The sequence below is a fragment of the Tenrec ecaudatus genome, chromosome X (genome assembly GCF_050624435.1).
Source record: "Tenrec ecaudatus isolate mTenEca1 chromosome X, mTenEca1.hap1, whole genome shotgun sequence".
Taxonomy (NCBI): Eukaryota; Metazoa; Chordata; class Mammalia; order Afrosoricida; family Tenrecidae; genus Tenrec; species Tenrec ecaudatus.
The window spans coordinates 85,971,072-86,043,160 of record NC_134548.1 but is presented as its reverse complement, the minus strand read 5'-3'; the positions used below and the strand labels follow the sequence as shown (position 1 = coordinate 86,043,160).

The 72,089-nt window shown below is 38.0% G+C and overlaps 1 protein-coding gene and 1 pseudogene across 1 annotated transcript; one reads left to right on the top strand and one right to left on the bottom strand.

Annotated features, from left to right (window-relative positions):
* The first annotated feature begins 31,721 nt into the window (after window positions 1–31,721).
* On the top strand, window positions 31,722–45,716 carry LOC142433482 (14-3-3 protein theta pseudogene; annotated as a pseudogene).
* Window positions 45,717–64,008: 18,292 nt separating this feature from the next.
* P2RY10 (P2Y receptor family member 10) lies at window positions 64,009–65,019 on the bottom strand. Its single transcript, XM_075539284.1, has one exon. The coding sequence runs from the start codon at window positions 64,975–64,977 to the stop codon at window positions 64,009–64,011; it is 969 nt and encodes a 322-aa protein (XP_075395399.1). The 5' UTR covers window positions 64,978–65,019.
* Window positions 65,020–72,089: the final 7,070 nt, after the last annotated feature.

Here is a 72,089-nt window from a genome sequence, read left to right as displayed (position 1 = left end):
AAAAAGAACAGTAATCTACAAAGGAAACGATAAAGATCAGCTCAAACTTCTCAACAGAAACCATTCAGGCAAAAAGACAATGGAGTGACACATATAAGATTATGAAATGAAAAATTTTTGCAAGAATCCAGGAATGATATTCCGCAAATATGGGGAAAAAATAAAGGTATGTCCACACAAGGAAAAACTAAAGGACATTTAAAAACAAATACCAGCATATATGTGTGTGTGTGTGTGTATACATATACATATATACTGTTAGTCTGAGTAGACAAGAGAAACTAATCCAGGGAGACTCATGTGTGTATAAGAAAGAGCTTTATATACTAGAGCAATTGAATATTGAGAAAGCATCCCAGGTCAGTCCAGATCAAATTCATAAGTCTGATATTAGCCCATATGTCTGAAACCAATCTACAAATTCCTCTTCAGATGCATGCAACAAATGCAGTGACACTGAATGCAGGAAGATGACAGGCCAGTGGGTGGAAATTCTTGTGGATCCAGTGGCAGTAGAAGCATCTCAGCACTGGCCAGGGTCGCTACATGGCTTCTCCAGCTCAGGGCACTAGCGTAGCTCCCTGGGTCTCTTCAGCTGGAATGTCTCCCATGGAGTGAGCATGTGTCCCACCTCCAGTGACTTATTTATCTCCTTAGTGCCTCCAAATGAGGTAATCAATCTGCAACCTGATTGACAAGCTAAACTCCATCCCTTCACTCTTCAGTCTCAAAGTGACAACAGAGTATGTAACTACTGTGTGTGTGTGTGTGTGTGATTATGATGAACAGAGAATAGACAACAGCAGACAAACCTGAGAGCAATATACAAAAAAAATCCAGAAAACAATACAATGAAAGCAACACATTGAATTAGAAAAGGAACAGAGAAATCAATATAACCACAAAAAATGATGTTAAACACATAATGAAATTAGAGCAACAAATCCACATATATCAATGATGGCACTTAATTTCAATATGTAAAATGTACCAATTAAGAGACAAAGAGTAGCATAGTAAAATAGAAAACAATACACAACTATATACTGACTAAAAGACACACATTTCAAACTCAGAGCTAAAAATAGGCTAAGAAACAAAGGATGGGGCAGAGCTGCAGTGGCCATGCCAGAAGTTCTCATGCATTGCAGTCCGCTGGCATTTGGCAAACGCTGTCCCCAGAGCCAAGATGCCCAAAAAGAGGAGATCGGCAAGGTTGTCAGGGAAACCTGTGTCTGAAATTAGGGAGACAAAGCCAAAATAAAAACCGCAGGAAGGTTAATTATTTAGACAAATATAAGCAAAAGGGGAAAGAGAAGCAAAGGGAAAATATGCTGGAGTAGCCAACCAAGAAACTAAAGAAGATTGGCCTGCCAAAAATGAGAAAAAACGAGGAGAGTCCAGCCTCTGATGAAGCAGGAGAAAAAGAAGCCAAGTCTGATTCATGTGTATCTGCCATAGCCTATCAGTGGGAACTGGTATCTAACTTCTTGTAAAATCCAAAGGAATCTTTTGCTCAACTATTTTGTAAATAGAGGTTTCTTAGTAGCTCAAGAAACATTCTTAAGAAAGAGGAAATCCCACTTCATCTAAATTTTTGTAAGTGTAAATGTTTTTTTAAGATGAAAAGTTATTTACCGGTTGTTTATTTGTTGATAAAATCAGTAACCAATGGAATGTTGAATTGTGGAAAAATTTGACAGTCGCAGGTGTCAACGTAGCACTTGATGTGTGGGGGAGTTTTTGTATCCGTAATACAAAGCATAATTAATAGCATTTTGGAATCACTGTTTTGTATTTGTATAACTTGAACATTTAAAATTTTGTTTTCATGTTGTTGTTTAATAGATTTGTGTCTTAATATAATTCTATAATCATGGCTTATTTATCAGAACTGTGTGTATTCTGTGACACCTTTCGTCGTGGTAATTCAGTTCTCCTCATAACTTTGTTATGCACTATTAACCGTTGGACATTTGAGTGTGTAGTGTCTAAGACATTAAATTGTGAATTAGTGTAACTTAAATGTAACAGCTTATAATATTTGAAGATAAGTGTACTTGATAACCCCTTTTTAAAAATTGCCTCCAAATTTAAAGTTGGAAAGTCACAGAAATTCAGGGGGAAAAATAACAACATGCCATTTTAGGATTTTAGTACATGCATTAAGAATTGTGTACTAATTGTTCATAATATCTCTTCTCTCAAAACAAGCAATAAAATGCTAGTTACAAAAAGAAAAAAAACAAAGGATGAAGAAAAATTTACCAAGTCAACAGCAACCACAAGATAGCAGGAGTGACAATTTTAATCTCTGATAAAATGGATTTCAAGGCAAATAACACAATAAAAGACAAGAATGGGCACTACAAATACATCAATATAGTTGCCTGATAACAAGCACAGGAAGATCTCCTCACCAAGTACTAAAGAAGGACCACTAGGAGGGATATTCCTCACTTCCCGGCAGTGATAATCTCAACAGAAAGATAAATACACCCAAATTTCTTAAAGTGGGAGAACAGTAATACCTGCTGACAGATTTCCCTTTAAGATTGACCAAAGGCACATGCCACTTCTGGGTGCCTGCTCCTCCACAGCACAGATGATATTTCCCAAACCCCGGAGCAACTCAGCTCTTACCTCACTGACCTCTGGGAAATCTCTGCAAGCTCAACTCTGTGCAGAGAGAATCAGAACTCAAGCGTACCTTTTTGAGTTTTGTCTCCTTCTGTCTTCTTTCCTACTTTGTTCTGTGGTGCCCAGGCACACACATATTTTTAAAAGAGTTCTCTGAGGAACAGTATATGAAATTACCAGATACAGAATTTAGAAGAATAATGTTCAGGTCCTTTGAAGGTATTTGAGGAGTACTCATGAGAAGAAAGAAAGAAAGTGAAAAAACTAAAATTACTGAACCAAGAGGAATCCCAGAAGACAAAAAAAAATGAGATAACAGAATTAAGCAACATAGTAAAAGACCTAAGGAAGAGATTGGGGGGGGGGGTAGGGAAAATAGAATCAGTGAGTTCAAAGTCAACTACTCTTACAATCAATGAGGAAAAACAACAAAATAAGCAAAGGAGTAAGAAAAAGCTGATGGGGTGGGGGCACTATCATGAACAACAACCTACATCTCATCGTGATCCTGGAACAAGAACCAAAAAATATACCAATAAAATAGTATGAGAAATCATTTTAGAACGTTTCCCAAACATCACAAAGGAAGAGAAAATAATTATTCAAGAAGCTGAGAGAACCCCCAAAGAACATAGATTGCAAAATAAAAACCTCACAAGATATCGTAGTTAAACTATCTCATTTTAAAAAAATGGAGAGATCCCTGAGAGCAGCTAGAAAAAAAACAAACACGTTACCTACAAAGGACATCTGATAGGAATAAGGTCAGATGTCTCAGTAGAAACTATGCAGGCAAGATAATAATGCAGTGACATACATATAAAATTTTGAAGGAAAATAAGGTGGAAACCAAGAATCCTATATTCAGCAAAAACTATCTCTCAAATATCAGGGAGAAATAAAAGCATTTTCAGAGGAGTAAAAAATCATTTTTTAAAAGATCAGTGTGATAATTCAGTTATTGGACCAACTAGGCCAATAGGAATATGTGGGCAGAGTTTAATCAGGTTGCAACTTGATTGAAGGATGATCCAGATAAATAATGACAGCTGGCCTCCCATCTCTCTCTTACTCCCTGGTGAGCAGATCGGCATGCTGCTGCCTGAGCTAGTGTGAGGCACTACCTGTGGGCCAAGCCACATAGATCCTGTCACTAGAGCTTGAAGCTCCTTCGAGACCTGCTTTGCCATGCTTCTGGTGTATACATTGCTTGAGTTTAAGGCTGGTGGATCCTGTCGCCATGCACAGCTTGAGTTAGAAATTCCACTGGGGCTTGCTTTGCTAAGCTCCCATGCTACTGACTGTTGCTGACCCACCCAGCTGTCTGCAGCCTGTGGGCAGACTCTGCCTGTCTTGCCTGATGGAAGACTTCACTGTCTGCTTCATTGACCTTGTATTGCAACCCACATGCGTTGAAGGACATCCAGTATATTAAATGTTTCACGAAAGTAAGTTGAAGTGAGCACTCTACTGCAGAGTGGACTAATTAGCTGTTATAGTCCATCTTGCTGTATAAATATTACTATGAACATAGAATGACCAATAGCAGGCAAACCTCAGAGCATCAGACAGGAAAACACCACCCAGAAATTAGTACGATGAAAGCAGCATTCAAAACTACACAGAAATAGAATAGGAACAAAGAAACCAATAAAACCAACAAAATAGGGAATAAGAAACCAAACAAAACCACGCAATATGACAGCAGCAAATGTGCACACATCAAAAATGACACTGAATGCCAATGAATTGACTGCATGAATCAAAAGATAGATTGTAGAAGCCAGAATTAGAAAACAAGACTTATCTATATGCTGCCTAAATGGGACATACCCTAAACTCAAAGGCAAAAGTAGACTAAAATCAAAGTCTGGTGAAAAATCTATGAAGCCAATGACAACCATAAAAATGCAAGAGTAGAACTTTCCTCAATAGTTTTTCAGTTCTACACCATTAGCTAAATTAATGTCACTATTAATAAAATTATCTTATGGCCCAAGAAGACAATTGACACTTTCCACTAACATAAAATGATAATGTCTCTAATGTGAACCAGCCACATATATTAATATTTATATGAATAAATTTTGGGTTTACACTTAACTGTAGCCCCAATTGTAAAACAGTAAGTTTTTATGACCTGGCCCTGCTTGATCCTCGTCCACATGAAGAGAACACTGAAGATATGGTGGCTATAGCGAAGTGTGATGAAGAAAACAGATGGTTCCCAGCTATCAGAAATAACAGTATCTGGGGTCTTAAAAGTTTAGCTTCAAACAAGCAGCCATCTAAGTGAGGCATCAACTGAGCCTGCACAAAAGAAGCACACCAGCCTATATGATCCACCGATGATAAATATAAAATCATAAAATGTAGGAGGGAATGGTATCAGAAATTAAATTGTAAATATCCAGTTTTCAGAAGGATATAGATGACAGTGTAGGGTCAGAAAACACTCACAAAGTCCACATATGGAGTAAAGTGTCCATTGGATTCCTTCTGATCATAAATCAGGCATATGAATAGCCTTGGTAACATGCAGAGTTCTGTGGAGTTTTTTCCTATGTAATAACGTATATGAAATACAAGATGGGAGATGAGCCAGTCAGGGTGCAGGGTAGCAACGATGAAACACGCAACTTTCCTCTAGTTCTTAAATCCTTCCTCCCCCACTATCCCCCCGCCCCACTATCATGATCCCAATTCTACCTTATAAATCCAGCTAGACCAGAGGATATACAGTGGTACAGATGGGAAATGGAAACACAGGGAATCCAGGACAGATGAATCCCTCAGGACCAGTGATGAGAATGGCGATGCCAGGAGGGTGGATGGAAGGTCGGAGAGAAAGGAGGAACACATTACAGGGATCTACATATGGCCTCCTCCCTGGGGGATGCACAGCAGAGAAGTGGGTGAGGGGAGACATCAGAGAGTATAAAATATGACAAAATAATAATAATTTATAAATTATCGAGGGTTCATGGGAGAGGGGGGAGCGGGGAGGGAGGGGAAAAATGAGGAGTGGATGACAGGGGCTCAAGTAGAAAGCAAATGTTTTGAGAATAATGAGGGAAACAAATGTACATATGTACTTGACATAATGGATGTATGTGTGGAAAAGTTAAAGACAGTATGGAAAAGATTAATAATAACTTATTGCCATTCATGACTATTAATGCAAAAATCCTGAACAAAATATCAGTAACAAATATAGTATATAATAAAGCTGAATTTGCTCCAAGTTGAAAAAAGAAAAAGAAATACAAGATGGGTAAAGCTATAGAGACAGTGTCTGTATTATGGTTTCATGGGAGAAATGGGAAAGGAGGTTGGGTATAAATGGGGAGCTTATAACAATACCAAAAAAAGTAAATGTTCAAAAACTGATTGTGGAGATGATTGAACAACTCTTTTTAATATGATTGAGCTATTGAATTGTATATGTGAATTTTAGGTCAATAAAACTGGTTTTAAAAACTGTAAACATGCAGGAGAATCAATATTATTATCTGATAAAGTAGACTTCACAGTGAATTACACAATAAGAGACAAGAATGGACACTACATAATGATTAAAGGAGCAATGCATCGAGGACATATAAATTTATTAAACATACACAAACCAAGTGAAAGACCCTCAGCATACATCTGTGAGGTGGAGTCCCACAATCGAACAGGCCCAAGGAGCGATGTGCGCAAATAAAAAAGACAAAGAAGACAGAAAAGGGAGTATAGGGAGTTCAACTGAATTCTCAGGAAGAGCGAGAAGAGGGGGAAGAGCCCAGGGTGTATTCCACAGGGGGGTTTGTAGCTCTGGGAGCATGCAAGCCTTTAGTTAATCATCTACATCAAACAAATGGGCCACGTACTAGTCGTGGTATTCCAAGCTTTCCAAGGGAATGCTTCAAAGAGAGTAAAAAGCATACAAGAGACAAGAGAAGCAAATGCTCCTTTAGATAAGTGACAAGGATGACAAATGTTCCCTGAGATAAGTATCCTTTAACTGCGCATGTGAGGAGTCAAGCATATTTAGAACAGCACTTTGTCTAAACATTTATGGGAGGCCGATGTGCTGTGGAAAAATGGCCTTCCTGGAATTTTGTGTATTTAGGCTATTCCCATATTTCAGACTGTGGAGGCATGGCTATTGCTAGGGATTGTGTGCCAAACTCTGTAATCACGAGTGCTGGGAGCAGAAAATGTACCCTTTCTTTCAGGTTCTCTCTTTTCCACATATGTTAATCAAATGCTCACAGAGTTGAAAGTAGCAATAAATAGCTCCACAGCAATTGTAGGAGACTTCAACATATAACTCTAATGGAAAGAAAATCAATTAAGAAGTAGAAGCGCTAAACAACAAAATCAACCAGCTCAACATCCTAAACATATATCGTACACTCCACCCAACAACACAATATCCATTCTTCTCCAGCAAACATGGCACATACTCTAGAATAGATCATTTGTTAAACCACAAGGCAAGCCTCAACAAATTTAAAATATGAAGATTCTAAAATCCATATTCTCAAATCATAATGATATAAATCCAAAAATCAGCAATAAGTAGAACAGAAACATAAAGACAAACACATGGAGACAGAAAACGTACTACTTAAAAATGACTGGGTAATAGATCAAATAAGGGATAAGATTACGAAATTTGTTGGGGGGGAAAATAACACTAACAGCAAATAAGGACTTGTAGGAAATAGCTATTGCAGTTATCACAGGTCAATGTATAGCAATCAATTCACACATGAAGGAAAAAAAGAAGAAGAAGATCTAAAATCAACACCTTAACACAATACCTCAAACAATTAAAATAAGAGCAACAACATAAACACTCCAACAGCAGAAGAAAAGAAATCATAAATATTAGGGCAGAAATAAACAAACTGAAAATAGAGAACAGAAAAAAATCAACAAGACTAGAAGTTGGTTTATTGAAAGGATTACCAAAATTGGCAAACTGCTGGGTAAATTAAGAAAGGAAATAAGAATTACAAATTATAATTATAAATGAAAATGGTGATGTCACAAAAGATCCGAATGAAATAAAAAGTATAACAACACATTATTACAAAAAATGTACTCCAACAGGTGTGCCAATCTAGAAGAAATGGATAAATACCTAGAAATACATCATATATTCAAACTAAAACAGACATGTAGAAAACCTGAACAAAATAAGCTTCCAACTAATAAATGCTCAGGATGCGATGACTTCACAGGGAAATTCTACCAAGTGTTCGGGGAAGAGCTGTCACCAATTCTACACAAACTATTCCAAAATATAGGAAATAACAGCAATCTTTCAAGCTCATTCTACTAAGCCAGCCTAACTCTGATTCCAAAAGTGGACAAAGATAGAAAGATACAGACCAATATCCATCAAGAACATAAATGCAAAACTTCTCAACAAAATTCTAGCCCCTAGATTCCAACAGCATATATTTTAAAAATGAGCAAGTGGAATACATATCTAGTACGCAAAAATGGTTATCTAGTAGTAGAATTCATATCTAGTAGCTGAATGGTTAAACATTCAAGAAGAAATCAATGTACTCTATCACATAAACAAGATAAAGAATGAGAACCACATGATCATATCAAAAGTTGCATTCAACAATATCCAAAACTAATTTTAATAAAAACAATCATGTAAGAAAAGAAAGGAAACTCCTCAAAATAGTAAAGGCCATATATGAAAAACCAAAGGCCAATGTCACATTCAGTAGGAAAAAACTGAAAAACATTTCCCTTGAAAAGTAGAACTAGACAAGGTACCCCTTAACAACACTCTAGTCAACACTGTGTTTGAATTCTTAGCCAGAAACATTAGCAAACTAAAGGACATCAAAAGAATACAACTGGGCTGGAAACCATTATGCTGAATGAAATTAGTCAAAAACAAACAGAGAAATGTTGTATGAGATCATTGTTATAAGGGACAAAACTAAGACCAAACTTTCATACCAAATGGAACAGACTCTGTAGGCTTCCAAGGGGTGAAATGCAAAGGAGGGAAGATGAAGGAATAGGAGAGAGAGTTAACAAGTAGTAACATAGGTGAAAGGGAAGAGAGCAATTCACGAGAGAATGAAGGAAAATCAAAGGTGGGTATAGGGTAAATTTGTGGGGGTTGATACGTACATTACAATTTTGAATTCAAAACTGATTATCTGAAATGTAAAGCTCCCACCTCAGTTACAATTAAACTTAAATTAATAAAAAGGACACATGATAGAAAACATTGATATCCAGTAACACACCAAAATACAATGCTTTCGACCAAGTAGGATTCATAGCAGGTTTGGAAGAATGTTTCTCCATTAGAAAAACAATTAACTTAATCTACCACATAACTAAAAATAAGAAAAAGAACAAAATAAGCATATAAACCAGTACAGAAAAATCCATGTGACATAATCCAACACCATTCTTAATAAAAAAGATCAATAAAATAGAAGATAAATTCCTTAATATAATTAAGGACATATAAAGATGATCCTGGGGGACTGTGACAGGCTTCTGTAAGTTTCTTGTAGCACTGAACATCATGAGTTTGTAGTAAAGCCTTGCCATACACTGCAGATAACTACTCTCATGGTCAAAAGTAACTTTTGCTTCCCTAGTGGGCCTTACTAAAAGCTAAACATTGGCCATAGGCTACAAAGTTACCATTCAACCTGAGCTGTAGATCATGAACTGGATGTTTTGTAACCCACTGTACCATAACATATAGCGTGCACAGAACCATTGCCTTTTCAAATGGAAAGTGACACCGTTGAGATCAGATTTTAAAAGCCCCTGAAGACACAACCCAAGTTAAATGACCTCCCACTGTTATCAAGTCTACTTGGAATCGGCGACCCTATCTCACTTCACTCACTCATTGTCATGGAGTGAATGCTGACTCCAAGCAACCCTACAGGCCAGAGAAGAACTGCCCTAGTGCATTTCCAAGACTGTCCCTGTTTATGGGAGTAGGAAGCCCTGCCTTTCTCCTGATGAGCTGCTGGTGATTTCAAAATGTGCACCTTGCAGTTATCAGCCCAATGCATACCCCTTGTGCTAGCCCACAAGGGCTCCTATGGTGACCCTATAGGACAGGGTAGAACTTTCCCTGTGAGTTTCCAAGACTGTAGCTCTTTATAGGAGTAGAGAGCTCCATCTTTCTCCCTCAGAGCCCCTGATGCTGTCTCCTTGGGGATGTGGCTTTCTTGTAAAGAAAACCCTGGGAACCTCCTTCTTACTCTACCACTCTGCCCTCCTGCTTGCTGGGATTCTGGTGGCCACCCTGAGCATTGCTGGCTCTCTGCCCTGTTTCCACAGACCTTGGATCCACACGACTCCGCACCCACTGGCCTGTGATCTTCCTGCTTTCTATGACATTCCATGTGGCCATGTGAGTCTGAAGTGGGACTTATGGACATAGTACCAGACTTATGGACTTGAGTTAGACTGTACTGGGATGCCTTCTTGATGTCAAGTTGCTTCTTGATATGTAAAGTTATTTGTTATACATAGATGAGTGTCACTGTGTTTGTTTCTCTGGTCAACCCAGCCTAACCTAGTCTCATGGAGAGGCTGTTCACCTCAAACAGCTTAGTAAAAAGAAATCGGTCCTGCTGCATGGTATACAAATACCTGTCTATTATGACCTCTTTCTCAGACATCTCTGAAAGAAAATGCTAAATGGAAATATTTACTTCAAGGAGTGTACTTGATTATCGATTTTGCCTGGAAGGGGAATGGCCAGAAATGAGAGTCTAGTGATTTAAGGTTTTTATTTCTCTTCAAAATCAAATAAGAAGATTCCAACTTTAAGCTATCCTATAGGACAAAGTAGAACTGCCTTTGACGGGGTTTCCAAGACTGTAATATTTTTAATAGCATGGGACCGCCATGTCTTTCTTCCCAGAAGAGCTTGGTGGGACTGACTCCCAAATTTTGGTTCACAGCCAAAAGCTTTTAGCCACCATAAACAAACGTTTCCAATCTATATTATGAAGGGAAAAGTGTAGGTAAGTAGATGTATATAGGGTAAGGAAATATATCTCAAATACAGGAAATTTCAAAAGGTTTTCCTTAGGACTACTGGGTCCTGTGAGAAAAATCAATAGAAAGCTACAGCAACTAAATTGAGGTAGGGCTAGTAATGGCCAGACTCTTCTGGAATAAAGTTTGTTGACTTTGTGTGTGTGTGTGTGTGTGTGTGTGTGTGTGTGTGTGTGTGTGTGTGTGTGTGTTACTCTACCAGGCAAAGAACTACAACCAGTTGAAGTACGTGCTAAGGACAAAGAAATATAGAACGCAGAATGGGAAAATAGAATTAATAATGCCAATTATGATCATGTGAAGAGTTGCTTTTGAAAAATGCTACCCTCTTAGTCTCCTACCATTGATTGTACTAAGGAGTACATCCTTCTCTGATGTTATTGTTTACTTACAGTTCTGCTCATTGTCTTGCTGAAAGTTGACATCTAGCTTCATGCTTGAAGGGTGCCTGCCTCATGGTCAGTCTCAGGCATTCTACTAGTCACTTTAGACCAGTAAGTCTGATCTTATTTGTTATTTTGGAATTTTGGTGTATTTTTTTATCTTGGGTGTTCGGCGTGTCCCCATTAATCTTGTAATCTTGTCAACATTAGCTGGTCCATTTTATTGATGATGCTGAAGGAGTTGTTTCTGCAGAGGTTCAAGGGAAAGGCCTTTTTGAGAAGTGTACCCATTGATGGTATATCTACAAAAGTGTTATTTAATCCCAATATTTTCATCATTCACAAAGTTTAAATTCCAAAGATTTCTGCTAACTGGTTTTGATTTGTTTTTAGACTTAAAGATATTTTTTTTTACTTTCTAGTTGAACTACATTTCTGGTCTTCCGACTTCTTAGTTGGTTCTTAGCCAATGTCTTAAGAGTGTGTGTGCAGCTCCAGGTGACGCCATTGGCAGGATCCAGGCACCTCCCAGAGGAACTGTTCCAATCTTTTTTCAGCCCTCTCTATCTAGGACCTTCTATTGTGCTCCTGATCAGAGTGGTCAGTAGTGGTAGCGAAGCATCATACAGTTCTTCTGGTTTCAGGGTAGTTACCACTCTTTTTCATGTGGTTCATTTGTCGTCTGAACTGGTTTCCATTAGTCTTTGCTTCATTTACGGAGAGACCGATAATTGTCTCTTAATTAGCAGCTCACAAGCTTTTGAGACTCACTAAAATTTACTAAAATATGACGCAGGACATTATCGTATTACGGTAATATACAATAAGGGGCAAGGCAGCACAACATGGCCAGTAAACGAAGAGTGACACTGGAAGGTGGGTGCCCAAGAGTATAAGACAACAAAGGCAAATACTAATGCACATTCTATTGGACATAATAATAAAAGTATACATGCCAACTGAACAGATATGAGAAGCTTAATGAATATATGACAAGTATAAAATGTTTGACAGTATATTTCTACACATATGACAGCAGATATTTCCAAAGATAGAGGTAAGTATACAGAGGATGTTGACATCACTTGATTTCTTGACTGCTGCACCTATGGATATAAATAACGTGTAATCCTTGACAACTTCAATCTTTTCTTCATTTATCATCAGGTTGCTTATTGGTAGACTTGTGAGGATTTTGTTTTCTTTATGTTGAAGTTCTAGTCTTTTATTTTCATGAGTAAATGCCTTAAATCCCCGCACCTTCATCAACCAAGGTTGTGTCATCTGCAAATCACAGGTTGTTAAATAACCTATTTCCAATCCTTAAGCCACGTTCCTTTTGATATAGTCCAGTCTCTCAGATTATCTGCTTTACATAGAAGCTGATCAGGTATGGTGAAAGGATACACCCCTGCCATACACCTTCCCTGACTTTATATTAGCCTCTCATTTAGTATAAAAGTCTGCCTCATGATTCCACATGAGCATGAATAAGTATTCTGGAATGCTCTACCTTTGCAATACTCCCAATGACTTGTGATCTACACAGTTGAATGCCTTTGCAGTCAATGAAACAGAAGTACACATCTCTTTAGTAGTCTCTGCTTTCAGTCAAGATTCATCTGATATCAGTAGTGATATTCCTTGTTCCATACTCTCTCTGAATCTGGTTTAAATCTCTGGAAGTTCCCTGTAGATGTACGGCTGCAATTGCACACTTACACACACACACACACACACACATCGTAATTTTTCATGTGTTTAATAGAAATGAGAAACCAAACCAAATCTTCTGCCATCTAATCAATTCTACCTCATAGTGGCCCTGCAGAACACAGCAGAACCATTTCACAGGACTTCCAAGACTATACATCTTTCTGGATGCAAATTGCCACCTGTTTCTATCATGGAGTGGTTGATGGGTTTGAACTGCTGATTATTCAATTAACTGCCCCACAATGCAAACAGGTCTTTATTATGAGTGCTAGTTTTCAATAATTTTTTACCTTTTATTGGAATCACCTTTGTTTGAAATGTACAAAAATATGAATTTCCTCCAGTTAGTTCACCAAGTATCTGATTCTGAATTTTTGGCAAATATAGGTGTGGTAGTTACATAATCTGGTGTCAGTTTGAGAGGATTACAACTGAAGAGGTGGAGTTTAATATGTCAATAGGATCATAACCAAATAGGCCTCTGTGTGGGCATGGCCTTCTCTTGATAATTCTGGGAAATCCTATATTCCTTCTTGGAGGCAGAATAGACCATATCCCTCTCTGCTCACTCCCTGAGAGACTCTCTACTGACAAGAGACAGGGAACTGCACTAGTGCCCTGAGCTAGAACAGCCACGTGAAAACACCTTGTCAGCACTGAGATGCTTACAACACTGGATCTCAAGACTTCCCCAACACTGGCCTTGCTCTTCCTGCATTCATTGTCATTGCAAGTGTTTCATGAATCTGAAGAGGACTTTATAGATTGGTATAGGACATATGGGCTAATATCTGACTTATGGACTTGATCTGGACTGGGCCGGGATGTGTTCTTAATGTCCTTTATATAAAGCTTTTTCTCATACACATATGAGTGTCTCTCTGGATTTGTTTCTCTAGTTAACCCCAACTAACACACTCATATACAACCTCCTGAAATGATGGAATGCCTACTGCTTCCTTTTGGTATAGTGACTCTGTGTATTCTCTCCATTTTCTCATTATACTTTCTGCATCATTCAATATTTTGCCCATAGAATATTTCAAGATCTCAACTCGAGGCTTTATTTTTTTCTTGAGTTCTTTCAGTTTCAGATATGCTGAAAATGTTCTTCTCTTTCAGTTTTCTAACTCTAGCTCTTTGCATATTTCAATATAATATTTGGTTTTGTCTTCTTGATCTGCCATTTCTAATTTTCCATTGAACTCTGACTTCATAATTTCTTACATTTATGTTAGCTGCTCCACGATTACAAGCAACTTTCAGTCTCTTTTGACACCCACTTTTCTCTTTTCTTTCTTTGTTTCTTTTGACACCCACTTTTCTCTTTTCTTTCTTTGTTTCTTTTGACACCCACTTTTCTCTTTTCTTTCTTTGTTTCCTGTCTGTTAGTGCCCTTTTGCTTTCTTCATGATGTCCTCCTACAACTCATCAGAACTTCTGTCATTAATGTCCAATGTCTCGAATCTGTTCTTGAAATGTTCTGTAAATTCAGATGGGAGAGACTAAAAGTCATATTTGGGTTTTTGTGGATTTATTTTCATTTTCTTCAGTTTTAACCTGCACTTACTGTTCCACAGTCTGCCATTGGTCTGTTTTTATCTGCTGATATTGAGCTGCTCCATCATGTCTTCCCACAAATATTATCAATATGGACTGAATAGTCTTCCCCAAAGGTCTTTCTAGTCATCGTCCATGGAAACAAGGAATGCAACCTTATTTGAAAATTGATCTTTTCAGATGTAGTTAAGGATATTGAGAGAAGGAGATCATCCTCAATTATTTGGGAAGGCCCTCTTTCTACAATCACGCATCTTTATAAGAGATATAAGAGAAGATAAACAGAATAAAGAGGATTAAACAATGTGACCTTAGCAGCAGAAATTGAATCGCTGCAGCCAAAAGCCCAGGAAATTGAATAACCTCAGAAGCTGGAGATGCAAGCATAGAAGCGCCCTGAGCGTACATCGAGGCTAAACAATGCTGCCTACACATTTATTTTTTAATGTCTGCCCTCCAGAATTGTGAGACAATATGTTTCCTTTGTTTTAAGCCACATGTTTTTCTTAGGAAGTGATTGAGTCCATTTTCAGTCATGGTGACCCCATGTGTCAGAATAAAATTGCCCTATAATAATTTTTGTTGCAACCTTTATAAAAGTAGATCTTTAGTTGTTTCTATGACAGAGTTGACCTTTTGATATTAAATCATTGATAATTCTACCTTACTGAGCACAACTTCAGACCTAAAAGTTGGCTAAGGTTTTGGTAGTTCCGCTAGTCACAATCTGACCTGCAAGCCTGATCTCTTTTATGATTTTTAATTCTGTTATGGTTAGGGACTGTGCCAACTAGAAACTACTGGGTAAGGAGAGGGGTGGGTCCAACCTACCATTTGGGTGGCAGCATTATAACACCTCCTTGCTGTCATAAGCCTTTTTGTATAAGAATGAGAGACAAATGGGAACTTTCTCTTTCTGTCCTTCCACTATCCTGCTTGATGGAACTCTGCCTGCCTCCAGGATGATCCCAGGTGGCTGGTGGTCCCCTGCCACATTTCCACTGATGTTGAAACTCTGATCATCTTGCTTTCTACTTTACCTTTCCACATTACCAGCCTGCAGCTACATGAGTCTGAAGGGACATCAACAGGCTTCAACAGTATTGTGGTCAATGGCAAAACAGTGTTGTGCAAAGGATTTTATACATGTGTAGGACATATTATTAGCCTCAAATTAATGAACTATCAACTTGTACATCTTAAACTTGCGTGACTGGACACAAGTTATACAAGTTGTGAGAGTTGGATAAATAACGATACTTTCAGTAGTACTTATTTATAAAGTCAGAACATGAATAGTAGATTAGCATGTGTCACAAAAGGCAGAAAGAGCATGAAAATTGAAAATATATGTTGGTCTCCCTTCAAGTAAATAGGTCTGAACCTCCCCAACGTCCAATGACCACCAATTTCCTAACCTATGAATAGTAACCATCTGCTTCTACTACCTCCAGAGTATTCCAGTCTAAAGTTTAATGGAGTATTTCAGTTCCTTAGTTTTGGGACAAGGGAGCTCAAGGCAAAGCCCAGTTTTCCCAGTGTGATTCCCAATTTGGGTCCTTCTAGTATTGTCTATGAAGGGTGTTGTGTACCTTGAAAGAACAGAGTCAAATGTCCCAGGTGTCTATTAGACACTGCCCAGGTCACCAGAGGTGGGTAAGAAACTAGGTCAAAAGTGCCCTGTTAGGAACACAATATTAGATAGATTCTGCCTCTGGGGACTCTATATGTAACGTTAAGCATTTTTCTCAGTGTCGGGCTGTCCCATATATCTTTCTCTAATGCACACATGTCCCTACCCCACTTAATCCAATTTCCTAGTAAAGTTCACTAATTGCCCTTGTAGGGGTCTGTTGATATGGGTTGAACATTAAGACACTGCTATATGGCAGGAAACAATTGATCTTCTCCCTATCCTCACAACATTGGGAACTGACCCAATCTAAAGTGAGAACATCTCATTTGAGATGGTTTTTGAGATGTTCTAATAAGTGGATAGTATATAGTTTATGGTTGGTTACCATACCTAGTTACCTACCTAGTTGGTAGGCACACTACCTAATCAGCTGGAGAGTGTTTTGTCGTGGTTTTTATCCTTAAACTAGCTAGCGGACTCATACAATATTTGTCTTTTGTGATTGACTGGATTAACTCAATATAATGGTTTTCAGACACAACCATGTCATGAGGTAGTCTGTGGTTTCATTACTGTTTTTAGGGGTGCATAGTGTCCCATTGTATGTATGTACCAGTTTCTTTATGCATTCTTTAACCGATGGGCATTTGGGCTGTTTCCAGTTTTTTGCTATTGTGAACTGTGCTACTATGAACATAAGAGAATATATATGTCAGTTTCTGTTCTGTTTCTTATTTCTTTGGGAGTATATACCAGCAGAGATATTGTTAGGTTGTATGGTACTTCTATTACCAGATGTTTCAGGAAGCATCACATTGCTTCTCACAATGGTTGTACATGTTTGCAAGCATATTTACATGTTTACAGCAGTGTGTGAGTGTTCCAATCTCTCCACACACTCTCCAGCAATTGTTGTTCTCTGATTTTTGTTTTTCATTTGTGCTATCATTATGAGTATGAGGCAAAATCTTATCATGGTTGGGATTTGTATCTCCCAGATGGCTAGTGATCATTAGTATTTCCTTATGTGTTTGTTGACCATTAAAATGTCTTATCTGGTGAATTGTTTACACATGTCATTTTCCAACCTTTTAGTTAGATTACTTGTTTTCCTTTTATTAAGAAAGAGATAGTGGAACATATCCTGGCCCACCAAACCCCGAGGGCGATAATGCACAGAGAGGACCAAAAGAGCAGCCCCACTAGGAGACATGATGTCTCTCACTGACCCTTAGCACTATGGGGGACAACACTGGAGACACAGTTCAGGAAATGTGCCCTATCTGACCCCACTACACCAGGGCAGAACACAAAGAGTGTGCAACAGAGCAGCAAGGGAAGCAACACAATGTAGTCTCTGAAGAATTCCAAAAATAGACTTTGGGGGCAGGGCATGGCACTTCATTAGACTTGACCAGAAAGCACACATAAAGGTCAACAGAGAGATCTGGAACTATTTATAGGCTTTTCTTCATTGTTGTTTTTCTTTTCTTTTGATTGTTTTTATTTTATTTTTGGTGTTTGTTATTGTTTTGCATGTGTATATAGATAATAAGATAGGTGGGATAAACAATCCTGAGGAGAAAAGAACTGGACCAACGGTTCCATGGGACACAAGAGAGGAGGAGGTGGGGGAAAGTAAAGGGGCAACCAACAAACTCAAGGACAAGGGAACAACAAGTGATCTAAAATCAATGGTGAGGAGGGTGTAGGATGCCTGGTGGGGCTTGATCAAGTGCAATGTAGCAAAGAGGAATTAATGAAAGCTGAATGAAGGTCAAAACTGATAGTGAAATAAGAGGAAAGTAAAAGGAAATAGAGGAAAGACCTAGGAGGCAAAAAAGACATGCATAGGGGTATCAATACAGGCATGTACATATGTAAATATATTTATATATAACATAAGGAAATAGATCTATGTACATATATTTATATGTTGTGTTAAGGTAGCAAACGGACATGGGGCTCTACTCAATGCTCCCTCTACCCAAGAACACTTTGTTTTAATAATCTGGTATTCTGTAATGTTCACCTTCCTGACATGATTGCTGAAGACAAAACAAGTACATAAGCAAATGGGGTGAAGAAAGCTGATGGTGCCCAGCCATCAAAAGTTATAATGTCTATGGTCTAAAAGGCTTGAAGATAAACAAGCGGCCATCTAGCTGAGAAGTAACAAAGCCCACATGAAAGAAGCACAACAGCCCGTGAGATCATGAGGTCACAATGGGATCAGGTATCAGGCATCAAAGACCCAGAACAAAAAATCATAACCATGTAAACAAGGGGGAGAGTGGAGTGGAGACCCAAAGCCATTCTGTAGACAATTGGACATCAAAGGAAGGGTCATATGGAAGAGACAAGCAAGTCAGGGTGCCCAATAGGACCAACAAAACATAAAGCTTTCATCTAGTTCTTTAATGCATGACCCCAATTCTACTGGACCAATCCGGCTAGACCAGAGCATGTACAATGGTACAGATAAGAGCTCGATACACAGGGAATCCAGGACAGATAAACCTTTCAGGGTCAATAATGAGAGTTGCAATGCCATAAGGGTAGGGGGAAAAGTAGGGTGAAGATGGGGGGAGAACGGAGGAACCAATCCCAATGACCAAAATTTAACCCCCATTCAGGGGGATGAAGAACAGAAAAGTGGAGAAAGGGAGAACCGAAACCAATGACCAAAGTTTAACCCCCCACTCAAGGTGGATGAACAACATAAAAGTGGGTAAAGGGAGACAGTGGTCAGTGTAAGACATGAAAAAAAAATTATAAATTATCAAGGGTTCATGAGGGTGGGAATGTGGGAGGATTAGAGAGGGAGGGAAAATATCAGGAGCCTATACCAAGGGCTCAAATAGAAAGAAAATGTTTCAAAAATGATGATGGAAACATATGTACAAATGTAGTTGACACAATGGATGTATGTATGTATGAATTGTTTTAAGAACTGTAAGAGCCCCCAATAAAATGATTTTTAAAGAACATGTTGCAGAGCTTATTATATATCTATTAGTGATTAGTCCCTTTTCTGTTGTGTTGTGGATGAAGATTTGTTTCCCTTCCATGGGCTCTTGATGTACTCTTTTGATGAAGTTTTCTGATGTGTATACCTTTTTAAGTCCCAGTCATCTACTTATCTTTTACTGTTTTCTCTTTTATTGTCTGTTTATGCCCTGCAATAGTGCTCTTAAGTTTTCCCCAATTTTCTGATTGATTATCTTTATAGCTATGAAGTTTGCTTTAAGTCTCTAATCCACCTTGACTTCATTTTTGTACACGGGGTGAGGTATTGTTCCTCTTTCATTGTTCTGAAAATGGAGATTGAGTTATTGTCAGCACTGTTTTTGAAGAGGGCTTCTTTTTCCCATTTAATGCTTTTTGTTCCTTTGTCAAAAGTCAGTTGCCTGTGCTTTCTATTTTGCTCCACTGTTCTATCATTATGCCATTACCAGGCTCTTTGAACTATAGTGCCACTGTAAGAGGTTTTAAGGTGGGTAGTGTAAGGCCTCCAAATCTGTTCTTCTTTTTGAGGCGTTCTTTGCTTATTCTGGGTCTCTTCCCTCCATATGAAGTTAGAAATTAGTTTTTTCCTTTTTAAAAAAATGAACTTAGGGTTTGGATTAGATATTGATTTAGGTAGTACTGGCATTCTCATTATGTGAATTATTCCTATCTATGAAGTAGAAGAGATTTTGTATTTGTACCCAATCCAAAGAAAGGTGGCCCATCAGAATGTTCAGGTTATTGACCAACATCATTGATATCACATCCCAGTAAAATTTTGCTGAAGAACATCCAACAAGAATTGCAGCAATATATTGACAGGGAACTACCAGAGTTTCAGGCTGGATTCTGAAAAGGCCATAGAACAAGAGATATCATTGCTGATGTCAGAAGGATCTTGGCTGGAAGCAGAGAAGACTAGAAAGAAGTTTACTTGTGTTTTATTGATTATAGTAAGACATATGACTGTGTGTATCATAACAAACTACGGAAAATCTTGAAAAGAATGGGAATTCAAGAACAGTTCATTGTGCTCATGAGGAATTTGTACATGGATCAACAGACAGTTGTGTTAACAAAACAAGGGAATAGCTCATGGATTAAAATCAGGAATATATGCATCAAAGTTGTATCCTCTCTTCATAGTTATTTAGTCTGTATTCTCAGCATATAATCAAAGAAGTTAGCTTATATGAAGAAGAATTTAGCATCAGGGCTGGAGGAAAGCTTATTAACAACCTGAACTATGCAGATAACACAACCTTGCTTGCTGAAATTGAGGAGGATTCGAAGCACTTGCTGATGAAGACCAAAGATTGCAATCTTCAGTAAGGATTACAATTCAGACCAATCTCCTGACAATTGGACTAAAAGTTACTTTATAATAAATGGAGAAAAGGTTTAAGTTGCTAAATGATTTTGTCATGCTTGGATCCACAATCAGTCCTCATAGAAGCAGCAATCAACAGATCAAAAGACACATTTCATTAGGTAAATCTGCTGCACAAGGCCTCTTTAGAGATTTAAAAGCAAGGGTATTACTTTGAAGGCTAAGTGCTCCTGACCCAACTCATGGTATTGTCATCTGTGTCATATGCATGTGAAAATTGGACACTGAACGGAGAATCATCTTGTAAATACCATGGACTGCTAAAAGGGCATGATCATATAGGGTCTTATAATTTGTATTGTGTATGTCATGGATTATATTAACTGTTTCTCAAACAGTAACACATCCTTGCATACCTGGTATGAAGCCGCTTGATCATGATGGTTTTGTTTGATATGTTGTTGGATTCTATTGGCCATGGTTTTGTTGAAAATGTTTCATCCTTGTTCACAAGGAGTATTGGTCTGTAGTTCTCTGTCTCTGTGGGGTCTTTACCTGGTTTGGGTATTAGGGGTATTCTCACTTAGTAGAATGAGTTTTGGAGTTTCCTGTCACTTCCAATATTCTGGAATATTTTGTGCAGAGTTGGTGACAGTTCTTTACTAAAAACTTGGGAAAATACCCTGTGAAACCATCTTGTCCTGGGTGTTTTTGTTTGGGATTTTCTTGATGACCTTCCCCATTTTTTCTTTTGTTTTGTATCTGCTGAGATATTCGGCTTCCATCTTCATTTATTCTTGTAGATGTTATACTTCTAGGCATTTGTCCATTTTCCCAGGTTATTAAACTGGCTGGAGTACAGTCCCTCATAGTAGTGTGCTATTCTCTTTTCTTTCACGTCTATTGTGGTGTCGCCTTTTTATCTCTAATTCTAAATATTATGTATCTTCCCCTTTTTTAAACCTTTGTTCATTTTGCCTGCAGTTTGTCTATTTTGTTGATCTTTGCAAAGAACCAACATCTTGTCTTGATTATTTTTCCATTGATTTTCTGTTTCCCATCTCATTTATTTCTGCTTTAATTTTTATTATTTCCTTTGTTCTCACTTTAAAGTATTTATGCTGTTGTCTTTGTTTGAGTTGTTGGAGATGTTGTATTAAGGACTTGAGATCAGTTTTCATTTAGGGGGAGAGGGACAAAACCAAAGGATTCCATCACATAGCATTGTCTCATGGGTCACCACAAATTAATAGACATTGCTATACCTTTGATCAGTGAATTTCCATACAATTTCATGAACAGAGGAGGGGAAGATGCATCTGTCTCTGAGAAGGTGGTTTCACTTTTGTTGGTGGGTAATCCAAGTCAGAGCAGCCCTCCCTTGGGGAATATGCTTAGCATTACTTATATAGATTCCCAATGGGAGAAGCCACCATTACTATCTTGCTAATCATGCATTTTGATCATTTCTTTTCATCCCGTTGTGACCCAGGATGCATTCTCTAGGGTACCTATTTTCAAATATTGAAGTCTTTTGGGGGAGGGGTATAGCATTCTTCGTTGACCGTATCAAAATTGTGTGATTTGTAAACCTCACTATAGGAAAATCAGACTTTACCTTAAACCCACCTGTTGCAGATAAAAGGGATTGAAATACTCATTTGCACTTCAATCTGAAATATACCAGTTTAAGAAGAAGCAGAGGACTTCTATCCTAAGATAATGGATTTGAACATCAGTGCACATGGGTTCAAATGTATTGCATTTGGGATTGCCCTGTAATTAGCAACTTACGAATTCATTATACCTGCTATTTTAAGTTTTTTTCTTCTCGTTTTGCAACATGGCTTAGTCATGCAGACATAGCTTTGCCTTAGTGAATGAGCATGATTCAATTTTTTGCCTCGTGTCTAGCCCTTATTTCCGTGTTAAACAGTAAGCATTCACTTAAGTTTTTAACTTGTATAAGTGAACATCCCATGTATTTTAGGCTATATGTATATTTTCATTTCATCAATAGTACCTTAAATTCTATACCATTGGCTAGATTAATGATACTATTATTGGAATGATCAAAAGTCTTGTGGAGGTTGCTTTGGTTATTTCTTAACAAGCATCTAAAAAGGACTAGGGATATACATAAACCTTAGATATATGGATGGATTTTAAGCTCACAATCATAAACTCTAATCTAAGAATGATTAGTTCTTACAATGTGGCTTTGTCCAATGCTTGCCCTCGTAATATGATCGCTGAAGATATGGGTGCCATAGCAAAGTGTGGTGAAGAAATCAGATGGTTCTGGTTTATCAGAAAGAATAGCATCTGAAATCTAAATGGCATGTCTTTAAACAAGCAGCCCTCTAATCAAAGTGTCAGCTAAACCAACACAGAAAGAGAACCCCAGCCCATTTAATCTACAGATTATAAATAATAAGGTATCAAAAGGGAATTGTATTAGAGCTTAAGTTCTGAGCACTCAGTTTACAGAAGGCTATGCATGACCGTGAAAGCCTAAAATGCATTTTCAGTGTCCCTTTATGAATTAAACTCCCACGGGTCCCCCTCAGATCAGTGACTAGGGATATGAATAGTCTTGCCATCATATAGAGTGGATAATTGTTTATATAGTTAGCTTAAAATTTAATGTCATTTGTTTTCCATTTTGACCCATTTTTAATTTGTACTAGTTTCTATTATCTTCTGCTTCTTTTTCAATGAAGACTTTTCCATATTCTATTTTGTTGTCACAGTTGGGTTTTTTGGGGGGTAATTTTTACGTGAAATACAGCTAGGTAATCCAAATAGATTAATATTCCCTTACAGTTATGACAGAGGAGGTGGGTGGGGGAATTGGTAAGCTAATTATAATGGGTACAAGAATGAAGAAAATTTTCTAAGTTTTATTGTGGTGATGATTGCATAACTCTTTAAAAACATATATTTAAGCAACTGAATTTTAGGGTATCTTAATTATATGCCAATAAAACTTAAAGAAAGAAAATAGAGCCATGCCTCACATTGTCTAGCAACAACAACAAAGAATAAATGGAATAAAGAGAAATTATCTGCTCCTTTCCCTGTCTTATCTTCAAATCATGATGATTCTACTAAAGTCTTGCCACCTTTTGATAAAAAGGGCAGCATTTACCCAAGGGCAAATTTTAGAAGTGTTAGGAGAGAATGTGGAATAGAAATAGGAAACACTGGGAGAAAATGGGATAAGTAATCTTATATTGGGGGATTTTAATCAATCCCCAACACAAATTAAAATATGTATGAATAGTTGTATATAAAACAGTTCTGCTTTGTAAACCTACATTCAACTCACAATAAAAAGTTGAAAAATAAATAAAATGCTGTGTCCTACATTCAGTTCCAACCATGTGTCATTATTTCCTTTTCTGGTTTATCATTAGCCCATATATGGACATCTTCTCAGAAACTGTTCAAGTGAAGTAAAGGATCATGGTAGTAGCTGGAGGCTTAAGTTACTCATTGGAATTCCATAAAAATAAGAAACAACAACAAATATAATGCACACAAAATATAGTTCAAAAATAACTACTCAAGAAACTGAAAGAATCTCCAAAGTACTGAGATTTTACAAATAATTCACTTAGATTATTAGGCTATAAATCAGAAATCAACAGTAAAAAAGAACAAGGGAAAAAAACCATCAAGTACATTGAAATTGAAAAATGCCCGGCTTAACACCTACTGGATAATTGAATAAATAAGGGATGACAATTTCAAATTACTTGAAACAAATGAGAACAAAAATTCAACATACTCACTTTGAATCACTGAAAAAGCAGTACTTAGAAAGCAATTTATAGCAATACATGCACACTTCAAAAACTAAGAACCAAAAATCAACATCTTAAGCAACCATATTGACCAATTAGAATAAAAGCAACAAAACATGTATTTAGCCACCAGAGGAAAATAAAGAATAAATGTTAGAGCAGAAACACAGGAAGAAATGTATAAATACCTTGAAACACACTGCCTACCTAAATCAACACAGATGGTTGTGGAAAGACTCAACAAACCCATAGCAAAAGAAATAATAAATCTGGTCATATATAAGTTCAAGCACAGGTAGATTCACCAGGGACTACCAAGCATTTAGAGAAAAGTTGGCACTAAGTCTTAACACTCTACTCCAGAATCTAGAAAAGGACGGTGCACATTTGAACTCGTTTTATGAACCAAGCGTAAGCCTGATACCAAAACCAAGCAAAGAAATAATCAGAATAGAAAATTGCAAACAAATATCCCTAATGAACATAGATGCAAAAGTTCCCAACAAAACTCTAGCTAACCCCCCACCCCCCAAAAAAACCCTTAGCCAATATAAACCAACAAAATGTCAAAAATAAATAAATAAAGCCACCATGACCAAGTGGAGTTCATCCCAGGTAAACAAGTATGTTTCCACATTACAAAACAACCAAGGAAATCCACAACATAAATAAAGCTAAAAATGATTGTGGGGATGACTTCACCAGACTTTTTAATATATTCAAACCATTGGCTTGTATGGTATGTCAATTATATGCCAATACAATTGTTAACATTAGAAAACAATAAATAAAAGTATAAAATAATAAAACTAAGGATATATACTACATGATTCTATCAATTGCTTCATGCAAAGCATTTAAATAGGCAACAACCTTTGCTGATAAATATACTTGACAATAGGAAGATAAGGGAATTTCCTCAACATAATAAAGGCTGCGCACACAAAGCAACAGCCAAGGTCTTGCTCAATGAGAACTGAAAGCATTCCCCCTTGTGAACAGAAACTAGACAAGGATGAACTTTGCCTCCGTTCTCATTCATTATTGTGCTGGAATTCTCAGGCACAGCAATTAGACAACACTAGCGGGGGGGGGGGGGAATCAAAAGCATAATAATTTAAAAAGTAAGTCTCTTGGTTTATTTAGATGATATTACCCTATGTGTAAATATCCCCAAAAGTCAACCAGAAATTTATTGGAAATAATAGAAAAAATTGGCACTGTGGCAGTGTATAATATCAATATAAAAAATTCAATCAGATTTCTGTGTACTAATGAAGAAAGTTTTGAAAACAAAGTAAAGAAAGGAATAACATTTACAATTGTTGCATAAAAGATGAAATAGTTATAAATCTAACTAAGACAGAAATAAAATATTTGTATAAAAAATATAAAGGACTACTAAGAGAAACCTAAATGGAAGAATGTTCATGTTCATAGATAGAAAGAACTTACATTGTAAAATGTCAATACTTCCAAAAGCAATTAATAAACATAATTCTGACCCAGATCACAGCATCATTCATTTAAGAAATGGACAAACTACGTACCAACATTATATGGAAAGGAAAGAGACCCGAGATAATCAATGCACTATTCAAGAAGAAGAAGAAAGTAGTAAGTCTTTTGATCCACAAAAAAAGTCTTATTTTTAGCAGGAAGCCAGTCATCTATTTGTTCTTCTGCTGTGCATGTGTTTCTTTATGTTTTGTCTGAGTTTATGCCATGGATTAGGAGCTTTAAGTTTGTCCCTATTTTCTCACTGATGATCATTATAATTCTAGGGTTTATATATGTCTTTAATTCATCTTGAATTAATTTTCTTTAGAGATATATCTATATATATGGAAAAGGGTGTAGGTCCTGTTTCATTTTTCTGCAAATGGAAATCCAATTTGGGGAGCAATATTTGTTGAAAAGACTATATTTTCCCCATTTAATGTATATCAGCCTTCTGTCAAAATTCAGTTGTCTGTAGGTGGATCGATGTATTTGTGGGTTCTCTGTTCTGTTCCATTTGGTCTAGGTATCAATCATTTTATATTTTCAGACTGGGAATAAGAAGTTTGCTTTCATGTGTACTGATTATGAAACTGAGAAAACTAAATCCTTGAGAATTTCAACTTTTTCTCCATTTATCATGATATCACCTATGGGTCCAGCTGTGAGGATTTGGGTCTTCTTTACACTGATTGTAATCCAAATTGAAGTTACAATCCTTGATCTTCATCAACAAGTGCTTCAAGTCCTTCTCACTTTCAATAAGCAAGGCAGGGCCATCTGCATTGAGCAGGGGGTTAATAAGCCTTTCTCCACTCCTGATGCCAGATTCTTCTTCATATAATCCAAATTCTCTGATGATTTGCTCAGCATACATATTTACTAAATATGGTAAGAGTATGCAACCTGATGCACACCTTTCCATATTCCATTGTTCTGTTCCCACAACTGCCTCTTGACCCACATACAAGTTCTGCACGAGTACAATGAAGTGATCTGGAATTCCAATTCTTCTCAAGCTTATCCATAGGGTTATAATCCACACAATCAAATGCCCTTGCATCATCCCTAAAACACAAGCAAATATCTTTCTGATATTCTCTGCTTTGAACCAAGATCCATTTGACATCCTTTGTTCCACACAGCTCCCTGCCAATATACTACTGAAATCTTTGCTGGAAGACCTTCAGCAAAAGTTTACTTGAATGTGATAGCAATGATATTGCAATGTAATTTGAGCATTCTGTTGGGTTGTCTTTCTTTGGAATGGGTACAGATGTGGCTCTATTCCAATCAGTTGGCCAAGCAACTGTTTTTTAATTTTCCTGGCATAGATGAGTAAGTGCTTCCAGTGCTTCATCGGCTTGTTGAAACATTTCCATTGGTATTCCAGCAAGTCCTGGTGCCTTGTTCTTGCTAATTCTTTCAATGCAGCTTGAACTTCTTCCTTAAGCACCATTAGTACTTGCTCATGTGCTTCTTCTTGAAATTGTGGACTATTGACTAGTTCTTTTGTGCACAGGCTTGCGGGTGTTAACTTGTGTGAAAGGGGAATTTAATATTCTACACGAAGGAGAAGCAAACAAAGAGGAGAATGGATGGAGTAAGTTATTTGAGGTTTTGAACATTGTTTGAATTATTATTAAATACAAAAATGATTATCTGAAATGTAAACCTCACATTATTCACAATAAATGAGTTTTGTTGTGCTTTAAAAAGTTTATAAGCAGTCATCTAAGGCACAATTGTCCTTGACTCACCAGGACCATCAGAGAAAAAGAGTCAGGAATAGGACTAATACATAGAATGTGAGACTAAAACCTCTGTGAACAACTGTGTCCTCTGTCATGAAAAACAGAGAACTGGCTGAATTTTAGAAATCACTGAACATTTTGATGAAAGGTGCCATTGACAAATTCAGATAAAAAGGGAGTAACGGAAAAGAAAAAGAATTTCAAATTCTCTTAGATTGATGACTTTCTGGAGCCATGAAAGATGAGTGCACCTATGAAACTTGCACTAAGATCCTTTTTAAACATTAAATTAAAAGTATCCCTTGAAATCCTCTTAGAACTGAGCAATAGTTTAACTTAATTATTTAACAAGATTTGACTTGAGACGTATTATCTTTTAAGGACTATCTATATGGTATCAAATTGATAGCAGCAACTCTAATTATTAAAAAAGACCCCCTACAAGTGATGAATTTCTGTTACTAAGAGAGGAAGCTTGCTTGCTGAAAAAGAGACTTCTAAGCACTTGTTGATGAAGATCAAGGATAACAGAATTCTATGTGGATTACAATTCAATGTAAAGAAAACAAAAATCCACGCAACTGAGCCAATAGGTAACAGCATGATAAATGAAAATAAGTTGGAAGTTGACAAGGATTTTGTCTTGCTTGGATCCAAAATGAAAGCTCTTCGAAGCATCATTCAAGAGATTAGCCAATTGTGTTGTGTTGGACATATTTGCTGCACAAAACTCTTTAAACATTTGAAAAGCAAAGATATGATATTACTTTGAAGACTAAGGTATGCCTGACCCTAGCCATGGTATTTTCAGTTGCCTCATTTGGATGTGATAGTTGGATTTTGGGATCAGGAAGATCAAATAAGAATTCGTGGATTTGAATTATTGTTCTTGCAAAGAATATTGAAAGTTTCATGGACTGCCAAAAGAACCGCAGATCTGTTTGGGAAGAAATAGAGCCAGAATGCTCCTTAGAAGGAAAGGGGTTGAGCTTTCATCTCATGTTCTTTAGACTTGTTGTCTGGCGAGAACAGTCCAGAGAAAAGGATATCATCCTTCATAGGACATCATCCTCCACAATACGGATCGAGACAGTGACTGCGTCTAAAATGAATAGTTTTCAACAGACACTCTAGACCAGCGGTTCTCAACCTGTGGGTCGCAACCCACTTGGAGGTCGGACGACCTTTCACAGGGGTCTCCCAATTCATAACAATAGCAAAATTACAGGTATGAAGTAGCACCAAAAATTATTTTATGGTTGGAGGGGGGTGGTCATCACAACATGAGGAACTGTATTAAAGGGTCGCAGCATTAGGAAGGTTGAGAACCACTGCTCTAGACTAAGAACAGACTATGAAGAAAGAATAGACTCTACTTCTGAGGAATGAGCCACTGAAAACCTTGTGAATAGCATCAAAACATTGTAAGATGACCCTTTCAGGTCAGAAGGCACCCAAAATATGACTGAGAAAGAACAGCCTTCTCAAAGTAGAATTGATCATAATGCTGTGGATGGAGAAAAATCTGTGCAGTCTTTGGGGCCTTCATTTGTTGATGGGTATGACTAAAATGGGAAGAAACAACTACAGGCATCAATTAATAATTTGAATTTGGAATGTACAAAGTAGATGTTAGGAAAATTGGAAGTTGTTGAAAATTAAGTGGAACACATAAATATTCTAGGCATTAGTGAGATAAAACAGTTTACTACTGGCCATTTGAAATCAGAATATGATGCGGTTTACTTTGCCAGGAATGAAACAATCAAGAGGAATGGCATAGTGTTCATTTTTTTAAAAAGGAATACAAGACATATCGTGAAGTACAATGATATCTGTGACAAGATAATATCTGTCTGCATACAAATAAACCCAAATAATACAACCATTATTCAAATTAATGCATCCACCACTAAAGCTAATGATGCAGAAACTGAAGCATTCTGACAAAAATTTCCATCTGAACTTAATCAAATATGCAATCAAAATGCACTGGTAATTATTGGCGTTTAGGATGCAAAATTTTATAACAAAGAGGAAGGAGTATTCCATGGAAATTAAGGCCTTGGAAATAGAGGAAAGAATCAGGAAGCAAAGAACACTTATAGAGACCTAAATACAGGCGTGTGCACATGTAAATATATTTATATATAATGAGAGGGGAATATATCTATGTACTTATATCTATATGTTAACAATTAAGGTTGCAGATGGACATTGGGTCTCGACTTAAGTACTCCCTCAACACAAGAATACAAGAATAATCTGGCATTCTGTGATGCCGGCCTTCCTGACACGATCACTGAAGACAAAATGGGTGCATAATCAAATGTGGTGAAGGAAAGCTGATGATATCCAGCTATCAAAGAATATAGAGTCTGGGGTCTTAAAGGCTTTATGATAAACAAGCAGCCATCTAGCTGAGAAACAACTAAGCCCACATGGAAGAAGCACAGGAGCCCATGTGATCATGAGGTGTCGATGGGATCAGATATCAGGCATCAAAACCAAGAACAAAAAATCATACTGATATGAATGAAGGGAAGAGCAGAGTAGAGACCAAAGCCCATCTGTAGACAATTGGACATCCACTTACAGAAAGGTCACTAGGAAGAGATGAGCCAGTCAGGGTGCAGCATAGCACCTAGGAAACACACAACTTTCCTGTAGTTCTTTGATGTTTCCTTTCCCCCACTATCATGACCTCAATTCTACAGATCAGATCACAAATCAGATTAGACCAGAACATGCACACTGCTACAAATAAGAACCCAGGGAACCCAGGATATATAAACCCCTCAGGGCCAACTGTGAGAATAGAGATACCAGGAGGATTAGGGGAAAGTAGTGGGAGAAAGGGGAAATCGATCACAAGGATCAATCTAGAAACCCCTCCCAGGGGGGACGACCAAATGAAAAGTGGGTGAGGGTGACAGAGAACGATAAGATATGAAAATAATAATCTATAATGTGTCAAGGGTTCATGAGAGAGGGTGGACATGGGAGGGAGGGAGGAAATGAGGAGCTGATAACAAGGGCTCAAGTAGAAAGAAATGCTTTGAAAATGATGATGGCAGCAAATGCACAGATGTGATTGACACATCGGATGATTGTATGGATTGTGATGAGATGTAAGAACCCCCAATTAAAGTATTTCATTAATAAATACATTTAAAAAAAAGAAAATAAGGCCTTGGTGATAGAAATTAATCTGGAGATCACATGATAGAATTTTGTAAGACATGTGATTTCTTCATTGCAAATATAGTTTTTTCAACAACATGCGGTGACTATACCTGTGAACTTCTCCAGATGGAATACATAGAAATCAAATTAACTACAATCTGTGTGAACAGACAATTGAGAAGCTCAATATCAGCAGTTAAAACCACATGGGGAGCTGATGGTGGAAGAGACCAGCAATTGCACGTATATAAGTTTAGGCTGAATTGGAAGAAATTTAAAGCAAATCTATGAGAGTCAAAATTCAGCCTTGGTTATATCTCACCTGAATTTCCAGAATATCTCAAGAACAGATATGATGCATTGAACTTTAATGACAGATGACCTGATGAGCTGTGAGACAACATGAAGAGCATCATACATGGAGGAAGTAAAAGGTCATAAAAAATCCCAGAAAATATCAAAGTGACTGTCAGAAGAGACTCTGAAACTTGCTCATAATTGTAGAGACAAACTCACTACTCATAGTGACTCTCCTGTGGTTTTCTGAGACTAACTGCTTACAGAAGTAGAAAGCTCAGTCTTTCTCCCATGGAGTGTCTGGTGGTTTCTAACTGGCCACCATGCAGACTGCAGTCAGACACAAAACCACTACATGTTCAGAGCTCCGAATGGTAGAGGAGCTAAGGCAAATGGAAGAAAAGACGAAGTTAAAGAATTGAATGAAAATTTCATAGGGTAGCTTTAGAAGACAAAGTAAAATATTATAAAGAAATTTGAAAAGATTAGAGTTAAAAAACCAAAAGGGAAGATGTCACTCAACATATCTTAAACTGATAGAACTAAAAAAATTTTTTAAATCAAGTCTCAATTTGTGATCTCAAAAGATTTTATGTACAACAAATTTAGGACTCAGGTAATTTGATCTCTTGACTATTGCTTCCATGAGCATTGATTATTGATTCAATCATGATAAAATTTTTGGCAATGTTGATCTGTTGTTCATTTATCATCTTGTTATTTAATGGTTCAGTTGTGAGTCACAAATGAGAATGAAAGAATACACAGAGTCACTGTGCCAAAAAGAACTAGGTGACATTCCACATTTTATGAAATAGCATATGAGTGAAAACCAATATGCTGAAGAAAGAAGTTCAAAATATACTGAAAGCAGTAGCCAATAACAAGGCTCCAGGACCTGATGGAATACCGATTGAAATGTTTCAACAAGCTGATGAAGTACTGAAAGCATTCACTGGCCAGTGTCAGGTAATTTGGGATATAACTTCTTTGCCCACTGAATGGAAGAGATCCATATTTGTACCCATCCTTAAAAAGGTGACCCAACAGAAATGTCAAATTATAGCATAATATTATTGATATCACATTAGAGTAAACATTTTTCTGAAGATCATTTAACAACGGTTGCAAGAATACATTGAGAAGAAGCCCAGAGGTTCAGGCTGGATTCAGATGAGGATATGGAACAAAGGAAATCATTGTTGATGTCAGATGGATCTTTGGTAATAATAGAGAAGACCACAAATGTGGTGTCATTGGTTATGCAAAAGAATTCAACGATGTGCATCATAGCAAACTATGGATATCCTTTAGAAGAACGGGATTCCAGAACACTTAATTGTGCTCTGGAGGAACCTATGCATGGATCATGAGACAGTTGTGTGAATAGAACAAGGAAATAAAAGTATACATCAGGATTATATCCTCTCACCATATTAATCCAATCGCTATGCCAAGCAAATAATCAAAGAACCTGTATTATATTAAGAAGAATTCAGCATCAAGTTTGGAGGAAGGCTTATTAATAACCTGTGATATGCATATGACACAGCCTTGCTTGCTGAACATAAGGAAGGGTTGAAGCACTTTCAGATGAAGATCAAGAAATGCAGCCTTCAGTATGGACTAAAATCAATAAAAAAATTAAAGTCCTCACAACTGAACCATTAAGTAACAACATGATAAATGAAACAAAGATCGACAATGCCAAAAATTTTATCTTGATTGAATCAACAATCATTGCTCATGGAAGCAATAGTCACGAGATCAAATTACCCATTTCTTTGGGTAAATCAGCTGCACAAAATCTCTTTAGAGTATCGAAAAGCAAGGATGTTATTTGGAGGACTAAGGTGTACCTTACCCAAACCTTACCCAGTCATTTCATATGCATACTAAAGCTGAACATTGACTAAGGAAGGCTGAAGAAGAATTGGTACATTTGCATTATGGTGCTGGCACATAATATTGAAACTACCATGGACTGCCAAAATAAAAAATAAATCTGTGTTGCAAAAAGTTCAGCCCGGTCAGTTCAAGAGGGTCAACTGATCATAAGAAGAATGAATCCTTCCCAAATAATCAGGATGAAGTCATCATGGAAGAGAAGATGAGGTGCAAACAATCTCAGAGAACGATTCAATTGATAAGTAACCCCAGCCCAACCCCCTTTTTCCCCAGGTCCAGAGATGGTGGGAGTCACAGAATTGAAGAGGAAAGAATAAACATGCTCACAGGACACCCTCCCTTCCTCTTGTTGGACCAATCCACTGAGCTCAGAGCAGGCTCCGGTGGCCTCCTAACATCTCAGCTAGCGTGTGCTCCATATACTCTGTCCCTAAACTGTGCACACAACCTCTTCATTTCTCAGTTGGTTCCTTGACTAGTGTTCAAGTCATTGACCCAGAGCTCGCATGTGTCCAGGCCAGAGGACAAACAGACCCGATCACCTTAGCTCTCCTGAGAGTACATTCTCCAGCCAACACCCATTTAAGTCACCTTAGGCTCTCGAGAGCAAAATCCTGCTGTGTGTGATCATAAACAGATCTGAGTCTTGAGTGTGCTTGCAGTTACAAAAATCTATGCATATGACAATATATTATGGAGTTATATACACACATATGATCACAATGAGTTATATATACACAAACAAAGAGTACATTTAAGTACTGGTAGACTCTAATTAATATCAATGTTAGTTTTCCTGCTTGATAATCTCTGATGGTTTTGCAAGATTTTGTCATTGGGTGAAGAGTAGGTGAATGAATATTAATTTTGTGAATTCTCATGTGTCTATAGTTATTTCAAAAGAAAAGATTAATAAAAAGATTTCCTGATGAGATGCATTGAATCACAATGGTCTCTCAATGAATAAAACAGTCATAAAGGATTTATCTCAGATTTATCATATATAATGTAGCTTGTAGGATATCATTCTATGATCTATCAGATATTTACTTCTCGTGTTTGTTAGGAGTGCTGATCCACAATTAAATATATTTCTGCTTTGGCCTTGTTTAACATATACATCACTCACTGACTTGAGGAAAATCACTCAGAGGTTTCTATGGGAAAGCATGTTTCTTCTACAGTTATTAAACTGACACTCACATTGGTTCCAGGTGTTAGGCAAGGCATTCAGAAAGCTTGATTTCAAGTCCAGGCCAACTCTGCACCTCTGCCTCATAATGTAGTACCATTACTCTAGTCTTAGACCAGCAAAGAGACGCTGATTGGTGCCACGCACATTGTAGGCAAAAAAGGTCTGCCTAGGCATGGAACATGCACTTTTAACTTATATCCTTGCTCAATAAATAGGTGAAAGTATGAATTCTGAAAAGTTTTTGTTCCAGTAAGTACCCCATAAAGTCCCTCTTTATTCCTGTTGTGGATTCCAATCACCTAGTGTCTTCTGCAGTATCAGCCTTCCTTGTTGAAATTTATATATATATATATATATATATATATATATATATATATATATATATATATATATATATATATATATATATATAACAGCTTGTTGATACATCTGGATCATAAATGCACTCACTTCATTGTACAATTGTACATACTAATCCTCGGGAATATTTGTATTTTAAAATTTAGGACTTGGAAAGGTAGTAAGTAAACTGGGACTAAATTGGTAATAGTAGCGTTTCTGGTCTGATGGTGGAGAATGTGGGCAGCACAAGGAGACAAATGAAGTAGGGAGTGTCTTCGCCCAGTCCCCAGATATATTCACATAAGAAATTGCTGGTTTTTAAATCTAATGCTAGTGGTATGTTATCATTTAGAATGGCCAGAAACTACATGCATGTATTATTTCCCAAATTTTAGCAATGCTTTTGACCAAGTGGAAAATTGTCTGGGGCTCGCATGAATCATTTCATTCTCAGCCTTCTAGGACACCCACATTCACAGCTGCAGAAAGCAAGGCTTCCTCGGAGATTTAGCCAACAACAACTGCTTCCTTCCCTAGAGCTCTTCAGTTCAACCAAAGTCTGGCTGCTGCTAAACACCCGCCTTGAGATAAACTTTGTTTCTAGGGATAGAAAGATGATTAATATCTTCGCCACCTCAACGTGGTTGCAGGCTGAATAGCCTGCTCCTCCTCAAACAACTTGCTGGGTGGGTGAGAGAAGGAGAGCAGATTGGGAAGAAAAACTCAATCCAGAGACTTCAAGTCTGCTGAAGAAATCTTTTTGTCAGACTCTTTCCAAACTTCAACTTGGAAGAGTGGTTAGCATGAGAAGCAGCACTGCTGACCCCAGCTCTTCTGGAAGTCCCCAGAGCACTGCAGCTGCTTCGCTTGACTGGGTTTCACATACTATTCCAAGGCCAAGTCATTTTGGAATGACTGTGATGGAGAAAAACCCACACCAGTACTTGTGGTCGGAGATTAGGGAGAACTGCTTTCAAAATCCAACGTTTTGGTGCCACTTAGCAACCATAACAGTGCCATCCCATGAATCACACACATGCAGTCTACAGCTGTTAGTTACATTTGGTTTTGGGGGCAGGGGAGTGGAAAAAGCTAGTAAGATGATTTTTTTAAAGCCTATGATTTTTTAAGCTTGTAATATAGTTAAGTCTGTCTTGATCTCTCACTATAAAAAATCCCCATTAAAAAATTCATTGAGGAATGTTTTAAAAGGGAAGTTAGTGTCAATTTTTTAATTGAAACAATCCACCCCATACAGAACACACTGGTTTGCATATTTCATGAGAAAGTACTCATTTGAGTAGATTTCACTGATATCCTAGCACTGACTTCTCTAGGATTTAAAAAATGTACTTAATTTTACATATTCTGAAAAGGCTTGCATACTTAAAAATCAAGCTCCAAGTGTGAAACTAGACGACCTTTAAAAAGAGCAATTGTTATTATTCCAAGTAAAGAAAATGAAAGGAAATCCCTCTTAACAAAGACAGCACAACAGTTGGATCTCCTTCCTAAACTGTTTCCCATGCTCTCAAATTAAAGTAAATCCAAATAAATGTTCACTGTAAACTGAAAATGCGCTCCTCTGACATTTAACAGCTGTGCTAACTCTTAAAGCTGGATGGTAATCCTTTCCTGTCTTTGGAAGACATTATGTTCCACCCCAAAATGTACATATGAAGAACATCCCAATCCAAGGAAATATTTCAAGCCTCGTAGTTCAAAAAGATGTCATTTGGAGATTTAAATGTACTTTATCATTTGAGTGTACTTTAATTTGGTTGACCTAAGCACTGGAATTTGAAATGTAAGCCCCACCCCACTCATCCCCTGGCTCACAGTAATAGAAACATGTTTAATAAACCACAATATTAAGCTTAGCATTGAATTCATAGAGCAATGTTTAATATATGTCTAGATTTCTGGTCTAAGTCAAAGGTGTATCAAGTTGAACAAAAAAGAGTTTTCTATCTAGACAGCCATATTTCATTACACAAAGCATGCAGCAGTTTCAATGAAAATGTTAACAATTTATAAATAGACATTACCTCACTGAAGTCTCCATTCTTCACGACAATAGATTCCCCCCACCCCAAAGTAAGATTCTAGCAGAGTCAAGACTGCAGTTTCGATGTAAGCAGCAGAAATCTAAACTGTACTTTCAGTTCAGAGATTTTTAAGTTTCCAATATGCAAAGAGGAAGACCAGGATCTTACCCTCTCTACCCAGATATCCTGTAGAGAACTGCACGCAGGCTTACTCAGCTATGAGAGGAAGTAACGCAGTTTATTCAGCAAAAATGGAAAAAAATCCTCAAATCGTTTACCTCTAATGGGAGGTAAAACTGTTCGTCAGCATCACTGTTATTTGTGAAAGCATTCTCTTCAAAAAAATACTGTGGGCAAAAGAATTCCAATTTTGGTTTTGATAAATTGAGAGTTTCCATAATCTGTACACTTCTATAATCAGGAACAGAGTATCTGACTTTAGTTTGCCACGTATTACCACAGTTTTCTCAGTCTGTTCTGAAAAGTGTGGGTTGGTTATGCAAATACTCAGTCTAACTGGTAGAATTTCATTTTGCCATACAAAAGGCATTATGATGCATTTGAAATGCGAATCATTTTAAAAGACAGTTATAAACATTGCTTTCTGCACTGAATCCTTATTGTCTGTCTATCGTGTTTTGTTGTTGTTTGTTTGTTTGTTCTATTTTATCTCTCTGAATTCTTCCTGCTTTATAGTCTTTCAAGGCATTTACCTCTTGGAGGAATTCATTTATACTTTCTTTCAGACTACCAAGAGGTTATATTTAGATTTCTTATAGAAAATAATATATCTGCAGACATCTTTCAATGTTACAAATTTGAAACTCAGAATCCAGGACAGATGATCCCTTCAGGACCAGTGGTGAGAGTAGCGATACCAGAGGGTGAAGGGAAGGTGGGGTAGAAGAGGGGAACCAATTATAAGGATCTACATATAACCTCCTCTGTGGGGAATGGACAACAGAAAAGTGGGTGAAGGGAGAACTCGGACCGTGTGAGACCTGACAAAAGAATAATAATTTATAAATTAACAAGGGTTCATGAGGGAGGGGAAGCGGGAAGTGAGGGGGGGAAATCAGAAGCTGATACCAAGGGCTTAAGTTGAGAGCAAATGTTTTTGTTTTTTTCATTTTATTAGGGGTTCATACAACTCTTATCAGAATCCATACATATATCAATTGGGTAAAGCACATTTGTGCATTCATTGTCCTCATCATTCTCAAAACATTTGCTCTCCACTTAAGCCTCTGGCATCAGCTCCTCATTTTTCCCCTCCCACCCCACTCACCCCTCCCTCATGCACCCTTGATAATTTTTAAATTATTATTTTGTCGTACCTTGCACTGTCCAACGTCTCCCTTCACCCACTTATCTGTTGTCCATCCCCCAGGGAGGAGGTTTTATATATAGATCCTTGTAATCAGTTCCCCCTTTCTACCCCACCATCCCTCCACCCTCCCAAGAGCAATGTTTTGAGAATTATGAGGCCAATGAATGTACAACTGTGCTTGACACAATTGGGGTATGTATGAATTGTGATAAGAGTTGTATGAGCCCCTAATAAAATAATTAAAACAATTTTTTGAAACTCAAATATATCAAAGCTTATATTCTGAACTGTTGTTCTATATGACTCCAGGAAAGGCAAATATCTTGAAGTAAGCTATATGCTATGAAGCTTCTAAAGAGAAGAGGAGGGGAAGATATAGAAGATAACCACTGATTAATCTTTCATTGTTATTGAGAATATACAGAGAAAGATGTATACCAATTCAACCACTTCTACATGTATAATTCAGTGACAATGATTACATATTTTAAGTTGTTCAATTATTCTCATCATACTTTTCTGAAATGTTCTTCCTCGGTCATCATAAATCCATTGTGTACTAAGAGTCTAATACAATCATTTCATTTGCTATTGTTAACTTTACTCTATATACTTCTTAAAAGACATAATGCTAAAAAAAATACATAATGCTCAAAGCAGATATTTATTACTACTGAACCTGCACGTGTATGTCAGTTGGCTGTAGTGTGTGGCTTGTGTCTTGTGATGCTAGCAGCCATGTCAACAGGATTCCAAATGCTTGCAGGGTCACCCAACATGAACAGGTTTCAGCAGAGCTCCCAGAAAGAGCAGACAATGAAGAAGGAATGGGTTGCCATTTTTGAGAATTTAGTCCATGTAAACCTCATGGATAGATTTGAAACCTTGCCAGATTCTGAAAACCTCATGAAAAGAAGCACAACATTATTAGAGATAGTTCCAGAAGGAGCCCATCCGGTTAGAAGGCACTTAAAATATGACTGAGGAAGAACTGCCTTCTCAAAGTAGATTTGATAATAATGATATGGATGCAGTAAGGCCTGTGAGAGTAAAACCTGTAGGACCTTCATTTGCTGATGGGGCATGACTCAAAATGAGAAGAAACAGCTTCAAATAGCAATTAATAATCATAACTTTGAATGTACAAAGTATGAATATAGGAAAATGGGAAGTTGCAGAAAATGAAATGGAAATCGACATTCTAGGCATTAGTGAGCTGAAATAGGCTGGTATTGGCCATTTTGAATCAGAAAATTATAATATTTACTCTGCTGGGAATGAAACAATCAAGAGACATAGCTCTGCATTTCTTGTCAAAAAGGACATTTTAGAATCTGTCTTGAAGTATAATGTTGTCTATAATAGGATTATATCGATTTATACAAGGACCTCCAACTAATATAGCTATTACTCAAATTTATGCACCAACCACCACAGCTCGTCATGCAGAAGTCGAAGAATTCTACCAATGTCTTCAGTCTGAATTGATTGGAATGCAAAAGTTGTGAGGAACAGAAACTGGAAAGTGTAGTGAAGAATGCTGAAAGTACATGGGCTGCCAGAAGAACCAACAAGCCTGTCTCTGAAGAAGCACAGTCCTAATGCTCCTTAGACACTAAGAGAGAGCATTTTCATACGCTGGATACATCAGATATGTCATCAGGAGATACCAATCCCTGGAGAAGGACATCATGCTTGGTAAAGTAAAAGGGCAGAGTAAAAGAGGAATTAACTTTACTTTAGGTCTTTCAAATGTAGATATGCTGCGTGTGTTCTTTTTTGATTTTCTAACTCTAGGGTCTTTTACTTTGTATCAACCAGCTGGATTGACACAGTGTTTCAACAATGAACACAGGCATAGGAACAATTGTGAGAATGGCACAGGACTGGATAGTATATTGTTCTATTGTGCACAAGGTTGCTATGAGTTGGAACTGATTCAATAGCTACGAACAACAATTACATAAGTCAAAATCTACTCGATGGCAGTGAGTTTAGTTTTGGTGCCTAGCAGAAGGAAGCATGGTGGCACCATGGTTACATAATCAGCTGCCAACCAAAACATCAGCAGTGTGAATCCACCAGCCACTCTGTGGGGAAAAAAGAGGCAGTACTCTACTGGCATAAATATTACAGCCTTGGAAACACTGGGGACAGTTCAACTCTCTCCTATTGGCATGCTTTGAGTCAGAATTAACTCAATGGCAATAGTCTTGGTTTGGTACTCAGTGGTACAGAGATGAATAAGGCATGGTCTCTATCCTCAAGGAATTCTTTATTTTTTTAATCTATTGGAAGTTTTGTTTCTACTAGAAGTCTCATTCCTTCTTACAGGTATAGACAAGAAAGAAAGAAAAATAATAACAACATCCCGAAGAGCAATTTAATTAGTTAAAACTAATGTGCCCAGATAAATACACGTAAATTATACACAAGTAAGTTGATTTATCACGATGGTTATCTTCCCTTTAATTGTGGGAAACCTGTTCCCTGCCTGATACACCACGATTTGAGCCCATGCCATCATGGCTTTCTCAGGTCTTACTCTGGTAGCACCGATGAAACATACAGCTTTCCTCTGGTTCTTTAATGCTTCCTCTCCACACTATCATGACCCTAATTCTACCTTACAAATCTGGCTAACCCAGAGCATGTACATGAATACAGATAAGATCTGGAAGCACTGGGAATATAAGACAGGTAAACTCCTCAGGACCAATATTGAGAGTAGGCATACCAGGAGGGGAGGGGGATGGGGGAGGGGTGGAAAAGGGGAACCGATCACAATGACCTATCTATAAACCCCCTCCCAGGGGGATGATCAATGGACAAGGGGGTGGGGGGGAGACATCAGACAGTGCAAGACATGAAAAAATAATAATGTGCAAATTATCAAGAGTTCATGAGGGAGGAAGGGGGAGGCAGGGGAAAAAATGAGGAGCTGATACCAATGGCTCAAGTGGAGAGAAAATGCTTTGAAAACGATGATGGCAACATATGTACAAGTGTGCTTGAGACGATGGATGTATATTTGGATTGTAATAGGAGTGGTACAGACCCGCAATAAAATGATATTTAAAATAAATAAAAAGGAAAAAAGGCGGTTTAACAAATTCGAGTATTGTTCATCTATTTGAGAGTGGGTAAAGTCACCTTCTAGTCTCTTCTGGGTACCATTAAACAATGAGAGTCACTATGCAGAGAAAAATGTGGCATTGCAACATTGTATTTATGGCAATGGTCAATCAGAAGGTTTCTTGGTGTTGTGGGCAGACCGGACAATCGAATCTGTTTCAAACTCTCTTCCAAATTTCCTTGAAGTTGAAATGTGAAAGTCCTGTTTTCACACTCCTCCAAGTTTGTGACAAGCTTTCAAGGTATTTCTAGTTCTCTTTGAAACTTACAGCATTTTTTCAGAAACATTGTCTTTCCTCTACCTTTAAATAATTACAGTCATTTCAAAAACTGGAATATTTCCCATGAAATGCTGAAGCTTTCATTTATGTATATAAAGCTATTAATGTAGCATGTTAGGATGAAAAATCTAAACCAAATTCACTGCTATCAAGTCTACCTCAACTCATAACAACCCTATAGGACAGGGTAGAACTGCCCCTGTGAGTTTCTGAAACTGGAACCGTATACAAGGGTAGAAAGCCTGTTTTTCTCCCTATAGAATGAAGGTTTTATTTACTATTGCCTGGGTGGTCCTAGTAACAGGTAAGGTCCTATTAACATTTGACGTTTGTTCATTTCCTTACTCTTTTTTCCTTGGGAATCTTGTTAAGAGGAATTGGTCTCTGTGCTATTATACTTAATGTGTTACCTAATTATATAAATGCTTACCGAACACCTCCATTTTTCCAGAAACAGATGTGAGGATAGTTAGTGCTGGTGAACACAGAGATGAAAAACCTTAGGTGCTTAAGGAAACATTACAATTGAATTTTACATATATGAGTTATCTAATGTAATAAATTGTAAAGTACACTTGCATGTTTGTTTCAATCCATTTATAGGCGAAGAATCTGAAGCAGAAAAGTTTCTTCAAAGCATCTTGTCTGAAGGTACACAACTGTTACAATATTATAATGTCCCCTCTCACGAGAAGGATACATTGCTTTCTTACTTTTTTCATATCTATGCAATGTTCTATATAAACTCTACATAAAATATTCAGTTATTTAAAGTATGTTAATTGATTGATTAATATCCATCACCTTCATCAAACAAACTCACATTGGCATGTCCAACCATTTTTTCCCAACCATTTTTAAAATATATATATAACAGCTTCACAGATTTCAATGTTTCTTGGTGAGATATTATCTATTTTGGGAGATGGAAGTTTTAAGATTTCATCAGCAACAACAAAAAGTAGGTGATCCCTGCTCTGAGGGCAGCCTCCAGTTGCTCTGAGAGCACTCTCAAGCGTATTTGTATGGGGGACAGCGAGGGCATGATCTGACTTGTGGAGTTTATCTTGTTCTATTCTCATTTCTATAACCAACATTTGCTAAGTACATTGGTAGGTGTTGGGTATTCAGAGATGAATAAAACATAGTTCCAAAACTAGCAGAATTTAGAATTGTATTACACTACTAAAAGTGTTCTTCATTGATGTGCTTCTGTGAATCCTCTGATCTGAAGAACCCACTATTAGGTCTCTTAACAAAACATGAAATGGTTGTTTTCTTTGTTTGTTTTATGATCAGCTGCTGAATCTTTGTGGAATGAGTGTTGTTGTAGTGTCTAAAATACAAACGGCTAGCAGTTAAGCCCTTATTTGGGACAACATTTTAAACTTTTATTTGTGAAATCTTTAAAAGAGGATAACTCACCTCTGTGTCTGTAGTGTCTAGCTCAATGCCCTCTGCAAAATAAACACTCAGTAAATGATGAATGAGTGAACAAATCACCCATATATTACAATAACCAAATGCCAACATTTAATTTAGGGGGAAGTAGTTTATGAACATGTTTAGGGAAGAGCTCTCGGAATCTTTAGGGACCACTGGGCACCTAAAATAATCTAAAGAAAATAAGTTCCTACAATTTGGTTTCTTGATTATCATCCTATGACTGCCATTGAGGAGAAGCCCAGAACAGGCAGGGTCTTCTCAAGAGAGAACAAGAATGGTATGTTTGTTCCATTTATCTTTCACAGAAATATATTCAGTATTTCCCTAAGAGGGAAACCCAGAGATAAAATCGTAATTTGGGGCTCTCATGACAGGACTTATCTTGCTTTGATGTATTTCCACACATTTAATCTCTAAGCAGATGTCAGAACTTTTTTGTAGACATTTTTAAGACCCTGGTGTTTTGGGGTTTTTTTGCAATCTGTCAGATTCTGATATTCAAAATTGTTGTTAGCCAGGATCTTGGTAGAGATATTTCAAGATTATGGGTCAAATCATAATTACTAATAAATATAAAGTACACACTGGTCCTTGAAACCATCAGAGTCTTTCATAATTAATAAACTGATAAAGGTATTGGTGGCTTCTAAGAGGTATATGTTAACATTAAAAAGTACTTTGATACTTGAGGCAATACAGAAAGAAGAATAGTTAGGTCTTGAAAGAGAATATGGAATGGATGGCTAATTGCTTCCATGAGCAACTGTCTCCATTGCAATGACATCAAAAGAACTGGATAATGCTAGCTAATACTACTGAACATATTGATCAAAGATTCTATAAAGTAATTCTAAACTAAAGATGAAAAATTCAGAACATAATTTCAAATTCTTATGGACTGTGAAGACATAAAAGTTGGATGATCCCCTGAAATTATTGCCCTTAGAAAATCTTTAAACCTTAAACCAAACATATCCTCTGAAGTCTTAAAAGCAAGTGATAGCTTAATTAAAGTGGTAAAATGTGTTTGCTTTCACGATTCTGCTCTTTTTAGAACTATCTATATGGAATCGAAGTGACAATAACAATTTGAAAGATGACAATGGGGGAGAAATATCTCAAAAAGGAGCATGAGAATGTTTGTACAACTCAAAGAATGCATCCCGTGCCACTAAATGATTCATACAGAAACTGTTGAATTGCTGTAACTTTTGCTTTGTGCATTTTTAACAAGAAAATGCATAATAATTTGTTGTTTTTTTAAGTGCTGGGAAATTCATTATCCAAGGGCAACAGAAAGCTAAGTACAAGGCTTTGAGAAACTCTTTTTCTGTTGTTTTCCATATGATTTACTAGGGTTGCAATCAAGAAAATGGAATAGGAGGTACAGAAAGTGAGGAGAGTATATGTGAGAGGGCTTCAAACAGTTCATCAAAAAAAAATGTATTACCTTTTCATTTCATTTTTCCATGAACTTTTTGAAGCCCCTTCATATAAGAATTTGCTGGTGTTGACTCATGGTACTACATATTTAAGATGTTGTCATTATTGTTAGGGGTCATGAAGTCGGTCCAGGTATAGGGCGACAGAAGCAGTGAAGGCTTTCCAGGAGGGCTCTTCCTGATCCGGGTTGGTTCTGGCAACCCTCGGTGCCTCTCCGGGTCTCTTCTCCCCGTTCCTTTCCCAGAGCATGCTGTCCATCCACCATGGAGAAGACTGGCCAAGCCGACTGACTGAGCACTTCAAAGACATGACCACCTGCATGAAGGCCATGACTGAGCAGGGAGTGGAGTGGTCAAACAAGGAGCGCAAGCTGCTCTCCGTGGCCTACAAGAACATCATCAGAAGCTGCACGTCCTTCTGGACAATCATCTCCAGCCTTGAGGAACAAAAACCCAACATCCCCAACAAGAAGTTTGCAGCTGATTAAAGACTATCAGAAGAAAGTAGAGTGGAAACTGTGATCCATCTGTTGGATAAATATTTTATAGGCAATGCATCTAAGCAAATGTGGTGAAGAAAGCTGATGGTGGCTGGCTTGAAGGTAAACAAGCAGCTATCTAGCCCAGAAGCAGCAAAGCCCACATAGAAGAAGCACACCAGCCTGTGTGATCACAAGGTGTCAAAGGAATCAGGTATCAGACATCAAAAAACAAAAAGTCATACCATTGTGAATAAAGGGGAGTGCGGAGTGCGGACCCAAAGCCTATGTGTAGGCAACTGGACATCCCCTTACAGAAGGGTCGTAGGGAAGGACGAGCCAGTCAGGGTGCAGTGTAGCAGCAATGAAGCACACAACTTTCCTCTAGTTCCTAAATGCTTCCTCCCTCTCTCCACCTCCCCCTATCATGATCCCAGTTCTACCTTAAAAATCTGGCTAGACCAGAGGATGTACACTGGTACAGATAGAAATTGGAAACATGGGAAATCTAGGACGGTTGATCCCTTCAGAGTGGCGATACCAGGGGCGTGGAGGGAGGGTGGGGTGGAAAGGGGGAAACAATTACAGGGATCTACATATAACCTCCTCCCTGGGGGTTGGAAAACAGAAAAATGGGTGAAGGGAAATGTCGGACAGTGTAAGAGATGACAAAATAATTTATAAATTATCAAGAGTTCATGAGTGGGGGAGGGGGGAAAATGAGGAACTGATGCTAGGGGCTTAAGTTGAAAGCAAATATTTTGAAAATGATGAGGGCAAAGAGTGTACAAATGTGCTTTACCGAATTGATGTATGTATGGATTCTGATAAGAGTTCTATGAGTACCCAATAAAATGATTTTTAAAAAATAGTCAATTCATCTCATCAAGAAAGTAAGATCTTCTACCTGAAAATGAAATGATAATTCCCAAGAAGCTTACCAAGAAGCATCTGTTATAACGAAGGAGATGCAACCCACACATTCAATCTGACTGGGTCTGGCTCTTAACTTTTCTGCATTTTACTTTGAGATACTTAATGAGCCAGAGCTTGTCTGTATGCTGGCTAAAATGGCTTTTGATGATGCCATTGAAGAACGTGATACACGGAATGAAGACACATACACAAGCAGCACCCTTGTCATGCAGTTGCGTAGAGACAACCTAACATTATGGGCATCGGACAATGCAGAAGAATGTGATGCGGCAAAGGGGGCAGAGAACTAAATGCCTATGGGGAGTCTATCCTTCGCTTTGGGAAACCTTTTTACACATCTTCGTTCCTTATTCCACTTGAATTTCCTATAGCAAAGAAACCCATTCGCGTGTATGGTATCAATTGTTCATGGTTTTTTTCACACTGCAGCTTTGGGAAAACTCCATTCCTTGATTTGTATTTTTTCTTGGTCTTCCTAGTGTGCAGTTTCTGCTGTAGAACAGTATTAATGGCTTCATTTAATATAAACTTAAGTAAACTCTGAACACTTACATGGAGGACTAAAATGTATCTGTTTTTTAAGTAATTCTAATCAGTTATGCAAGTGACTGTGTTTTACTGTGAAGATATAAAATGTAGTCAGTTGCAATTAAAGAGTGTTCTGAATCATTTCTTAATTTCTATACTCCTTCCCTTTCTCTTTTGGGGTTTCCATTCAGAAAGCTACTTTTCCATGCTCTTAATGTATTCCTTCTTTATGGGAATTCAGAGATATTAGATTGACTGGAAAAGCATTTGACATTTCTGGCTTTGGGGTCACACATTGAAATTCCTCCTATATAATATATTATGGAGATCATATACATCTCTGACAAAAGAGGGTTTCCTTGTTTACTCTTCATTTGCTGCTTCTTAAGATAACAACTTCCTTTCCCCATAAAAATTCTCTTACACTCCTAAAACAAAAGACAGTCGGTTCCTACTCATAGCAGCCCTCTGTACACAGAAGAAACACTGCCCCGCCCACCAGCACCATCCTCACAATTGTTCTTATGTTTGAGCCCATTATTGTAGTCACCGTGTCCATCCTTCTCATTGAGGGCCTTCTTTCTTTGGCCCTTCCCTTTAACAAGCATAAAATCCTTCTCTAGGGACTAGTCTCTCCTGATGACATGTCCAAAGTACGTGAGAAGTCTTGCTATCCTTGCCTCTAAGGAGCTTTCTAGCTGTACTCCTTCCAAAACAGATGTTTGTTCTTTTGTCAGTCCATGGTACTTTCAGCATTCTTTGCCAACACCAGAGTTCAAATGCATGAGGTTTTCTTTGGTCTTCCTTATTCAATGTCCAACTTTCACATGTGTATAGGAAGCAATTGAAAATCCCATGACTTGGGTTGGCCACAACTTTGTCTTCAAAGTAGTCGCTTTGCTTTTCATCACTTTAAAAAGTTCTTGTGCAACAGATTTACCCAAAGCAGTGGGTCCTTTGATCTCTTGGCTGCTACTTCCATGAACATTGATTTTGGATCAAAGCAAGATGAAATCCTTCACAATTTCAATCCCCCCTCTACTCCATTTATCATGATGTTACCTATTTGTCTAGTTGTGAGAATTTTGGTTTTCTTTACATAGAGTTGCAATCTATACTGAAGGTTACAATCTTTAATGTTCATTAACAAGCACTTCAAGTTCTCATCACTCTCAGCAAACAAGACTGTGTCATCTGTATATTGCAGGTTGTTAATAAAACTTCCTTCAATCCTGATACCACATTCTTTTCCATATAGCCAGCTTCTCTGATGATTTGCTCAGCATACAGATTGAATAAGGATGGTGAGAGGACACAACCCTGATGCACACCTTTCCTGATTTGAAACCATGCACTATTCCCTAGCCCTGGTTTCACAACAGCCTTTTGATCAAAATTCCACATGAGCACAATGAAGCCTACTGGATTTCCCATTCTTGTCCACACTATTCTTATACACAGTTGGGTTTTTTTTATGTTCCACAGAGTTGAGTGCCTTGACATAGTCAGCACAACAAAAGTAAACCTCTTTCTGGTATTCTCTACTTTCACCTGAGATCCATCTGATGTCAGTTAAGCTTCATCTGCTATTCAGCATTTTTTAAAAATACTTTTATTGTATTGGGGGCTCTTATATCTCTTATCACAATCCATCCCTCCAATGTGTCAAGCACAAGTGCACATATGCCCCTCACCCACTTTTCCGTTATTCGTCCCTGTGGGACATGGCTCTAGGTTGATCCTTGTGATCAATTCAGCCTTTCTCCCCACACCCTCCTCTAATCCTCCTGTTATCTCTCTCTCCTTGTTGACTCTGAGGGGTTTATTTATCCTGAATTCCCTGTGCTGTGGGCTCTTATCTGTAGCAGTGTGTATGTTCTGGTCTAATCCAATTTGTAAGGTAGAATTGAGGGCATGATAGTGGGGTGAAGGAAGCACCAAAGATCTAGAGGAAAGTTGTGTGCTTCATTGGTGCTGTACTGCAACCTGAATGGCTCATCTCGTTCCTGTGACCCCTCTGTGAGGGGATGTCCAATTGTCTACAGATAGGCATTGAGTCTCCACTCCATGCCTCCCCCCATTCACCTTGGGTATGGTTTTATTCAGGGTCTTCAACATCTTCTTTTTAAGCAAGCCTGAACTTCTGGCCACTCTCTGTCAGTGTACTGCTGCAATTATTGTTTAATGATCTTCAGCAAAATTTTATCTGCATGTGATATTAATGATATTGTTCTATATTTGCACATTGTGTTGGATTATGTTTCTTTGGATTGGGTGCAAGTATAGATCTCTTCCAGTCAGTTGGCCAAGAACATGTCTGATAACAGAGTTGTGATAGAATATACAGAACTCCTCCCTCAATAAGTTAGAGACAACATGATTAAAAATAGCAATGGTTATAAATATACATTTTAAAATATGTCTACAATGTTCATATTTCTTAAAATATCCATTCCAATGAACAATAAATGCATGAAAAGATTCTTAACACCATTAATCATTAGTGGAATGGGAATCAAAACCATCACTTGCTGTGATTACTAGGTATTTCTGAGCTGACTCTGACCCGTGGTGACCTTCTGTACAACAGAATCAATCACTGCTTCTCCTGTGCCAGCCTGACCAACATTGTTATTTTTGAGTCCATTGTTGCAGCCACTGTGTCAATATATTTGGTTGAGATTCTCCCTCTTTTATTTTGATTCTGCTTTACAAAGATTATGTGCTTCTCCAGGGATTAGTCTTTACCAATAACATGACCAAAATACAAGAGACAAAGTCTCAAATACAAGAGACAAGGTCTCATCATCTTCCCTTCTAAGAAGGATTCTGACTGTACTTCCTCCATGAAAGATTTGTTTATTCCATCAGCATTTTATATGATTGTTTTAAAGTGCCATCAATTGGGTCCTGACTCATAGCAACCCTATGCACAACAGAACTAACAATGCCCAGACCTGTGCACTTCTCACAATTGTTGTTATGTTTGAACCCATTGTTGCAGCCACTGTGTCTATCCATCTTGTTGAGAGCCTTCTTTATCTTTTTATCTCCCAAGCATGAGATCCTTCTCCAAGGACTGACCTCTCCTGACAACATGTCCAAACTATGTAAGGTGAAGCCTTACAATGCTTGCCTCCAAGGATTACTCTAGCCATTCTTCTTTTACTATAGATTTGTTTGTCCTTTGAGCAATTCTCTATTCTTCCCCAGGGCCACAATTAAAATACATTGATTCTACTTTTGTCTTGTTAATCAATCTCCAACTTTCACATGGATATTAAGGAATTGAAAAAGCATGCCCGGAGCACCTTAGTTCTCAAAGTAACACCCCAGATTTTCAATACTCCAAAAAGATCATTTGCAGTAGATTGACCTAATGCAACACACCTTTTGATTTCTTGACTGCTGTTTTCACGAGCATCAGCTGTGGATACAAACAAGACAAAACCTCTGACAAATTTAACCTTTAATCCATTTATCATGATTTTGCTTATTAGTCTAGTTTGGGGGGGTTTGGCCTTCTTGACATTGATAAGTAATCCATAATGAAAACTGCGATCCTTGATCTTCATCAACAATTGCTTCAGGCCCTCCTCAGTTTCAGTAAGCAAGGTTGTTTCATCTGGATAGTCCAGGTTATTAACAAGTCTACCTCCAATTTTGATGCCACTTCTTCATATGAGCCAACTTTTTCAGAATACAGATTGTGTGAGCATGGTGGAAATATAGAACCCTGATGCACACCTTGCGTGATTTTAGACCATGCAGTATTCCCTTATTCTCTTCTCACAAATGCCTCTTGATCCATGTACAAGTTCCTCATGAGCAAAATGAATGTGTGCTGGCATTCCCAGTCTTCTCAAGGTTATGCATAGTTTATTATCGTTCACCCAGGAAAATGCCTTTGCATGGTCAATGAAACACAAGGTAACATCTTTCTCATATTTTCTGCTTTGAGCCAAGACACATCTGACATAAGCAATGACATTCCTAGTTCCATGTTGTCTTCTAAACCAGACTGAACCTTTGGAGGTTTCCAGCCACTGTACTGCTACAACTATTAATGAATGATCTTCAGGAAAATTGTACTTGGGAGTGATATCCATGATATTGTTCTATAGTTTGAGCATTCTGTTGGGTCACCTTTCTCTGGAATGGGCACAAATATGGATTTCTGCCGGTCAGTTGGTCAAGTAGGTATCTTTCAAATTTCCTGGCATAGATGAGTGTTTCTAGTGCTTCATCAGTTCATTGAAACATTTACATTTGTTCCACCAATTCCCAGAGCCTGTTTTTGGCGAATGAACTTCTTCCTTTCGCACCATTAATTCTTGCACATATGCTACTTCTTGAAATGGTGGAATGTTGCCTAATTATTTTGGCATGGTGACTCTGCATGCTTTCCATTCTTTTATTGAGCTATAATTAACATATCATACAATTCAGCAGTTCAAGCATACCAAGAAATGTTGTGCAATCTTCACCACAGTTTATTTGGAGCCTTTCCTTTTTTCTTGTACCCACTGATGTTGACACCTCATTTACCCTATTCCCCCTCCATGCCCCCAGGAAGTCATCAAGCCAGCTACTGTCTTCCAAATCCACCCATCCCAGTTTCCCTACAAAAAACCCCCATACAACTCCCCGCCCAAAAGGCAAACAAAAAACAAGCATTCAGCAACAATAACCAGATAAAATCTCAATCTACTTTTTAAATAAAATTTGGTTGACAAAAATCCATTTTCAGAGTTCCTACAGGGATTGAATCCCCTGTGAATACACATCGGTTAAGAATGTTAACAGCCTTAATATCAGACAAAAAAACACTGAAATGTGGATTTTAGCAGCCATACTCACACTGGAATTTAACACCCTGTAATTTTATATACTTCAGGAACCAATGTGAATTTATTATAAACTTTTAATAGTCTTTGATTTCTCTTTCCACCTTTTCTTGATGCTTCCTGCATCATTCAATATTTTGCCCTTAGAATATTTCAAGATTGCAGGTGGAGGCTTGATTTTTCTTGAGTTCTTTCAGTTTAAGATTTGCTGAGCATGTTCTTCCTTTTAGTCTCTAACTCCAAATCTTTACGCATTTCATTATAATATGTCACTTTTTCTTCTTGAGCTGCCCTTTGAAATTCTCCATTCAGCTTTTTTACTTCATGACTTCTTCCATTTGCCTTAGCTACTCTAAGATTAAGAGCAAGATTCAGGGTCTCTCCTTAGATCCACTTTGATCTTTTCTTTCTTTTCCCTCTTTTTAATGACCTTTTGCTTTCTTCCTCAATGATGTTCTTGATGTCCTCCTACAGCTCATCAGGTCTTATGTTATTAATATTTGATGCATCAAATCTATTCTTGAGATAGTCTCAGTATGATGTGATAGATTGAAGGTCATATTTGGGCTGTCATGGTTTCTGCAACTTTATCCTGAACTTAAATATGAACAATTGATGGTGTCTTCCACAGTCAGGCCCTGATCTGTTTTTTTTTCTGCTTATATTGAGCCTTTCCATCAATTCCTCCCACACATGTAGTCAATTTGATTTCTGTATATGGAATCTGGCGAAGTCAATGAGTCCTTTTGGGTTGTTGAAAAAGGTATTTGCTATGAACAATTGGTTGGTCTTGCAAAATTCTATCATGGGATCTGGAGTTTTGTTTCTATCACCAAGTCTATATTTTTCAACTACTGTTCCTTTCTCCCCCCACCCCACTCCCATGTTTTCATTCAAATAGCTAATAATTATCAATGCATTTTGATAGCATGTGGGATCCATTTCAGACTGAAAGTGTTGATAACATTCTTCTATTTCTTCACCACTAGCATTTGTGATTGGTATACAAATTTGAACAACAGTTGTATTGATTGGATTTCCTTGAAGGTAAAGAGATATAGTCCTATCATAGTACTACAAGATTGTTTTTTCAATGTCCTTTTGGACAATGAAAGCAACACCATTCTTATTGACTGCGTTATTCCTGGCATAATATAACATGATTTTCTGATGCAGCATGGCCAATACCAGTCCAGTTCATCTCACTAATGCCCAGGATATCGATCTGTATGCATTCCGTTTCATTTTTCACGACTTCCAATTGTTTTATACTCATGCTTCACACATTCCCATTCTGGTTACTGGCAGTCTTTTTTTTTTTTTTGCAGCTGATTCTCTTCACCTAGAGTCCTACCCCATCAGCAAATTGAAATCCCTAAAACTCTGCTCCCGCAGGCTTTCCCAAACTCACACAAACATGGCTGACTCCAAACCGAGACTTTTTCTCCTCTTCAATCTTACTTTGAATGCCCTCCTACCTGAGGGGCCCAGGATACCCTGCAGCACTATCTCCAACCATGCTCTGCTTTCATTTATGAGGCTTTCGGTATCTGATAATGTTTCAAATCTATCCACAAGCTGTTCAGCTACTCCCTCTTCCAAAGTGGGGAGTCAAGTGTTTCTTCATTGTCTGTTCTTAATCTGGAAGCTCCACTGAAGCCTGTTCACTTTGACTGACCTTTCCGCATTTGAAATACCAGTGGCATAGCTTACAACATCACAGCAATGCCCAAGCCACGCCACTTTAGTATTACAAAATGACAAGTGGCAGAATACAGCTTGACCTCAGTGTAAGTTAGTTAGTGAGAAAATCCTTCTTGAAAATATAATCTACATTATGATACCATCATACACCAGACGTGTTTTGCAAAAGGTTAGGAAAGTGGGCAGTCCCTTATGTGCAAGCCTTCAGAGCATTGTAGAATGTCCCCAAATTTTGAAAAACTTATAAGGCTGAACTTGCATTCTTGTTGATCTTGGGAAATTATAAAGCAGAACCCGAGAGTGCAGAAGTAGGCTCTTTCTGTCTCCACGCATGGGATCTCAGGAGCCAACATCCCTTTTATTCCTGAACCACCATCTCCCTATTCAATACCCGAAAGTTCCAGTGAGAGCAGTGTTTCACAGCAGAGGAAGTGTAATCTACTGTCTAAGTCCAGTTACCCGCAAATTTTTCCTGTATGATAATCCACAGGGTCTCATGTGATAGTCAGGGTCCAAGCTTGATCCACCATGCGGGACTTAATAAGCATTAAAGATAAATTAGGAAATTTTTGCAGATGACTCCAGGAAATTCATGAAGGAATGAAGAAAGATAACTTTAACTTTTGATTTATATTAGGAAGACATTAAATTGATCTTTAAGAGGTCTTTAACTTTCTCCAAGTGTGAGGGTATTCAGGGAAAGGCCATAGTATGTACACCAATTAAGTGTATGTCCAAAATAATAACTATCCACCAGGGACAGAAGCAATACCATATGCATTTCCCACTGGGATTATGATCCCCAAGCTAAATTCACCACCATCTAGTCAATTCTGATTCATAGTGATCCTCAGCCAGCTAGAACTACGTGATTAGAAAGCCTCATTTTTCTCCCACGGAACTGCTGGTGGTTTTGAGTTGCTGACTTCGAGATTAGCAGCCCAAGGTATAAGTACTATGCTACCACGACTGCTAGATTATGACACTACAGAAAGCAACCACGCCCTCTTCTGTCTTTTAAAAGGAATGAAAATTTTTTTTTTAATGAATAGCAACCATTGACCAGGATTTTCAGCTAAATCCAACAACCTTCTTAGAAAGACCATAAGACTATTTGACATACTAGCTTTACCCTGAGGTTCATGGAGGAATGATAGTCTTAAAAGATAGGTTTGTAACTCAATCTGAGCAGACATCGGGAAGAAAATGCAAAAGTTAGAAGTGGGTGCAGTAACTGTCATGGTATATGTATTAAAAGCAGCCTCCTCGATGTTCTATAATAAAGATGTAAAAGAGGAAGAGAGCCATGGAGAAGAGGCAGGCTCCATTAGCAGCTGTGCTACAGGGTCAACAGCCCCAAGGGTTACTAAAGGAAACATCCAGGGTACTCCTACTGAGCACTGAACATGAAAAGCGAGAAGATCCAAAATCAAAGAACTCTCCGAAGCTGTGCCTTTGATGCCAGAAGTTGGCCCATTGGAAGAGGGAGCGTTCCAAAGAGAAGGACTTTGGGTCAGCAACAACGAATACCATGCCCTTGAACAGATGAGATCCTTCCTCCCCTTAGCTCCTGCTAATAGAATGCCCATAAATGGGATGGTTCTTAAGGTAAACCTGGAAGGAACTGCAAATATTGTTATTTTGGACTTGTGAATAGTCCTTTGGGTGGTGACTTATTGGGAGCCTTTCTCCTCTCAAGATACTACTATTCAGGGAGTGAATGGTGCACCCTAAGCAAGACACTTTACTCCTTTGCTTGATTGTCCATAGGACACTGCCACTTTTATGCACCTTCTTTTTAGTTATGACTGAATGTTCCAATCCATTACTAAGGAATGAGATTATGAATAAAGTCAGAACTTGAGTGCTCTTCCTCAGGAACAACAAGGAACCCTTCCCTAGTATGACACTATCTGTCAAAAGATATCCAGGTGAAATTAATGTGAAGACAAACTTAATAATTGAGTGTGGGGAAATGCGTTCAAGACTGAATCCTTTATGACAGCTTCATTATGATTATGATTATATACCAAGATCTTATCCATTTCCTGAACAGGAAATGATACCCCATCGGCCCAGGGGCCACGGAAGGACTAAAATGAACTTTTGACACCTTCTTACAGCATAAACTGTTAGTGAGCTAAAATTCCCCTTGCAATATGCCTATGCTGCCAGTTAAGTAAAAAGGTGGACGTATATGCTGCCAATTTTTATTCACTTTAGAATGGACAGACCCACAGGGCATAAACAGCAACTAGCATGGTCCATCCTCCTGCAGAGTTTTCGAGATTAGAATTAATCCTACCCTGCACCTAGGGCTCAGCTCCTTAGAGGCTTGATATGGAAGACTCTTCATGACAACTGATAAAGTGCTAGATAAAGAATTTGACCAAGCCCTTTGGTTTGTTACTTCTTTGGCTAAATTTCAACAAACACTCCAGGAAGTTTGGTAAAGCTGTCACCCCCAACGACTTCTAATCCCCTCGACAAGCCAGGACCCCCAGTATTACTAAAGGCCTGGAAAAAAGGGAAATGTACATTCCAACATTCCTCACATTGTAAGAGACTTCACAGGCCTCCTACTCCCACAGCCATGAATGAACGTTCCAGGAATAGCCAGGTGGTTACACCGGACTGAAAGCCTACCAACTTTAAATAAAATTAAAGACAATAACTAGACTTATGAGCCATTGGAGTACTTACAAGGACTCTTTTAAAAAGCCAGGTATCTATAACCTACACGAGGATTCTTCTCTTGTTACTTTGCATTGTGCCTATATCAGTGCTTTAATTGTCCAATACAATCTGCAGTTTAATCTACTGGCTAACGCTTTTTATAACAGTTCATATTGGACATGGTTAGAGGCCCTAGGTTGGTCTAGGGAAGCCAGTGCCCTTTCAGCTTTGAACCCAAACAGAAGTATTAGTGTATTACACAACCGTCTTCAGATACCAGGATCTCTGTGTGTCCCCAACAAAGAAGGGCTTCACCTATCACATTGTAGGAGAGATTGACACTGGCCTTTCCTTAAAGCTCAGTGCCCTATTTATCTCCATTCCCCCGCCTTCACTAACAGGTATCCAGGCAGAACTCTGAGGGATTTATCTTGCAAATTTGCACTAGACATGTGTTTTGCCAACGGGAAATGTTCCTCCTCCCATCTTCTCCTTCAGAAATCAACCACTTTTTCCCTCTCCCGAATGTATTCATAACTCTGAGACTAAATTACATGGGAGGATATTGCCAGTGGAGATCACTGGAATACATACATTTGCCCAAAATGGTCAATTCTTACTGGGAAGCCATGAGAACAGAAAATTCTTCCTTTATTTCTAGTAGCTCAGAAACGAAAGGCTTCATTCACACTACTTGGTATGCATGTTTTCAAAAGATTTATAAGACAATTGTAGTAATAGCACCACTCTCTGTTTCAGCCTTATCATGCAGCATCTTTTGCTAATACTTTTGGAAGTAGAAGTCTAAGTGTGGCTGAACAAGTATGACCTACTTAGTCACATACCGCATGTCAGGATGTCTCCCTCCCTGGAAGGGAATTGACATTGAATTGATAAGCTCTGTATACTAGTGCTTACCAACCAACTGGAGAGGGCTTTGTACTCCAAAATATGTCATACCCATTAGAATTGCTACTAATATCACAAATCCCATGCTTATTCACTTAAGCACCACACAGAGAATGTCCAAATGAGCGGAGCCACTAATCCCCTTTTGATTAGGAATCAGCACCCTGCCGGGAATAACAGGAACCAGTAGAGGTTTCTGCATGAAATATATATGTTCACCTTTCCTCTGAAATAGCTCAACTCAACCTCAGGATCACCGATCTTTAATTACGCTCAGGCTCAGATCAGCTCCCGTGCAGTAATTTTCCTCCAGAATCAGCAGGGAGCAGACATGCTAGCAGTAGCCCAATGTGCAATTTGTGCCATGCACAAGGAAGCAGCAAAGCAGGCTTTTTATTTTTTAGTAAACCAAATGGCTCAAGTTCACAAAAATATCACAAGCTGGACATGGACGGAATTTCTGTTCTGATGTTTAGTCACAGGGTTCCTGATTGCTACCCTTGTGGGCCCATTAGTCTCTACTATTCTCTTGCTTCTTCTGGGGCCTTATGTTTTTCATGCTATTGTCTATTATGGCTCTTCCAGGCTAGAAGTACTGTGACTACAAATGCTAGTCTATCATACCTCCTGTGTTAGGCTGGGCTGACAAAATAAACAAATCCAGTGATACTCATATGTGGAAGAAACTACTTTATAGCAAGAGCTCATGCAATGATGCAAAATGTAGGAAGATCACAGGCCAGTAGGTGCAAAGTCTTGTGGATCCAATGGTGGTGGAAGCATCACAGGACTTTGGCAGGTCTCAGAGTGGCAGCCAGCAGGAGGTTGAAGGCAGAAAGAGAGGGGAGGTTCCCATGACTCCTCTTATGAGAAGGCCACACCTACAAGGAGTCATCATCAGACTTTCATTTGATTGACAGGCTAGACTCCACCCCTAAACATTTATATATCATCAAGTTGCCATGAAACTATGTCACTACCACATCCCCGCAACCCCTTAGATTGGGCTGCCACCAAACTCCATACAGATCCTTTCCCATCAAATCCTTGCTCAAATAGGGATTTGAGTGCTGCCACCCAAATCAACTCTCTGTCCCTGTTCAGAAGGAAAAAGCTACAGGAAGATAATGATCTTTGACCCTTGAAATCCCAAAGAATGTTGATGGTGTTACTTGACAGGCTGTGCTGGGCAGGCCAGCTGGATCTGGGCAAGGGAGAAAGGTAACATTGAAAGGCAGTCCTCGCACATTTCCTTTATCAATGGCTTCCCAGAACAAAGGGAGGTGGGGGCAGAGAAGCACATTTACTTTCCTGAGTTGTCCAAGGGGAAGAAATTCCCCAACACAAGGAGGAGATTCTCAAAGGATGTGGCCTGAGATGAGCAGGACATTTACACCACTCCCACAAATGATTGAATGGACCCTAGGGTTCTGGTCTGGCTGCAAAAGCACAGCCTGATCTCTAAAGGGGAGATAGGCTATGGAAAGCTAAAGAGCAGTGGGAGGCTCACTAAAAAGCTGCCAATGATGGAATGTCTGCCATTATTGGGATAAGAAACTTGAGTTCCATCCAGTGGAACCCTCAGACTAGGAGCCTGTATGCACAAATGCGTGAGATGTAACCCTTTAGTAACTCACTAGCTCCCTTGGAACCTTTGTGTTTCTCTTTGGGATACTTGCTTGCATGCATGACAGAAACCGGGAGAGGAGGGGCCTGAAACCCTACCTCCTCCAGTAACAGTGAGCAAAATGATAATATCGACCTCATAGAGTTGCTATGTGAATTAAGTATGACAATCCATGTAAACCCCCATAAAGTTAGCTTCAATAGATGATAGCTATGTCTTCCATAGATTTCTAATGTTCACGTGTATATTTGTGAAATGATCTAGATAATACGAACTTCAGAATGAATGGGAAATCGATGATGCATACACACTCCCAGATCTTTTCCCATATTCTTATATTCAACCATTGTTCTTCAAGGCCAAGTATATTCATCTTTTTTTCCATTTTCACAATTTTTATGATCCATCTTACCTACCCTACCACCCAAAAGTTCAAATCCTATGTCTGATATTCAAGACACTATAATCTAGACTTCTAACTTTTCCAGCCTCATTACTTGCTACTTCTTTATTTCTAGCTAAATTATAGTATTTGGTGTTAGGTAAATCCAATCCTTTTTATCTTTCCATCCTTTCTTTAGGGATTTTCCAACCAGAATTCTCATGTTCTCACTGAATTTAGTGATTACTTGATAATCCCCTCTATACAGTGAGGCTCACTTCAAATATAATTTAAGTCATGAAAATCCTGTGTCCTTGGAACTTTGCCACCTTTATTCTTTCTTCTAGTACCCAATTTGAAATTAAACTTCTCTAAAACAAATTGTATCCTACTTTATCCATTCTGCATATTCTTGAACAAAGAAACATCAATCTGAAAACAGAAAGTTAGTTCATATTTCTAAAGCAAAATGTGGTTGATGAGTACAATGCTAGCCCTTCAAAACATCTTAATTATTCATTGGGATATTTGGAGGCTAATCAAATTGGAAACGTAGATGTTAATAGTATACTTGTACTTTGAATCACATATTGCATTCATAACATATTGAAAGACAGAGGAGGACAATGTAAGATATCCAAAAAATAATCTATAAGGGAGGGTGGGTTGGGGAGGGAGGGGGAAGAAATGGAGGACAGATATCAGGGGCTCAATGAGGAAGAGAATGCTTTGACAATGAGGATGGCAGTATATGTGCAAATGTGCTTGACACACTGGAGGAATGTATGGATTATAATAAGAGATGCAAGAGCCCCCAATAAACGTATGAATTAATTATTAAATTAAATTAATTAATTTTTAAAAGAAAGACAAAATAGTAGCTCTCAATGCACATACTACTTACCACATAAAAAGAATTGAAACCTACAGAGATGTGGTTTAACATTTTATATTACAAGCAGCAATGTTACTTTAATTATAGGTTATACTGAAAAATACACAAAAAGATTTATGGAGTGTGAAACAGAATAAAACTTTGACTTTAAATTTATCAACTGTTTATTAAAATGAGAGAGAAAGTTATTTGTACAGTTTTCTGGAAAAGCATGCTTCCTATTACAAAGCAGGTGTTTGGGTTGGGTTTTATTGTTGTTGTTGCTTATATGCCTTTTATAATCTAGTGATAAAATAAATAATACATAGTTGGTTCATTGAAGGTTATACAGTAGTGCAGAAGAACAAGTTACATGGAATACATATGGGCTTGGGGGAAAGAAACATTTATATTAAACATTTACTATCTGTTACTTCAAAGTGAGCAAGGTTTTTTAGAAAACAAGAAAGGGAATTTGGGGTGAATTAATGAGCTTGGTTTGCAGTAGTATATTTAATGATAAAATGCTCAGAAGTTTTGGAGTACTCGCCAGACTTCTGGGGAGCTGTCTAATTTTAATGAGCCATTGATTTTCTCATAAATTAAATTTCATAATATTAGGTTATATTTTTGTGATAGGTTTATTGTGCCAACCTAGCCAATAAGAACATGTGGGATTAATCAGGTCACATTTTGATTGGAGGGCAATAGATAAATGACTCTGCAAGGTCAACCCCGCTCTTTCTTGCCCTCTGGTGATGAGACCAGAGTGTGGCTGCTTTAGCTAGTTCTCTGCCTCAACTTGTGTGCTACACTACCTGTGGGACAGGCGAACCAGCGGATCGTGTTGCTAGAGCTTGAGGTTCCTCTGAGACCTGATTCTCCTTGCTGCTGGTGTGTACATAACTTGAACTTGAAGCTAGTGGATCTTGCCATCTTGCATTGCTTGAGTTCATCTTGCATGGCTTGAGTTAAATATCCCATCCAGGCCTGCTTTGCTAAACTCCTGAGCTGCTGACTCTTAGTGACCCATCCTGCTGTTTGCTGCCTGTGGGCAGACTCTGCCTGCATTGCCTAAGGGAAGACTCAGCTTTCTGCTTCCTTGACCTTGGACCTGGCAGCCCTCATGAGTTGAAGGACTTCCAGTATATTAACTGCTCCATGGAAGCGAGTTGAACTGAGTCCTCTGTACTGCTGTGTGGATGAATTAGCTGTTGTTTTCCTTTATGCTGTATAAATCTATCTATTTATCAATCTATCATCATAAGTGTCCTGGTTTTATTTCTCTAGAGAACACTGCCTAATACATTTTTAAGCAAAAATTTGAAATTATTTTTATAAAAATTTCCACACACTTCATAAGAACAATCTACTTAATTAACAATTAATGCTATATATATAGTACTCATATATAAAACTTTCTAAAGGTAGGTAGCATTTCAATCACATATAAAAAGTATTTGTCATAAATTATTGTACAAAGTTATTGTGTTCCTCAAAATTTCTACTCATATTTTACCCAACCCATCAGTAAAGTCTTTCCTGAGTTGTGGGATTCTGAATGTCTCTAAATAGATTTTAATAGGTGTCTTGATAGGTGTCAGAGATTTGGGGGCAACTTGAGACTTTACATCAGTGACTTTTTGAAAAACAGATCCAAGAACCTGTGATTTACTGTCCGCTTTGTTTCATGTTGATTCTCTGGCAAGCACTGGTACAACTTCTACTTTGTGCTCACTGTAATACCTTCAGTCTCATTGATCTCTTGAGCTGCTATCCATTTGTCCAAATCTTATCATTTCTCCCCTGACATTATGTATGGCACTCCATCCTTTAAAATTCAAGAACCAACCAGTGCTTGTTTAAATAAATTTATCCTTTTCTTTCTCGACACATTGAAAATGAAAACCTTGCCATCTAATTGATTCTCACTCATAGAAACACTATAGGACAGAGTAGAACTGTTCCTTTGGACTTCTGAGGCTGTCAATCAATCATTACTGACAGTTGGTAAGTTCAAATTGCTGACCTTGGGGTTAGTAACACATTATGCCACCAAGGCTCCTTTCTCACCACATTAGGGACTTACAATGTCAATCTGATTGTAACCTAGATAAAGTCACAAGGATCATAGTAAAATAGTGGGTTTTATATTGGATTGTAAACTACACGTTTAGCAGTTTGAAAACAGCAGCCACTTTGTGGGAGAAAGATGAGGTTTTCTGCCCCCATAAAGGTTTAAAGCAAGGATGTAGAACCTTTTTCTACTAAGGGATGTCAACTTAAAAATTAGCCTTCTATATTTGGTGGAGCATTTAATTAGCTCACACCTAAGGTGATAGCTGGAACTGCTTATCTGTGGTAAGGGATGTGATATTAGCTGGTACTGACGATTCACAGGGTGTGTCTTATATGATTCGAGGGCCAGACATCCCCCACTCTTGAAACCCACAGGGACAGTTCAACTCTGTCCTATACAGTCAAAATAAGTCGGAATTAACTGGATGGCATTGAGTGAGATGATCACTTGTGCTAAATCCCACATTAGCCAATCAAAACTTACCTAGTTTCTACTTTCCATAAAAGCCTAATCTTCCCAGGAGCCAAGACCCAAGACAATCAATTATCTTGCCCCAAAACAGAAATTGAAACTAAGCAATTAGGACTTCCTGCTCATTTAATCTAATGCAAAATTTCCTCTTAATCCAAAGCAAGGAAAGAAAATTGTCACCAGTCAATCTAAAAATTGAGCAATGTAATTTCCTGTTGTCAGTGCCTACAAAACCCTCTTTTCTGCACCTCACTTTGGATATTTTGTCTTACTTCCAGACCAGATATCCCCTCCATTTCACAAATTAACAATAAAGCGTATGAGTTTTTACAAATATTTAGCCTTGTGAAAATTTTATTTTTAACAGTGTTATGAAAAAGTCCAAAGATTCTGGTTTAATGAAAGCCAAATGAAAGTTATACTCACTGCCATTAAGTAAATTTTGACTCATAGCGACCCTATAAAACAGAGTAGAATTGCTTTTGTGGGTTTCTGAGACTGTAGTTCATTACAGGCGTAGGAACTTTGTCTTTCTCCCAAAGAGTGGCTTATGGCTATGAACTGCTGACCTTTAAGTTAGCAGACCAACGCATAGCCACTGTGCTACTAGGGTTCCCACATGATTTAATTTACCCACGAATCAACAAAAATCATGTGCTTAGAGTCCTACCTTGTGCCAATCACTTGGAAGGGGGACAAGTGAGTGTGATTATTGATAACTGAAGCTCCTTTTCTCCACAAACATAGCAGGATGCCAAATGACTGCCTTTCAAAGTCATCCCCTTGGGGTCAGTCTTGTCTACACAGTCATTGTGTTAATGCTGTCATTAATGCAAAAGCCTTTAAAAACATTTCCTTTGGAATGACGTTAGCAAAGAAAGCACAAGAAAACTAGTTAATAGTTATTTTGTAGTTATAGAATTCTTTATTTGAAACTCTTCTGCTGCTGCTGCTTCTCCTTTGTCTTCATTTCCCCCCATTTGTCTCTCTTCTTAGTCCACAGCCAATATATTTAAATGGATATTCTGAGGATTGCTACCTCCCTTCTGGTCCCTGCACACCAAGTATCAGTGGTTTTTAAATCGCAAGTGTAAAAGGTAAAAGCTATACATTGAACTTCGTAAATGTCAACTTGAGAAACTAAGGGTAGTTATATTCAAATCTTCCTCATGATTCCAAAGCAATGACCATAATCTTTGTAAAAATGAAGATAAGAAAGGTTACAGAAAGACGACCTATGCTTTTCTGCCAGTCCCTCATGACCTGGTAATATTTTGTTTCTAACGCAATTCTCTGAGCTCTGCTGAGAGGAAAGATTTCTAAAGTAAGCATAAACTGTTCATATGTTTATTAAAGCACAGATGTTGTAAAGTTTAAAGAACACTATGGTCTAGCTATAAAAAGATCTAAATTTTACAATGTTCATAACTCAGTTTTCCAATTTTCTTTGTGCTACTATTTGTGAAGAATTTTGCTGTGCATTATACTTGAAATTATGCTTTATGATAAATTTAAACTATTTCAGGCTGTCATAACTCATATCATCAGAAATCAATATATCCAGAGATTATTTGGATAACCCAAGTATGACGTAGTGCACAGACTTTTCAAGTAACGCAAGACAAACTGTGCTGAAATGGTCTTGTTCTTATGTGACCTACATTAGCACACATCTTTATATTTTGAGTTTACTTTAGCATTAACATTGTAAATATAACAACACAACATCAGGAAATAATTAAAGCATATTCAGTGTACACTGTACAAGTTTTGGCTATACAAATCAAGGCAATTTGCTGAATTGTCTGAGGTTCTCTTTTTTAATTTGTACTAGAGATTTGTACAAGTATATGGGGGCAAATGTGATGTTAAATGTGTAATTATCTAGCACAGTGAGAACTCAGAACACAATAGACATCCAAATAGATATTTTAAAGGAATTAATAAATCCCTAAACCCTTCCTTCAGTAAATAACAGGATGTAGATCCTAAACTTGGTGTACATATTTGCTTTAACGCTTTACTCCTCCCTGCTTTTGGATTTCTCTTTTTAAAATACGGTATTCTTTTACTTTTAATCAGAAATGCTTTCATATGAAAGAGAGATTTAGCTACTTTTAGCTGTAAAATATTCATGCATCTATTGTATCATCTTAATGCCATTTACTGGAAAATATTTACAATATAATATACTATTTTTAATTCATTAGAAAATTTGTTAAAATTAGGTCTTTTACATAGCAAATGACTTGAATTTCAAAAGGCCAAATAAGCAAATCTCATTTGCTCTTTCTCTCCCGCATTTTCCATACAACGCATTGATGATCACACAATGCATTCATGTTATCACCTTTGTGATAAAAAATACTACAGTTATTTCTGTTATTCCAAAAAGTCACTTAAAGAAATTGGCTATTCATCTCACATCTGAAACTAGCCAAGCGATGTGACTTAAAAAATATCAATTGAGAAATTATTTTCTCTTTAGCTGATCATTGATGAGCCACTCTCCTTACTCATGAGGCGGGAACGAGAGAGTTGGTCACGAAACTCTGAGGTCATGAAGTAATAGAGAATTGGATCTAAAAGACAACATAGACTCGCAAGACACAAACAAAAAGGATGGAAATACTGGGTGCTTTGGGAAATGAAGCAACTTCCAATGATGCCTTCCTTTACCATGGTGTAAAACACAAAATTAATATGATAGGGGGTGAAGCAGATGAAGAAGACTGCAGCACACATGAAAACCATTCGCAGTGCTTTCTGCCTCTCGTGGATTCCTTGGAAAGCCTCTGGTGGCTTTCTCAGGGATATAGTTGTTTTCCAAGTACACCATGCAATGATAACCACTGGGATGACAAATCCTGTCAGTTCAGCAACAGTAACCATGCCAACCAAGGCCACTTGATCCATTTTCTTATAACCAAGATCAGCAAAGCAGGACTCTGTGTTGTTGGTTAAGTCTTCATCTCTCAGGATAGGAAATGGCAAGCAAGCGGTCCCTACACTAACCCAGATGGCAGCACTGATGCCCACGTCATACCTACGCTTCCAGTTTCTGGCTTTGAAGGGCCTGAGGAGAAAGAAACATCTCTGAAGGCTGATGCACGTCAGGAAACAGATGCTGGCATACATGTTGAGATACTTCAGGTAGAAGCACAGCAGGCAAAGGAATCTCTGGAAAGGCCAGTGGTGGCTGATGTAATAGTAAATCCGGAGGGGTAAGGAGAGCACATGAGCAAGGTCAGCCACGGAGAGATTGATCATGAAGATGATGGCTTTGTTTTTCTTGCTGATGAAGCTGCCCAGAACCCACAAGGCTACACTGTTGGCCAGGAGACCAGGGATGAATATGAGGATATAGGTGGTTGCATAGAGTGAGTACTGAAATGTCACATTAGAGAAATTGCAGCCAATTTCAGCATTGCTGGTGCTGTTGTTGCTGCTCATCTTGAATATTCCAATATATTTATCAAGGTAAACCACAGCGTTAAGGTACCTGCCCAAAACAAAGGGGGGTGGTGGTTAACAGTGGTTAACTAGTTCTTTAGTTAATTGCCAATTCTTCCTTTTATACTTACAGATGCATGGGATATTAGGGCCAGAGGGAACTATTTACAGATATGGAAACAAATACTTATGAAAACTTCATGACATTGATACAAGTTCACCAAATGAGTCCAACTAGAGAGCCATGGGATTGTCTTTCAGCTGTCCTCCCAGGTTCAATATAAAGTGTGTTCTGAAATGCTCAGTCTGCTCCAATAATTCCCATTAAATTCAAAGGGTATATATATATATATATATATATATATATATATATATATATATATATATATATATATAAATCTCTGGCATTTGATTCTGCTCTCTTTGACTCCAACTGTGTCTTGCTTCAAGGCCTAGTTAGAGTGAATACTATTCACATATCCCCAATTTCAGTGCTGGAAATTCATCTCACCATTTAGGTCATCTGGCCTCTTCTTTGCAACCTCACTCATTGGGTGGTGGCTCCTTACCTTGGTGCCCACTACTTGGAAAATGGCCCTGTCTCCTAGAACCAGTATGACAACATCCTAGATGACATTTAGGGCTTGGGAACATAGTCTCCCTATTATTCTGTCACAGTAACTGGTTTTCTTGGATTTCGTCTCTCCCCCTTCACTTTGGTCCCACTCAATATTTACCTGAAAATTTTTCGTAGTATAAGAGTATGAATTCATTCAGAAGTGAAGCTGGAATATTCCCCTTTCTGTGACCTGAAAAGGAAAAAAAATCTCCCTTTAAGAGGAATCGGTGGCAGCGTGGTGTTGCGGCTATGTCATGATTATCCAGCAGTCACAATGAACAATGTTAAGGACGCCAGCCAAACAAAGCTACCAAAGCTTTGTGTGTGTGTTGGGGGGGAAACCGTTTACTATATAATGCTTGGCTTTTGTTCATTAAAGTAGCTTACATCAAAACAACATATTTTCCGGACTTCTTTAATCATATTGTAGAGCAGTGGTTCTCAACCTGTGGGTTGTGACCTCTTTGGGGGTATGTCGAATAACCCTTTCACAGGGGTCACTTGATTCATAACAGTAGCACAATTATAGTTATGAAGTAGCAATGAAAATAATGTTATGGTTGGAAGTCGCCACCATATGAGGAACAGTATGAAAGGGTCGCAGCATGAGGAAGGTTGAGAACCACTGCTGTAGAGGGGCCCTGGTGGTAGAATGATTGTGTGTTTGACTGCTAACCACAAGGTCAACAGTTTGAAACACCCAGTCCCTCCATGGGCAAAAGACAACTCCTATAAAGAATTACAGTTTCAGAAACTCAAAAGGGATAGTTCTACCCAGTCATATAGGGTTGCTATGAACTCTATGGTGGTGAGGTGTTTTGCTTTTATTCATACTATATGCGTTAGTGTGATTATTATTATGTATTCTATGTGAGACGTGGATAGTATATAGTAGTAATCTTTAGGATTTTTCAAGGTCTAACTATGGAGGTACATGAACTGTCTACAGATAGAAATAGCTACAGAGCAAAAGATTTACTATTTTACTTTAATTATCTGCTAAGGAACTTTCAAAGTAATCTAATTCATCTACTATAAATTACAGATAGAAGAAAGAAAACCCAGAGAAAATCATTTATTAGCTCACATATCTACTAAATGGGACATCTGGGACTTCAAAGGGGACTATAGAGTGCTTAATCTTCATACCCTCTCTGTGCCCCATAAATTGCTTTCCTACTCAAACAAGCTTTAAAGAAAGACCTTCTGCCCATACCATGGAAATGCTTACTGCAAATACAACTAGAAGTGGAAGAAGTACCGCAGTAAATTTGTTCCTCACGTGTGGTAAGGGATTTTGTTATTGTTGTCCTTTTGTTTTATACATTTGGAAAAAGAAAGAAATGACCTGTGTAAATTTTCTAATCATAGAGTGGGATCTTGTTTCATTTTCAGTACTACCCCCAGGAGATTTTTGCTCTTGGGTGCTGTGAAGCCCATTAAGATTCATAGTGAAACCAAGTGACTAAACCAAATAGGGTTTTCTCTGCTGGAATCTTTACAGATGCCAATTTGCAATTATTTCCCTCAGGGGGATTGTGAGTGGGCTTGAACCATCAACCTTTAGTTTAGTAGCCAAGAACTTAACTGTTATGTCACCAGTCCTCTAGAAAATAGAGATGTGATCAAAGACCAGAATTACAAATAATGAATCCACAGATAATAATGTCAGGTAATATAAACTTCCCCTTCTCTTACAAGTACTTTATTTTCTCTCTTTTTCTCTTCAATCAAAAATAGAAAGATCAAGGGGGGGATATAATGGAACTACTTTGGAAGCTGAAAAGCATACTAATTAAACTAGTGTGTTATAGAAGAAATGGAAATTTAAAAAATCATGGAATCAAACAAGAATGAAATTACAGCATACCAAAGCCTTTGTAGCACAGCAAAATCAGTACTCGGAGGTCAATTCATAGCAATAAACACACACACCAAAAAATGAAGAAGAATTAAAATCAATAACTTAACACCACCCTAATAATGAGAAAAAAACAGCAGAAGAAAAAACAAGATCACCAAACAAAAAAACAAAAATACTAAACCCACTGTCATTGAGTCAATTCCTATATAAAGTCTCTGCGGCTTTAATCTATGGGAGCAGATAAGCTCATCTTTCTCCTGTGGTATGGCTAGTGAGCCATACCCAACAGCACCACCAGGGTCACCAATAGAAAAGAACTAATAAAGACTTCAGCAAAAATAAATGGAACATACAATACAATGAATCGACAAGACTAGAAGTTAGGTCTTTGATAGGATTCATAAATGTGCAAATCTAACAAATGTTACCAAAAAAGAAGAAGAAATGTAATGGGCAACAACATAATAGAATCCAATGAAGCAAAAAGGATACCAGAATATTGTGTAGAACTGTACTCCAACAAATTTGAGAACCTATCAGAATTGGACAAATTTCCAGAAACAAAGTGTCTACCTAAACTAACACAGAAAGAAGTCGAAATTTTTAAAAGACTGGTGGTGTAGTAATTATGTGTTGAGCTGCTAACTGCTAAGTCGGCAGTTTGAAATCAACAGTCACTCCTAGAGAGAAAGACTAGGCTTTCTTGTCCTAGAAACTGTTATAGTTTCTGAAACCCACATGAGTCAGTGCAATTTGATGGAAGTGAGCTTGGTTGATGCCGACTCCGAGCAACCCTGTAAGACAGATAGAACTGCCCCTGGGGGAGTGGGGGTGGTTTCTAAGACTGTAATGGTTTACGAGAGAAGAAAGCCCCATCTTTCTCAGGGGAGTGGCTGGTGGTTTCACACTACAGACCTGGTGGATCACAGAGCAATGTGTAACCACTACATGACCAGTGCTCCTTGAATTTGGTTTACTAGAATATCACAAAAACAAATAAATAAATTGAAGAAGTCATTAAAGAAAATCCTTGCTCATACAGTTTCACTGAAGAATTCCATCAAATATCAGTGCAGAACTAACACCAATTATTTGTGAACAATTTCAGTACATGGGAAAATCTGGAGTACCCCCAACTTCATGCTTTGAAACAGCACAATCATGATAACAGCAAACGACAAAGATGCTAAAAAAGTGTTATAGTTTAATATCCCTCAAGAGCACAGATACAAAAATTGTCAACAGTCAATAGAATCTAACACCACAAAAAAATAAGATGATGAACAATTAAGATTCATACCAAATATACGAGCATAATATATTTGAAAAAAAACAATTTAATGTAATCTACAAAATAAATAAAACACAGGAAACTGCTAAATGATTATTTAAACCTATGCAGAAAAGACACTTGACAAAATCCAATACCCATTCCTGATAAAAGTACTCATCAAAATAAGAATAGAAGGGAAATTCTTTTAAAATATTAGAAAATAGACACTAAAACAATGGCCAACAATGTTCTCAAAAGAGACTATAACCATTTCACCTGCAAACCGAAACTTGACAAGTATTCCCTCTGTAACTACTATTATTTAACAATGTGTTAGAAGTCTTAGAAACAACCACTAGTCTGTCAGTTTGTAGTATTCTGATGGTATACATGTTGCCATGATACTGGGAGGGCACCAGTATTTCATATACCATTAGTAAAGGAGATTAAATGGCCATCAGAATGAATACGGTCTGGGGTCTTAAATGCTGGTTTTCAAATAAGCATCCATTTAAGTGAGACGTCAATTAAGCCCACGTGGAAGAATCACACCAACATGAATGATACAAGGATGGTAAATAGTATAATGCAAATAAAAAGGATGGAATGGTATCAGCTTAATTTATGAAATTCTGTTTTCCTGAAGGCTATGGTTAACAGTGGAAACTCAAAATCCTTTTGCAGGATCAACACATGAAATAAGCCTCCAGGGATTTCCCTCTAACCGTAATCGAGGGATGGGAATGATTTGGTTATCAGATAGAGAGTATTGTTGAGATGATTATAGTAGATTAAAGTGAAAAATCTGACTTGAATGGTTAAAATTTTATCATTTGTTCTCCCTTTTGACATACTTTGAGTTTAATCTGTTTTTTTAATCATTTTATTAGGGGCTCATACAACTGCTATCACAATCCATACATACATCAATTGTATAAAGTATATTTGTACATTTGTTGCCCTCATGATTCTCAAAACATTTGCTCTCCACCCAAGCCCTGGCATCAGGTCCTCATTTTCCCCCTCCCTCCCCACTCCCTAATGAACCCTTGATTATTATTTTTTTCATATCTTGTTCTGTCCCATGTCTCCCTTCACCCATTTTTCTGTTGTATGTCCCCCAGGGAGGAGGTCGCATGTAGATGCTTGAAATCGGTTCCCCCTTTCCAACCCACCCCCCTAAGACCTCCCATTATTGCCACTCACAACACTGGTCCTGAGGGGATTCCCTGTGTTTCCATTTCCCATCTGTACCAGTGTACATCCTCTGCTCTAGTCAGACTTGCAAGGTAGGATTCAGTTTATGACAGTTGAGGGGGGTGGGGCGTTAAGGGGAAGTATTTAGGAACTAGAGGAAAGTTGTATTTTTCATTGTTGCTACATCGCACCCTGACTGTCTCATCTCCTCCCCAAGACCCTTCTGTAAGGGGATGTCCAGTGGCCTACAAATGGGCTTTGGGTCTACACTCTGCACTCCCCTGCTCATTCACTATGGGAAGATTTTTTGTTCTGATGATGCCTAATACCTGAACCCTTGACACCTTGTGATTGCACAGGCTGGTGTGCTTCTTCCATGTGGGCTTTGTTGCTTCTGAGCTACATGGCTGCTTGTTTACCTTCCAGCCTTTAAGATCCCAGATGCTATATCTTTTGGTAGCTGGGCACCATCAGCTTTCTTCGTCACATATGCTTATGCACCCATTTGTCTTCAGTGGTCATATCAGGGAGGTGAGCACACAATGATAGGATTTATTTTTTCTTTGATGCCTGATAACTGATCCCTTCAGCACCTCGTGGTCACACAGGCTGGTGTGTTTCTTCCATGAGGGCTTCATTGCTTCTGAGCCAGATGGCCGCTTGTTTACCTTCAAGCCTTTAAGACCCCAGATGGTATATCTTTTGATAGCCAGGCACCATCAACTTTCTTCACTACATTCAGTTGTTTACTCTCTTTGTCTTCAACAGTTGTGTCGGGAAGGTGAGCATCATAGAATGCCAATTTAATAGAAGAAAATATTCTTGCATTGAGGGAGTACTTGAGTGGAGGCCCAATGTCTCCCTGCTACCTTAATACTAAACCTATAAATATATGCACATAGATATATTTCCCAATCCTCATGTATAAATATATTTGCATACGTACATGTCTTTATCTAGACCTGTATAAATGCCCTCTGCCTCCCTGCTCTTTCCGCTATTTCCTTTGACTTCCCTCCTGTCCCACTATCATGCCCAGTCCCAACCAAGGTTTCAGCAATTCCTCTTAGTTACATTAGCCTTGATCATGCCCAATCAGACCTCCCACACCCTCCTCACCACCGATTTCGATCGCTTATTGATCCCTTGTCCCTGAGCTTGTTAACACCACTACCTTTCCCCCCACCTCTTCTTCTCCCATGTCCCCACGGAACTATCGGTCCTGTTGTTTTCTCCTCCAATTGTAACATTGTCTGGGGTTTGGGGTTTATTTTTTTTAAAACTGAGATTTATCTCTGTTCTATTTTGTTGTTGTTGATAGCCTTCTTGGCTCTTTGATATGTATTTTTCTATGTAATTCAGTATATGAAATCCAGGATGGGTGAATCTATAGATCAATAACGTAGATTAAGGGTTCCTTGGTGGTACAGTAGGGGCAGTGGGAGTGGGGCGGTGAGGAAGATAACAGTGAGCTAATATCATGAGGAAGAAAATGTTTTAAAACTGATGGTGGTAGTGATTATACAACACTTCTTGATATGACTGAACTATTGAAAGGTATTATGAATGGATTATGTAATAAGTAGATGGTTTAAGACAGTAATAAGTAAATAAAATAATAATTTATAAATTATTAAGGGTTCATGAGGTAGGGGGAGGGGGAGGGAAAAAAGGAAAATGAGTAGCTGATTCCAGGAACCCAAGTGGAAGGTGAATTTTGAGAATGATTAGGGCAGCGAATGTATAAGTGTGCTTTACACAATTGATGTATGTATGGATTGTGATAAAAGTTGTATGAGCCCCCCAAAAAATGATTTTTTAAATGTGCTGAAAAACTCAGCTTATACACGACTATAAATAGTCAGTTCATTAATGTTGCATAAAATAGTTAACCAGTGCCCCAGTGACAAAAACTGTCAAATAACATTATAACCTATAAAAATGCCTCATCCTCAGTGCCATGCTTAAGCTTATAGTTCTATAGTTGTGAAACACTCATCTAGAAATAGAACAGATTTCTTGATGCTTCCAATACTAGTCTTCTAAAAGTAAGTGTCTCTGCGTTATTGTCCCAGTTTGTCATACTCCGAAGAGGCCTGGTGTCATAATTCATTAAGCACTGGGTTGCGAATTGCAAGGTTGGTGATTCAAATTTAACC

What these genes read in the sequence shown, in the direction of transcription:
- P2RY10 (XM_075539284.1), bottom strand. Translation starts at nt 64,977, where the DNA reads ATGAGCAGCAACAACAGCACCAGCAATGCTGAAATTGGCTGCAATTTC.